Genomic DNA, 71643 nt, shown 5'->3' with positions numbered 1-71643 from the left:
CTGTAGCCTTTGTCAACAGCACATTTTACCCAACTGAGTAAGACGGAAAACTGGAATCTCGTCGTGGTAAGCCTAACAGATTTGTAAAATGTTTATTTTTGTGTGACAATTACATCAGGGCTAAAAAGAGAATAAAAATATATCGTACTTAGAGATACTCATACACTATTAGGAAAAATTACATTTTCTTAGCCTGGAACCAAGTTCAAGTTCAAAATGTGTAGGCCTATTTGTCTCATTTGAATTTGGGTAGCAGGCGAGTAAAAACATAAAAACAAGTGATACATGACAAAATACAATACAAGTGCAATACTATTATCTTATCAGTGACCAACCTGTAGTAAGCTATTACATATAGGCTAATCTAAGGTGTGATTTTAACCATTTCAACTTTCTGTTACACTAACGCATGAATGCGCGTAGGCCTGTGCTCTCTGAGCACCCTTTCTAGTTCGTACTGTGATGTGAATGAGCCATATTGGGACTCATTGTCAATCAAGTGACGCAATGAGCACGGACTCACTCAGTTGACTGAATTGATTACAGGTGGGACGGATTGCAGCTAGATAAGACGACAGCATCTCGCTGCTGCGGCTGGGCACTCTTGTGGGGAGGGTGGCTGGTTGCGACGAAGACAGTGTGGGAAGTGTGACCGTCTTGTGCTGCAAGTCATCGGGGGGGGTTGAGTGGTCATTTTAAAAGTACCTCACAAGCCAAAAAGGTGTGGGCACACCTGTCCTACTGCTATGAAGTTGTGCGCAAAAATAAGTTTTGCTTGTTTTATATAGCATATGCCTTAGACGGAAACAACCTGTGTCTGCAGAACTTTCAGTTTCATATCCTTGGTCGGAACTACGAATCTCATATGCAGCAACATAGGCGAGGTTACAGTAGACGAGTTGTGTAGCGAAGTGAAGTTGGTTTGATTTTGGATATTCCAGTTGGAAAGGTGCATCTCATGAAGCCAATGTCCCTGAACAATATGAGCCTATTATTGTGTGTTTTGGTCACGTGGTTGCAGAGCTATTGAAAAGAAAAGGTATAAAAATGACAATTAAAATTCATATAAAATAATGTGAGAAGAAATTGGACAAAATAAAAGGTGTATCTCATGAACAATATGAGCCTATTTCGGGGTGTTTTGGTCACGTGGTTCCAGAGCTATTGAAAAGAGAAGGTCTAAAAATGACAATTAAAATTCATGTAAAATAATTTGAGATGAAATCGGACAAAATAAAAGATTTATCTCATGCAGTCAATGTTCCTGAACAATATAAGACTATTTGGGGTGTTTTGGTCACGTGGTTACAGAACTATTGAAAAGAAAAGGTCTAAAGATGACAATTAAAATTCATATAAAATAATGTGAGAAGAAATTGTACTAAATAAAAGGTGTATCTCATGAAGGCAATGTCCTGAACAATATGAGACTATTTTGGGGTCTTTGGTTCACGTGGTCCCAGAGCTATTGAAAAGAAAAGGTAAAAAATGAAGATAAAAATTCATATAAAATGAGATGACAATGCACAAAATAAAAAGATGTATCTCATGCAGGAATAATCCTTGAACAATATGAGCCTATTTTGGTTTATTTTGGTCATGTGGTCCCAGAGCTATTAAAAAGAAAAAGTCTAAAAGTGAAGATAAGAATTCATATAAAATAATGTGAGATGAAATTGGACTATATAAAAGGTGTACCTCGTGCAGCCAATGTCCCTGAACAATATGTGACTATTTTAGGGTCTTTAGTTCACTTGGTCCCAGGGCTATTGAAAAGAAAAGGTAAACAATGGAAGATACAAATTCATAGTGTGAGATGAAATTTGAGAAAATGAAAGGTTTATCTCGTGCAGCAATTGTCCCTGAACAATGTGAGTCTATTTTGGTGTTTTTGAGTCACGTGGTACCAGATCTATTTAAAATCAAAGATTTGAAAAAAGTCATATAAAACGGTAATTTGTAGACGGCCCCTAACATTTACGTTGCATTGCGAAGAAGCCGGTCTTGAGGACCGTTGAGGTAGCAACCCCGGCTTTCGGTAGGGTACAGTCGGCGAAATAAGCGTCAAAGTGTCGGTGAAGTTCACCTCGAATATCCAACTGTAATATCTAAAATCAAACCAACTTCACTTCGCTGAGTTGTGTTGCTGTTAATTTGCATATATTTGCCTGAAGTGTGTAGGTTGACGTCAGACGGTTATCCTACAAATGCTCTACCGAAAGGTTCAGTGTAGGCCTAACATTACATGAATCCGTTGTTTGGACTACCCCCTGGTATAGGCTACCGTTATATTCGAGTTTCTATCCATAATAATGTAGCTAAACTTTCTAGAGAGCAGCAGCATTCCCACAAACTCATCTGACTTTGTGTTGCCATTCTGCCCCCTAGCTCTGGTCCAGGGCGGGTCCCGGATCTCTCGCTAGCGCCCTGCCAGAATCCATTTATTCCATTCATTTTTTCACTGTCAATCTGCTCTTCAGTATCTACAAATAGCCTAGTATTGTTTTGTTACCGAACGGACCGTTTTCTAATGATAAAAGCCTTTTTGGTTCGGAACTACCTGTTGTAGCCTATCCTATACATGATATTATGCCTATAGCCTATTAGTACTATATTATATATATATATATATATATATATATATATATTCTATACATACCATTATGCTTATATTAGTCTTTTCTCAGGTTTGTCAGCTCTCAGCGGTGTCAAATCTCCATGTGTGTTTTGTATCCCTCTTAGTATATCATACTATGTGTGTTTTGCCCTCTTAGTATATCATACCATGTGTGTTTGGTATCCCTCTTAGTATATCATACCATGTGTGTTTGGTATCCCTCTTAGTATATCATACCATGGCGGACATAGTATTCATGGCAGTGCCGGTGTGTCTGATTGAGAACGACGGAGACGGGAAACTGCGCGTTGTCCCCAGTGCCCTGGACATCCTGAACCAGATTGACCAGTATGTGGTGGTGGTAGCTGTGGTTGGTTTGTACCGCACTGGCAAGTCTTACCTCATGAACAAGCTGGCCGGCAAGAGCAAAGGTGGGCACACCGTCTCCTTCCTTCCAAAACAATTAATTTAAACAGTCAAGAGTTCTTCCAGGGATATTATAGCCCATGCCCACCAAGAAAAGCGCCATTTAATGAGATCAGAGGCTGAATAGGGAGCAGTTAGGTCAGATGGAAATCTCTTTGGAAAAACTATAGCTTATCGGTAATTGGGCTACAGTGATTGGCTTACATACATTTAAGTAAAAACACTGTATTATAATGTTGTTTTCATACTATACCCTCCATTCTCAAGGATTTGCCCTTGGATCTACCATTCAGTCCAAGACTAAGGGCATCTGGATGTGGTGTGTGCCTCACCCTGATAAAGCTGACCACACTCTGGTGCTGCTGGACACAGAGGGACTGGGGGATGTAGAGAAGGTGAGGGGTCAAAGTTCACTCACTAAGTTATGTTAACTGATGTCCGACCTGGGTTAATTACTACCGTCGATGCAAATATTGTCAAATTGTGCACTTGATTTGTCTTACCCAGCATAAAGAAACTAATAGAGTGCCACAAGAGCCAAATGTTAGGCAAATCAAATGCACCTCAGTTATTTTAAAATACATTTAAGTAATTGGACAATGTAATTAATTCAGATCAGACTGATATCACATAAGAAATGTTCTATGTGTTCCATTTAATAGCAAAGTTAAAGGTGGAGTTGGCGATTTGGCTCAGAACTTTTTTTTATGTTTTACCATACTCTTTACAGCCCTAGAAAAATTAAAGGTATAATATGTTAAATGTGGATTAAAATAAACATTTTTTCAAAAATAATACACCCATAGGGCTTTGCGAAGGCTGCATTGTAAAAGTATTGCTTTTCCATAAAAAATGATATTTTGTCTGAAATTATTACATTATGAAATTTTCACGGCCCGACAATGACACTCTGTTGATTTCATACCAGCCAATAGTATTACAGCATTGGTACTGCGCGCTGGGTTGCCAGGTACTATTCTAGCTTCACCACTGTGAGATTAGCAGTAGCCAGCAAACGTTATACTTCCATGAATTAGCAGCATTATAGATGTTGGTTAGCATCAAGTGTGTGTGCGACTATAAAACGGCAGCTTTTCCGTCCACTTCCGCTCACACTTTTCAGCTAAACGTTTGGTAAAATGGTCGAGTTTTGTCGTCCTGCTTCTCCGCCTGAGCCCCGGCGAACCGTGCGATACGAATCTCAAAAGCCCAGTGACCGAAGAAGGAGCAAAAGTCGGATAAATATTGGGCCAGCCTTTGCTCGTTGGACGGAGTTTATGGAGTTTCTTGGGATAAAGTCACATGGTGACATGGCTACTTTTCTACTAGACCGGTAAGATAGCTAACTAGCTATCGTTATCTTTCTTGGAATCTGCATAGCCAGACCTAACGTTATCTCCACACTACAGCATCTAACGTAACTTATTACATGGCACTCTGAAATACTTGATTGCGATTACTGAGTACAGTAATATACAATGTACTGAGCACTTAGTGTAATGTTATGTTCCTCTCAGAGTGAAGATCTTATCACAGTATGACTGAAACAGTGCATTCTCTGGCATTTTGGCAACCAATACGTTGTGTTGTTGCAGTTCTTATCTTTAGACACTAGATGGGGGAAATAATCCGCATACTACATATTCTACCTTTAATTAGTAAAATGGTCTGACAGAATCATTCAGTTTATTTGCGAAGTACATTTTCACATACTAGGAATGTGACTCAGTGGATGATGCAGAGGACTTATAAAAAGAAGCACAATAAAACAAGAAATAAGTTAAACATTATAAAAATCTAACCAGGCCAGGTCGAGCCTGCCTTATGTGCATGGCTGGCTTGTTTCTGTTCAAGACTGATAGGACGGAAGCTATTCATGCCACTGAAATAGCTGTGAATTGAAATGACATGAAATAATGTGATAAATTAAGATAGGTCTTGTCGCCTGGACACATCAGTTCCAATGCTTCCAATGCTAATCCAGCACAATAAGAGCAGGATAGCTAGTTAGCTCACAACAACTAGCAGCAGCTTCCATAACATTAATGGTAGCGGTCAGTGGCTAAAGCCGTTACACTGATGATTCCTGTAACGTTAGCTATTTTGCTGCAATTGGTTCAACTTCTGTTTCTGGACAAAGGTAAGAGATAAACCCAGATAACACAAGGCTAGCGGACCTACAGCGGGTCCCCGATGGACGAGCTGGTGGACCTCCGAAGGAATCCGCTGGCGGACCTGCGGACGAATCTGCTGGCGGGTTCCTGGCCATTTGCACATGGCAAGTGGACCTCTGGCAGATTATTAGCGTCAGGGACAGCAGTCCGCTAGTAATCGGAAATGCTTCCACTATTGCTCCACCACCATTCCACCGGTAGTTTATTGTCTATACATAGGCTTATGGATTTATATTGCTACATTCACTTACTCTGAACATTTTTTGGTAACCCTTCCTTTTTCCTTTCATAGTCCCCCAATTACTAAACATTTACCTGGTAAATACATGCAAAGTATAGCCTAATGTGTAATTACTGAGACACCTATACTGTAGGTATAATTTCAAAACAGGAGTATTTCAAATGTTCAGTCACTGCACATTAATTAAATAACTGACATAGCACCACCAAGTAACCACATTTTTACATAACTTCTATAACATCCAGTGACAAGCACAAATGACAAATCACAATGTGGGAAATGACAAAAGACACAACCCATGCATTATCAATTTTGTTAGACTCACTGACATGAAAAGTAGATTCCATTAGATTCCATTGCTTAAAAATATGTAAACTGTATAAACTTATGATCATGATGCTGAGCCCAGTTTCTTAAGTGAGAGGAGGGCATACTTGCGCTCGTTGCATGCAAGCTTTCCTCAGTATTGTGACAATATTACTACTTTTGAAACCCTTAATAAGCATTACTTAACCTTTCAATTCTCTTCACTTACATAAACAGACAGTGAGTGTGTGGTCTCTGAAATAAAAAAGAAATATAATATATGTACAGAAATACTTACACAAATAATGAAAAAGCCTAACTCAAATACTCATTGAATTGCTGAAACTGAACAAGGAACACAGTCTATCTAAGCCTGTTGCTGCCCTCCTGTGGCCGAAAACAGTAAATGCAGTCTGTCACCGGTAATACACGTTTGTAGCCAACTAACAAGAACGTGGACTAAATCATACTTGGACAACGGAACATAATGGGCATAAAAATCAAAGTACAGTTACTATTAGCTACCAATAGCCTATATCCAGAGATTACATGATAATAGTATGAAGCTATCAAAATCCCTACCGTAGCCATAGCTAGCAACATAGGGATAACGCTAATATAGCTAGCAACATAGGGCTAATACTAATCTACCGGGCATTTCAAAGCAATGATAACACATTGTGGTAGAATCACACCATTAAGGGATTGAACCAGTATACTTTCATCACCTTGTTCAAATATAATTATCCCTCACACGGTTATCTATCTCTATACTGATAAAAGACTTACAACTAAAGAGCTACAACACAGTAGCTGGCGGCTAGGCTAACGTTACGTTAGCTAGCTAACATTAACACTAGCTAGCTAGTTAGCTAACCTAAATGTGTCAGATAGATAAGATAGCTGCTGTAATGTGAAGTAGCGTTAACATTTGAGTAGCAAATGTTCCCTCAATACACCAGACATTTTTTAAAACATGTTTTATGTGGTTTGTGTACAGCTTTACATTTTGAACCAGAATTTAGGTGACCTGTCCGGCGCGTCGTGTTGAGCTGGTCGTCAGTGACTAGATTGTTCAAGACTACCCTCCAGTGACGGTTACAAGCGGAATTTTGACGGTATCCCTATCCCAACCAAGTTCCACCATGGGGAATTCCGACGGTATCCCAACAGAGGTCCACATGAGTTTTGCCATCAGAAAAGCGACAGGGCAGGGCGTCAGCGCGTGCAAATGCGAGTGGAATTCCGCTCGGAGACCGCTACCAACTCGCCAGCAGAAATTCTCCAGCTGTTTAACAATGGTGCCCCTCTAGACACTACCCAGTAGAAACACTCCAGCGGATTGTCGCTCTGATTCTGACCGAGGACCGATATCTGTGTGCTATCTGGGAAAAGGTTGGAGTGAAAGGATGAACGTGTGAAGGTTTGGGGTATAGTCCCATAAAATCATCCCCATCAGGTCTTAAACCCCGATCTCCCGGGTGGGAGTCCAATACTTTCACCGCTACTCTACTTGTGCAGTGGAGATCGGCGGGTTGATTTTGGTGTCCTTCTTTATTTTGGTGTGCTGGGACTACTGCCTCTTGTGGTGCCAACAGAGAAATGCAGGTCAACATTGACCAGGGTGAGGGAGGGAGTGACAACCGGATAAACGCTATCCACAAACATATATAGACAATAGAAGTGAAGTAGTAAAGCTATGTTATGCAGCTGTTAGGATTGGGTATCGAAAACGGTACCGACAAAATTATCTCAGTCCTACCGAGTATCGGGTGTTTTTGGATGAGAGGGGTCACCGATGTTCTTCATTCAAACTTTGGATTTTGAACTAACACTTTAACTCTTCCTTCTTTGTTTCCAGGGTGATCAGAAGAATGACAGTTGGATCTTTGCCCTGGCTGTTCTCCTCAGCAGTACTCTGGTGTACAACAGCATGGGCACCATCGACAACACTGCCTTGGAGAAACTCCAGTATCCTGTATATCTGTATTAAGAGAGTAGATGTTTTGAAGCACAGTAGACCAACACACTGTCACAGATGCTGGAAAACCAGGTGGTTGTGGTGAAGTAGTGTCTATTTCAATTACCTGTCATTGAGGCTTTCAACCACCGCTGTTAATTTATTTTATTTTTCATTTAACCTTTATTAATTTAACCAGGCAAGCCACTTGGAACATATTCGTACGTACAATAGTGGCCTGGCAAAAGTCAAAGCCTCTTGAGGGAAGGGGGGAGGGGCTAAAAGGAATGTCAAAAGTAAAAATGAATAAAAAACAATCGGCAGCACACATCCAAACATTTCATCACCGTTAAAAGACAGCAGCGCACATCCAGTCATTTCCAACACACCCTTGACTTACATACAATCGCATCTTCAGGCAATACAGTAAAGATGTAGTTTTATTTAAAAAAAAAAAAAAAATATATATAACTTTTATTAAGACATTTTTATAAACAATGTTTTCCGGTTCAAGCACACGGGATGCCACAGAAAGACGAAATGAAGGATGTAGAAAAATATTTTCATCCATGTGTTCCTCATGGGAGAATGTTTTAGTCAGGTTAATTTGATCCTCAACCCCACCCCCTACAGCTATGTGACAGAACTGACTGAGCACATCAAGGTGAAGTCCAAGCAGGGAGAGGAGGATGAATCGTCTGACTACATGCGATTCTTTCCCTCTTTTGTGTGGACCGTTCGAGACTTCTCCCTGGAGCTGAAGCTTGATAATAAACCCGTAACAGCAGATGAGTATCTGGAGAACTCCCTGAAGCTGAAAAGAGGTAAGAGGAACTCAATCTGAGCAGGAACTTACAACAGACGTACAACAATGAATTGCATTTGAATCTATGTTGACCACCCTTAACTTATGTGGAAACAGCCCATACTCCTCTTCTATAGATGGCATTTCTTGACCCTTACATTTGTATATCTATTCCCAAGGTGAGAATAAGCAGACTGCCCTATACAACCTGCCTCGCAGCTGCCTCCAGAAATACTTCTCCCCTCGCTGGTGCTTCGTGTTTGATCGTCCGGCTAATGCAGAGAAGATGAGACGCATGGATGAGCTGACCGATGCTGACCTGGAGCCAGACTTTGTCCAACAGTCCAAGACTTTCTGTTCCCACATCTTCACCAATGCCAAAGTCAAGACCTTAAAAGGCGGCATTAGGGTTACCGGCAGGTGTAAGTTTTACCGAAAGCATAACTTCTATAGATATGTTAGATATGACATTATTATTATTATTTTTGTACTTGATACTGAAAATGATTGTCACACCACAACCTTTTTTACCTTCTCAATACACCGACAGCTACAGTGGCACACCTGACATAGTGTAGAAAGGTGACTAGTGTACGCACATCCAAATAAATCAGCCAGGTGCAGTGTCTACAAACAAAGCATTAAATAGGAAATAAATGCCCACATACTGGAATTAACTATAACTATATAGTACTAATATTTCTACCATGATTGTCCAAAGTAAGCTTGTGTTGAACCCGTTTCTCTTCCACAGTGTTGGGGAACCTGGCAGTAACCTACATAGATGCAATCCGCAGTGGGCAGGTCCCTTGCTTGGACAATGCTGTGTTGGCACTAGCAGAAATTGAAAACTCCAACGCTGTTGAGCGTGCGAGGGTGTTCTACCAGAAGAATATGACAGATTGGGTGGCGTACCCCACTGAGACCCAGGAGGAGCTGTCTGAAATTCATGCCGAAAAAGAGAAGCAGGCTTTGGCCATCTTCATGAAAAGCACCTTCAAGGATGAGGACCAGAAGTACCAGAACAAGCTTGGGGTGTGTGTGTACCTAGAAAGCATCCTATAGATGTGCATTGTCCTCAGATGCTTTATCTCGGAATATTACTTTTCAATACAAAATCTTCAGTGGAAAAATATTCAGGATTTCATTCAGGATTAGGCAAAATTACAGTAAGTAGGTAAAGTAGGTGGTTGGGTGGGATGTAGGGAAGTACAGTAGGTCGGTCGCTCAGTGTAATTTCCCCTTGAGTCGGTCAGTCGGTACTGTATTAATCCCCAAGGGGAAGTTGCACTGTTACAGCCACATTCAAGGGACATCAACAAAGATTAAGAAACAAAGTACAAGCAATGCAAGTATAAATATAATATACAATACTAAAAAGAGAAAAAGAAGCAAAATATTTAACTATGCCTTTGATGTACAGTATGTTGTTCTGATGTAGTTTTTACAACTTTGTACAAATTACATTGTAATCATTTTTCAGGAGGTGCTTCAGGCAGAGTACGATCAGATCTGTGAGAAGAACTTCAAGGCGTCCCAGGAGGTGTGTGATGGGTTAATCCAGCGTATCTTCGCCACCCTTGAGGAGAAACTGAATGCTGGGGGTTACATGACCCCTGGTGGATACAAGGAGTACAACACCGACCTCAAATTTATGACCAGTGTATACAGGTCAGAGTGGGGCAAGGGAGTGAAGGTAAGTTGTCAAGGTGGTGCTTTACATATTGAAAGGTTAGAACAAGTGAAGTATTCACCAAGCGAGAAGTTAGAAGCTGCAATGTAATAGTGTAATAGTGTGTGACCAGTTTCCAAGTGAGAGTTTATAGGTCATACGTATATGATATGTATAATATATTATGTGTATGATGTATAGCCAAAATGAGAAATGATCACATTATTTTAGGAAAGGTGACTTATCCAGCTCAGTGACGATAGCTAGTGGATGGTGGACCTAGCACTACAATAGGGTAACTGTTAGCTTGCTAACATTAGCCAGCTCACGCTACCACTGCAGGATGGAAGTTGGAAGGAGTAAAATACGGTGGATATAATAATTGAAAGAAAATATCTAAACACTGTTGATTATACCGTTAAGTCGTTAACAGTGGCAATATAAAGCTGGATGATTTTTCCGTTCAAATAGGCACTGATTGGTTGGAGCAACCTTGTAACCTCACTGGCTGTAACAGAGCTTCCTCTAGTCCACAGTAGATCTGTTTGAAAAGTTTTGCTTTGAGTGATTGAGCCAGTTGAGATGGTTCGGGCATCTAGTGAGGATGCCTCCTGGGCGCCTCCCTAGGGAGGTGTTCCAGGCATGTCCGGCTGGGAGGAGGCCGCGGGGTAGACCCAGGACCAGGTGGCGGGACTACATCTCCGCACTGGCCTGTGAGCGGCTAAAGATTCCCCAGGCAGAGCTGGTTGAAGCTAGGGAAAGGGATGTCTGGGGCCCCCTGCTGGAACTGCTGCCTCCGTGACCCGACCCCAGATACGCGGATGACTATGGATGGATGGATGGATGGATGGATGGATAATTTATTTGTGAAATTGATTTAACGCATGATGTTTATTTGTGAATAATGAAACAAATATAGGCCCACATATGTCTCCATTGCTTAACCCTTGGGAGTCCCCGATCACGCCGGCATGATTGAATAGCAGAATCTGGCAAATAGCTGACTCCTGCTCATTTCCTTATTGCACTTAATTTCAATAGGACAGTTATTTATTCTGAATTAACCAAATTTGGTTACAATACACAAAGATTCCCAGAAGTAATTTAAATATAAGCTTATTATGACTAACTTAAGGTAACTCACATTGAAGCTAATTTCCTAATGCTGACATAAGTGTGCTAATTCTAACATGGGTTAAATTGCTAATGCTAACAGCAGCATTAACCAGCCCTTTAGCTATTCTTAAATAACCAAACCATTTTTCACAAAGTTATCAACCAAAACTGTTAGCATTTTACCACAAAGTAATCTAACATACCCATAGTATCCCTAAAGCAAGGTTATTATAGTTTATGAAAACTAAATAAAAAATAAGAACTATGTATGAAACAACATTTTAGTTAACTGAAATAAAAACAAAGTTTTACAAAAAATGATAACTAAAACTGTATTTTGCGTTTACAAATCTAACTAAAATAAACTAAAATTATAGAGAAAATGTCCATAGTTCTGGTCTTTTTCATTTCATACATAAGCCTAGTATATGGATATGAAATCTATTCTCCATTTTTTTTAGCTGTGCCCATGTGCAGAAGTAACCTGATGTGCGCGCAATGTGAGCTCGCGAGATCAGGATAGTCTCACGAGGCTAGCGCAGAAGAAAAAAATAAAACTAATACCGAAATTAATAATAAAACCTAAACTAAAACTAAGCATTTTCAAAAGACAAAAATTACACTTAAAGGAGTAGTAAAGGGAAAATCATGTTTAGCCCTGTTTTAAGGTTACTTATGATCATATACAATGGTTCAGATGCTCTACCACCGTTTAGGTCATACAATGGATTTGGTTTTGATATTGATCATATTATGAAATCCATTGACTTGTATTGACGCGACCATTGTAGATGGATTCAGGAAGCGGAACTACTTACTAAATAGTTCTATGCTAAATATTTTAAAAAGCCTTTCCAGATGAACTAGAATCTTACTTTATGGCAAATATATATGACACATATATATGTCAGAACGCCAACTAACACCTCGGTGAGTTTCTTGTCTTTGAAATTGAGAGTTTAACATGTTTTTTGAATGATTTTTCACGGTGCCCACCCACATCCATTGTATGACCAAAACGGTGGTAGAGCAATTATCAGACTTTCTCAAAAGTGCTAGTTTTGTCAACTTTTTGATCTGAACCATTGTATATGATCATAAGTAACCTTAAAACAGGGCTAAACATGACTACTCCTTTAAGCAGCAAAGCTACTTCAATAACTAATTAAGACTAAACAGAAATTAAAAACAAAAAGTTAAAACGATATAAAAATAAAAACTAATGAAAAAAGTGAAACTTATAACCTTGCCCTGAAGTCACCCAAAATGCTGATGCTTTCCTCTTTGGAGGGATGATGTCACCCAGCATGCAATACAAACGGCAGTGCTTCCCATACTTAAATGGGTAGTTAAGAATTTTGGAAATGCAGTAGATCCTCATTTAGGACTTCCCTATAATGTTATTGATTGATGGAGAACATTTTCAGCTGATTCCATGCTCTCTCGTTCCAGCATTAGCAGCATGCTAATGCCAGTGATATACAGTAAAAACGGTATAACAAGGAAAACTCACTTAAACACTCCACAGTGCACCCAAATCAAATCAAATATGAAGACAGTCTGTTGGGGGCTCATTTTTTATACCATCATATTTGAAGTTCAACTATCGTTGAACCCATTCGTTTGTTCTGACCTAGGCTATATGTCTCTCTATGTAAATAGGAAGTCATAGATACGTAACTAGCAGGCACTATATTGTCTTAACAACAAGGAACAGAGAGTGGACTATTCGCTTGCAATCAACACAAGAAGTTGCAAGGGCCACGTTCGAAAGGGATGTGTGAATTTGATGAGGAGTTTAGTTTTTCTGGAAATCCTTACTTGTTAGGAGTGTTTATAAGTGAGTTTTCTTTGAATGCCAGCTATTTCGGTTTGATTGCGCTAGCATTAGCATGCCGCTAATGCCCGAATACGAGACATGGAATTTAATCAGCTGAAAATGTTCTTCATCAATCAACAACATTATGGGTAATTTGTAAATGAGGCTCTATATCCCAAATTCTGAACTCTGAGATTTTGAGAACAGCTCCCCCTGTGGGCATAGAAGAAAATATCTCATCAACCCCAGTCTTTTTCCTCAGGCTCTCTTTAGCAAGACATCGAACAAGATTTTAGTTTTGACTTCACAACTTGTGTGTGTGTTCCAGGCTAATGAGGTGCTGAAGGTATACCTGGATGGGAAGGAAAGCTTTGCACAGGCCATACTGGCAGCAGACAACTCCCTCACTGAAGCTGAGCAGCGGGCAAAAGGTGATTTGAGTGTCTTCATCCTCATAATACCTGTCCTGGAAATGGACAAAGAGAGCTTACCTTTACCTTTCTCTCTCCCTGTAGAGGAGGAGGCGAAAAGGGAGCAGGCTGAACGAGAACGTAACGCCGCAGCAGAGCAACTCAAGGTCCAGGAGAGGTTGGCGGCAGACCAGGAGAGAAGTTTCGAGCAGCATGTCAACCAGCTGAAGGAGAAGATGGAGGCCGACCAGAAAAACGCCATAGCAGAGCATGAAAGAATTCTGGAGGCCAAACTCAAGGTAAGACAGATTAATACCACAAACACACATACAGTACATGCACCAAAAGCATGCAAGCACCTTACATGAACACATACACTTTTAGTATATACCAACACTTTATAATATCACTGTATCTAAAGTACATCTGCAAGATTTCATTTTTTTTTTTTTTTTTTACACTTCAGCACCAAAGCGACCTTCTCCAGCAAGGCTTCAATGACCAAGCACGGCAAATGCAAAGAGATATTGATCAAATCAAGAGTGCGAAGAGGGAAGTGGTTGTTGTTGAACGTTCTCTTTGTGTCATTTCTTAAAGGATCTTCCTAATAAAATAGTCTTGTTGAGATCTGCATTCATTCAGTATTGTTTCCAATGAGATTAAGATGCATTTGTTTGTTAGTGTTATTGGATAAGATTGGATGAGACTTTATTGATCCCCCAGGGTGAAATGTTAGATCTATCACAAGTGTAGAGATAGTGTAATGCTGCATTCCAGTTGCCTGGGAAGTAGGGATTTGAAGTTGGGAATGACGTCGCATCCGAGTTGACTGTGTTCCAGAGACAACAAGGAGACAACCCCAATTTCACCTGATCTTTGTAGTTCTAGACTTAGTAATACCAATTGATAACAACTGCGCTATTTTGTGCATACAAACAGAGTAATGATACACAGTACAGTTGGACAGCACTGTGCGCATGGCCGATTTAATGAGAGGTTTTTCAAGATTACATTTTTGCTGGGGAACTAGGAAAGTACCAATTCCCGAGGCAAATGGAACACACAATTATGATGCTGTATTGTAGTTCTCAAAAACATTTGAATATCATTATACTATCAAATAAGTGCACCGTAAACATGCTGGCCCCACGTTCCTTTGTGGTAAGGAAGGTGTATTTTCTTCATGAATATACAAAATGTTTTAAGTGTTACAATAAAGTATACTGTATCTCATCGTATGTGCACCAGTCAGTTTTTTGCTTGTGTCGTGTTAATGCAAAGCATATGCAGTATAATACTGTTCCTGTATATACTGTAGATATAAATAGGTATCCAACTGTTCCAACTGTTTGCAATTAACGGGGTAAACAGGTTTTTGGTGTAAGAGTAGTTTCGCTTTAATTTTGAGCCTACACTTAGACTATGCAGCCAACAAAATAGAAGAAAACAAAATATGGCCATACTGTACTTGGACCATTTCCCTTCCCTTCATTCTCATGTCTTCTTCCAGGTTTACTGTACTGCTGGTGGCTGAGCGGTTAAAGTGTTGCAGTAGTGATCTGTAGTCCTGTGTTTGTATCCTTGTATCTGACTAGCTTCCGTCCTACCAGTCCTGAACAGAAACAAGCCAGCCACGCACATAAGCCAGGCTGGACCTGGCCTGGTTCTTGAGAGAACGTTGGTTCTTCGTTTACAATGAGTCAAATCAGCTTTAGATATCAACTTAGATATCAACTGCTGTTCCTATGAATGTAAAACAATATGAGATTCATGAGAAACAAATCAGATGAACGCTGTATTAGGAAAAGTTACATTTTCTTCGCCTGGATCCTATGGTATTACTTATACTGTAAATCATATGCCTCCTGAAACACTCGGCAGACACAAATTAAAGACAAAACTTTTGTTAGAACTGCACTGCACACTCTCTCTCTCCCTCCTACCTTCTAACCAGATCCAGTGGATGCCCCACTGTCACCCACAGACCACCCTGAGTCCGATAGATAGACTACACCCCGTGTCTGCTGTGGATGTCCAGTACAGCCAGTAACCCTGTCCTTCTCCCTAGTGTCTCTCCCTCTTCTACTCTAAACAGGTCCTGTGGACACCCAATGTCTCCTGCAGGCCACCCTGTCGCACCCCCCCCCATTGCAAAATACTCAAATCAAATGCATCAATTTTGGGTAATACTTTATAACACTCTATAATGTATAGCTGTGAGGAAGCGGGCCGAGTCTTCTTCTTCCCTGAAACAGGCTTGTTCTGTTCTGACAGCTGTGTTGCTTCAATGGCTCAGCGTGCTACTAACCGTTTTCTGCCTCCCCTAGTGCCTCTCTCTCTCCCTCCTACCTTCTAACCAGGTCCAGTGGATGCCCCACTGTCGCCCGCAGACCACCCTGAGTTCGATAGATACCCCCGTGTCAGCTGTGGATGTTGTAGTATTTAGTTAACACACACACGTACACACAGACACACATCAGTCCACATCCGGTTTAGGCCTGGACCTGATGCTCTTAGCCTTTCTTCCTCTGAAAATGTAATTTAATGTAATTTACTGCTCTATAAATGTTCTTAGCCGTTAGACAAATATATTCCAGGAGCTTGCTCCAGGTTGCCTGTTTTAATATCTGTGTTGCTTTTATGACTCTGTGTGCTACACCAGCCCACTTCTGGCTTTAGGCCTGGGCCATGGCAAACACACACCAGTATTTGCCATATCTCTCCTATGATGTTTTTAGCCTCTCTTACTCTCAAAATGTAATTTAATGTAATTTATTGCTTTATAAATGTTCTTAGCCGGTAGACAAACATACTCCAGGAGCTTGCTCGATCGCCTTGTTGAGAGGGGTCAGGGAATAATTTTTACAGCTCACTTATCTGGCCCCCGGGTGATACTGTTTTTTTGCTTCCATCTGGAATATGTGGGGGTGGGTCGTATGCCCACCTCCCTTGTTCTCTGTAAAGCGCATTGTGTTGCCTCGGTATGAAATGCGCTATACAAATAAAGCTTTGATTTGATTGATTGATACAGACAGACAGATGTACACAGACAGATGCACACATACAGACAGACAGACAGAGATGTACACATACAGACATACAGATGTACACCTACAGACAGATGGACACGGAGACACAGACAGATGCACGCACACAGACAGAGACAGACGCACACAGAAACACATACACACACACATAAAGACAGATGCGCACTCGACAAGTTTGCAATGTTAACTAAATCGTCAGCACCACACAGTAGGCTATAACACACAACAACATCAGTATTATTATACAACTAGCCTAATAACCTACATTTGATTGTTGTTATATGCAAATTAGACATTAGGCCTATATTTGCAATAATAGGTAACGTTAGCCTGCTATTCTAAGCCCATCCAATATTAACAAGACTGCTTGCAATAAACAATAATAATTCTTACCCTATTGTAGTATATTCTCGCTTATTGCATGTCGTTAAAACGCTGGTTGCAATAGACTAGAGTAGACTGTGTGTGGTTACTGTTGTGTCCTTATGCTGTGCGTTATTGCTGGTATTCTAAATTGCAAATAACGTTAGAGGGGCGGCATAATGCACGCGCCGGGAATAATAAAGACAAAGTCTTATTCCAGCCAGATTTGTCCTGAAATGCATGTCCTTAAAATGATTGGGGTATATAACAATTTAAAGTGTTATCATTGATTAGCTATGTCAATAAATGAAAAGTAGTCTTGAGCTTCGAGTAACTTTACAGCGCTTAGCTAACTATCCAGTTAGCTTGCTAGCTACTAGCTACAATCACTGAGGTCATTTTTAGTCTAATTTTTAATATTTTGTCACAAATCTGGATGATTACATAGCCTATATGACAACTTGCCGGGTTCTGAACTGACTTACCGCTCTGTCTGGACGGTATCTTTTTTGGAGTAATCGTTTACTCGAGTAGGATCAGTTACTCGGTTTTAAAATTAGTCGAAATTACCATCCCTATCGTCCACAATCCCGATGAATCACACACCGTACTCTGGGGCGAATTCACTAAAGCAAATTGCGCCCGCTAATTGCACCATTACATTGCGCGTCAGTTGCGCCAGCTATGTGCTCCGTTTTAAAAACCTATTCACTAAAGACATTGCGCTAATAATATCCCAGCGCAAACACGCCCATTCGGTGTTTGCGGCTGAGTGCAATTTGCTGCTGATATAGGAAATGACTATAAATACTGCGCATACAGCGCATACAACCCGTATGCATATCATTGGACGATGGCAGACAGAAAAAGAAAGATACGATTTTCAGACAGCGAACTTGAAGGCCTCACGGACGAGGTTCAAAAACATGTCTCACAGCTTTCCGCAAAAAATATCACGACTGCAGCAAAAAATCATATTTGGGGTTTCATTTCCCAATCAGTCAGTGCCATTTGTGTGTGTAGAGGCCGTACTATACAGGAGGCAACTGTTGCTGTTATGTTTGTGTAAACAAAGGAGAGCATAATGTAGGTTGACTAAGTCCTCATATCTTTTACACAGATGTTCTCCTAGGAGCCCGGGGGGATTTTCAATGAGGTCAGTTTTTTCAAGGGGGGTTAAAGGTCATAATCTGGGTTATATGTGAGATTGTTGTGGTCGTAATTGACTTATGTGAAGGACATAGTAGGCTAGAGTTACCATGCGTAACTGCCGCCCTACCTAGTCTCCTTCTCAGCGCATCTCTTACCCCGCCCTTCAGTGCACTGATAGTGGCGGGTGGGTCGGGGCCTGTGTATCATGGCATTGTAAGGTTATAATGCTTGTGTTACTGTGGCGCCTTGGCCTCAGCCATGCCGGGTTTGGCGTCCGGTCGGGATGTCAGGCTCAGCAGGGGTACATAGGGCATCGCTCGCTCCGCCTAAACCACTAGGAGCGAAGCCCCCCTATGGGGCGAAGCTCCGCGAAATAGAACGATAGTTACCTATTGTAACTCCAGTTCTATGAGTGGAGCGTAGCCCCATAGGGCTTCGGGCCCTGCTGACTCTCATTCTAGCTCGCTGAAATATTTATATTTTGGGAGCAGTTTGATGGGTTTAGCTCTTTTATACGGTTTAGAGAGTAAGGCACCTGTACCTGATTGGCTGTCAGATGCGTTCAATTTTAATATTCATATTCAGTCTGTGTTGCCTTGGCAACGGGGTAAACCACTAGGAGCGAAGCCCCCCTATGGGGCTACGCTCCACTCATAGAACTGGAGTTACAATAGGTAACTATCGTTTATATCGCCGCCCGCAGCCATGCGCTGATTGGACGGCCTCTCCGTGCGGCTTTATTGGCTGGCTGTCGCCTCCTTCTCCGGTGGCCATTGGACACGGGTGTCAAGTGCGCCTAAAATTCAAATCCTAAGGGCCACCTCCCTCGCTCCACTTCCAACGGGCTCATTTGCTCCCTTTGTTATCTTTACGCACACTACTCTGGTCAAATTATTTTGGGGGAATTGTAAGAAACATTTTCAAAGTAATATGCATGGACCTTATCACAACGTTGCAGTGGAGCCCTGGCTTTAGAGGAAAATTATGTCCATTTAACCCTTGTGACCCGCCACTATGTTTAGTTTTTCCCTTGTTTACACACGTTTTCTGAAAGCATCCCTTATTTGCACTAAACTCTGAACACAAAATAATAATAATCAATAAATAACAGTTGTGTGTAAAATCCCTCAAATCTGCTAAATTAAACTGCCATCCAAATAAGGCTTCAAAATTCAAAATTGTATTTTGTGCTCATAAGATATTTCTGAAAACCAATTGAACACTAATATGGTGAGTGGAAAACTCATGTATGAATGCCTTATCAGGAACATGTGCTAATCACTAATCATGTTTGTTCTGCGTTACACTCGCTCGCTCTCCTCCCCCCCCCCCCCCCCCCCCCCCCCCCAATACTGTAAACTAGGCTATATCTAGACCTGGTCCAGGGCGATATCTATACAGATAACGCCGTTACTCTCAATGCAATTTGCCTATGAAAGCGCTTCATCGGCCCGGTCGTCCGAGTCTACAGACAAAACCGTTTCGTTACTCACCAAAGTAAACACATCGTTGGAAAGATGAAAGCCTTTTCTCCTAAGTCGCTACAGTTTGTAGTCCCCCACCTTTCAAATAAAAGGCAAATTTGTACACTTAAATGTTTTATATCCACAGCGCATCGACTGTCTTCTTCTACCGGCGAATCGGCGCTCTCCGCTTTGTTTAGCCTACTCACTGCTGCCACCCATGTCGGGGATGATGAATTACATCTTAAAGTCTCTCAACACCATTTGTTGTTGTTGAGTTTAACTCGGTATCTGCGCACTCCATACCAGAGGCCAAACTGGTCGACTAGCTTTTCAACTGGACCTATGATTTTACAGTATCTAGCCAGGTAGGCTTCGATGTCTTGGTCGGCTACTCTGGCTGTCCAGAATTTGACGACTATCACCAGCGAATCTGCAGGCAGGGAGGACTGGATTTCCAAATCCTGCCACTGCCTCTCTCTTGCTTTGTTAGAGAAAAGAGCTAAAAACTCTCAGTGCATTTTCTCGGTGGAAGGTTAACTAAAATTCTCGCTTATTTGGAAGCGCTATATACGAGTAAATGTCTTTAACCTCTCCAGGAGGACTGAAAAAGAAATTCTCCAAGAGTGGAACGGCTTGGAGGTTCGCCTAAACCTACAAATCGTAGCCGAGCCCAGAAGCGCCCAGCCCTATCGGGAGGCTCCCCCAGTGGGGGCATTATAGCAGCTATAAAACATACATACATTAAAAAACAAGAATATCCCATTTTTCTCCTTGCTTCCGTTTTATATCCAAAGATCTTCTTCTTTTCAGCTCTACAATAATTTGTTTAATTACAATTTCACTAGTGATAACAACATTGTTAATGGACATCTTGCAACGTGTCTTCCATATTTGTGCATTTACTATGCAGATTATTAAATACAACAGACCTTTATATTTTTCATCAATATTGTTGTCAGTTATTCCATAAAAAACAGATTCTGGTTCTACTTTAATAGGCATCCCGATGTTCTGAATAGCTTTCCATACCTCTTTAGTCCTGCTGCACTCTAGCAGCAGGTGTTCCAGAGTCTCATCGTCCGTGTATGTTGGCATTGGGCATTTGGTTGTGGTTACGTAGCAGCTCCACTTTACAACCGCTCTCACCGGCAGCCTCCTAACTGAGATCAGCCACATTATGTCTCTGAGGGATTCTGATATTAGTTTCCTCCAGATCCTTTTAGTGACCTGTTCGCTGTCTGGTGTGGACAGACCTCTGTACTTAATCGTTCCACCATATACACTGTTGGCTATTTTGTCATAGATTTCCTTATTTGATTAGTGCACCAGTCAATTTGTAAATGTTCATATTTTTTTTAACAAAGTCACTATATATGAGCTTGTAGTATGGGATGTCTTTTCTACCTCTTCCTATTTTGTGCCTCCATTTTGTGACATCACCAATCCAATTCACATTTCGGCTCATGCCTTTTGCAACTGTTTTACACAGGCTTATCATCAATTTAATGCCAAAATCAATGGAGCCTAAACCTCCGAAGACTCTTGGCTTGAAGAGGAGTTCTCGTTTTGTCACTTCTCTGGTAGTGCCCCATACCAAACGGCAACCTTCTTTGTTTATTTGCTTAACAGTTTTGTCAGTCGGCGGAAACACTGTACTCAAAAACGATGGTTACGTATTGTAACCCTAGTTCTATGAGTGGAGCGGAGCCCCACAGGGCTAGCTCCTATTGGCTAGCGAAACCCAGCTAGCTACATTGACTGAAGAAAAAAACATACACGCACCTGTGTCCAACCAAGTCCGGTGCACCACTGTATAAGCAGGCTACGCCCGCACATCTGCTCCTAACCGAAATTTTCAGCGAGCAGACTGTGGGGTCAGCAAGTCTGTTCCCTGTGGGGCTCCGCTCCACTCATAGAACTAGGGTTACAATACGTAACCATCGTTCTATTTCGTGGAGCTCCGCCCCACAGGGCTAGCTCCTATTGGCATAAGCGGAGCTACACGACCGCACCATACACTCTTGCTGGCCCCAGTAAGGGAAAAACCAGTCAGGACACGAGCCAGGGCTCCAAGGCGAGACCATACCAACAGTTGATCCGACCCAAGCACTGGCCCCACCCCGCCACACTCAGTCTATCACAGCCGAGGGCAAGGAGAGGTACGTGGGGCGAGAGCTGGACCAAAGCGGCTACTCCGTAACAAGCCCGTCCCAGCCTCACTCATAAACAGGAGCGGAACGTCACTAGACGGGCCTGCTCCTACCTTAGCTGAACCGGTGAGACCTGCGTGAGTCACGTCTGCTGTCCTAGCAGGAAAAGACCCCGCGGCTCGAACCGGTTCTCCAGTAGCGGCGAGATCTGCCGTGGTCCATTCTGACTCTTTCACAGAAGACCCGGCGACTCGAGCCGAACACCTACATGAAACATCCTGTCTAATGCTGGCTCGCACCGGCGGCTGTGTTTAGCACAGATGACGCCACAGAGACAGAGGACATGGATAAAAGGTAATAACGGACAAAAGGAGACGGGGACGACCAAGTCGCCGCCGCACAGATGTCCTCCACTGACACACCATTGAACAGGGCAACTGACGTGGCCACACCCCTTGTGGAGTGTGCCCGAACAGTACCAGGCAGAGGACGACCCGCAGTCACGTAAGACTGGGCGATGCCCTCACAGATCCAATGGGAGAGACGCTGTTTCGACAACGGAGAACCCACCTTCCCTGGGCCGTGGCAGACCAACAACTGGGGGGTAGTGCGGACCGCAGCCGTGCGCTGGACGTAACACGTCAACGCACGCACAGGACACAACAAATGCAGGCGGGCCTCTTCCTCGCTCGCATGAGGTGGAGGATAGAAGGCTCCCAGCTCCAAATCCTGTGCTCTATAGGCGCCCCGGACCACCTTCGGAACGAAAAATGGATCCGTGCGCAACACAGCTTTGCTCCCATCACCCGTGATGAGAAAAACTGTCAACGCCCTCAGATCACTGACCCGCTTGCCCGATAACAGAGCAAGGAGCAGCGTGGTCTTAATCGATAGCCACTTGAGAGATATCCGCTCCATTGGTTCGAACGGCGCTTTACATAGCGCATCCAGAACCAAGAGCAAATCCCAAGGCGGCGCCGCAGCCTTACAGGGCAAAGACGGCGCGTGCCGGCCAGGAAACGTTTAACCAGGGGATGCCCGAAAATTGTAGTTTTGGCGAACCCCTCATGGCATGCGGAAATAGCACACGCATACACCTTGATAGTGGATGCTGCCAAACCGCCACCATGATCCATCAGGTGCTGAAGGAATTCCAAAATCGCCTCGACCAAGCATGACTCGGGAGCGAAGTCCCTTTCCTCACACCAACGCGCAAAAGCAGCCCATTTGCCAGAGTAAACCAAGGCAGTGGAAGCCGCGCGCGCTCTTAATTGTACAGATCATGGCCGGAGAGAGTCCCCTATCAGACAATCTCCGCCGTTCAAGAGCCAGGCCACAAGCGGCCGTCCCAAGACCGGAGGTGCGCAAATTGAGCCCTCCGCCTGGGACAGAGCGTTCGGCCAATGAGGGATGTGCTACGGTTCTACAGTAGTCATGGCCATCACTTCTGCATACCATCTCGCCCAGTGGCGGTCCGGCGCTATCAGTATTACCGATGTACCCTCTGACCGCACCCTGGCCAACAATGGTAAAATCAGCCCCATCGGCGGGAAAGCATACAGCAGCGCCCCCGGCCAGGGGGCATGCGCGAACGCATCCACGCCCAGCGGAGGCTGGTCCTGCTGTTTCAGAGAGAACCAGAGGGGACACTTCGCGTTCTCTCTCGAAGCAAAGAGATCCACCCCTGCTCTGCCGAACCGGGTCCAGAGCTGAGCCACTATCTGAGGATGTAGGCTCCACTCGTCCGGGTGAGGCCCGCCCCGAGACATCAGGTCCGCCCCGACGTTCAGACGGCCGGCAATGTGCCGCGCTGTCAGTGACCGGAGATTGAGATGAGCCCATCACCACAGCGTTACCGTCAGACGGTGAAGCGCTGGCGAGCGGACTCCCCCTTGTCGGTTGATGTAAGCTACTGTGGTCTGGTTGTCTGACCGCACCAGCACATCGCGCCCCTGTACCAGGTGTACAAAGTGGCGCAATGCCAGTAGCACCGTCTCCAACTCCAGGAGGGTTGATGTGGCGCCGTTCTCCGACGGCCCACAAACCACCTACGGCCTGGGACAGACATGTACCACCCCAGCCGCTTAGAGACGCGTCTGTGAAGACAGCGACGTGAGCCGACACCCTGCCTATTGGAACAGCGTGCGCTATTACGCGCCGGTCCCTCCAATAGTCGAGGTCTGCTGACAACGACCCCGGCATCAGCACAAGGCGCCGTCTGTGCCTTACAGGGTCCAGACGAAGCCACGCGAACCATCTCCGCACGCACCTCATGTGAAGTAGGCCCAGTGACACTACCACATGGGCGGCTGCCATGAGACCCAGAAGGCGCATGATCGACAGAACCGCGATCTTTCGAGAAGGACGGCAAACGCTGAGACTCTTCTCCAGTGTTTCCCTCCTTGAATCGGATAGCCGTGCTCTCATGGCACTCGGGTCAAGATTGATACCTAGGTAAACAATCCGACGGGCCGGCCACAGAGCACTCTTCTCCCAGTTGACTGCAAACCCCAGGTCGGTGAGATGCCTCACCACCGTGGCGGTATGCGTCAGAGCCAACAAAAGCCAAGGGGCCAGTACCAGCAGGTCGTCCAGGTACGCCAGGATCCTGATGCCCTGCCGGCGTAGTGGCCTCAACGCCGCCTCCACACAATTGGAGAAGGTTCTGGGGGCGAGCGCATATCCAAACGGGAGTCTGGTATATTCGTACGCCACACCCAGGTAGGCGAAACGCAAAAACTTCCGATGCCGATGAGCTATCGGCATGTGGAAGTAAGCGTCCTTGAGGTCTATGCTGGTGCAAAAATCGCCGGGAACGAATGCCTCCAGCATTTGTCGCACCGTAAGCATATGGAACTTCAGATTCACCACCGTTTTCTTGAAAAGGCGGAGGTCCAAAATTGGCCTCACGCCCCCCCGTCTTCTTTGGCATGAGGAAGTAGCGGGAATAAAATCCCTCGTCCCTCTGGTCTGACGGGACCACAGTTACCGCTCCCTTCGCCATCAGTTCTGCAATCTCTGCTGACAGAGCGGCAGCCTGAGCGGGACGCGGTATCACTGTCTCCACTACGCCCGTGAAGGGCGGTGGGGGGCAACAAAACTGAATGAGATACCCTTCCCGTAGAACACGCTGCAACCAGCTGTCCAGGAGACATCTCTCCTGCCAGACTGTGAAGCGGTTGGAAAGAGGTTGTGCCGGAGATCGCGGGAACAGATCGAGGAACCTGCCATAGTTCAATTTGGCCCTGACCGCCACCGGACAGCTGAGAAACTCTGCTGTCCTGGCCCAAGGCGGGCCATCCTCGAAAGGGAGATGAAAAATCCCCATTGGGAGTTCCATGTCCCTGAACAGCGCGAGGATGAATGGCATTCCTGTCAAGAAGCACTTCATTCATAAAAAGAGGAAGTGAGTCGACACCGTCCGCATTGCTAACAAGCCGCCGTTGCTCATCCCATTGAGAGAAAACGGCAGAGTGTTGCAATGCTTCTCATTTGCATGATCTGTCAAGGTGCCGTCTTTCGCAGACCGACTAGACGGGACATGAGAGGCGGGCAGTGATTTCGCACCAACATCACACAAAGCGGCTAGGCGAAAACCATGCGACTGGTGCACATTGTGAGATGAAGTGTGGATATCAGACACCATAGGCCTGCTCCTTTTAGCTAAAGGCCGAGCGTTGGTATCACACACACTGACGGAGCGACGCCTCGGCTGCTCATGAAAATAGCTAGCCGAGGCTGCCGTCAAACCATCACCCTCTTTACCTCGCCTATCCCCGGTGGCAAGTGAAAACGTTTTAACTGCCGAAGCAGAAAAACGTGCCACTGTCCCAGCCGGAGGCTCAGTAAACATGGAAGTATTCTCACTGACCGGTAAGCGTGAAAACTCTCTACCTGTCGAACACACAGGGAGAGGCTCGAACACTCGGCCCGAATGAACGAATGCCGTCTGGGGGTCTAGCGTATCTTTTTCGCCGCTAAACCCCGCCAGTGGTCAGTCCCGAGAAAACTCCGAACAGGGCAGTACAGCCATAGCACTTGGCCTGGGCGCACACATCCCCTCTGTTAAAAACCCAAACGGTCTGTTTAGAACAGGGGCGGCGAGACCTGCCGTGGTCAAATCGCACTTTCTCACAGAGGACCCGGCGGCTCTAGCCGAATATATTACATTCGCTGAACTGGCGAGAGCTGCGCACGTCACGTCTGCTTTCTTTGCAGGAAAAGACTCCGCGGCTCGAGTCGGTTTTTCAGCTGCGGCGAGACCTGCCATGGTCAATTCCGACTTTTTCACGGAAGACCCGGTGGCTCTAGCCGAATACGTCACATCAGCTGAGCCGGCGAGCCCCGCATGAGTCACGTCTGCTTTAGCAGGAAAAGACTCCGCGGCTCGAGCCGAAGCTCCAGCTGCAGCGAGACCTGCCGTGGTCAATTCTGACTCTTTCACAGAAGACCCAGCGGCTCTAGCCGAGAACATTACAGTAGCTGAAACAGGAGGAGATGCGGACTGACATTACAACCAGCTTGATAACGTTGCATCGTGTTTGCTTTATTCCTGAACAGGGAAACTTGCTCACCGCCGCTCTTAACAGAGCGTGGTGTGGGCACAACACAGTCACGCATCTCCACGCACCGTCAATAGGTGCGCCTCTTCCTACCCCAAGCCGGAGGCGGAGCGGTGGGCGCGCTTGAAGACGCCGGTCCGGTCCCGGCACCCTGGGCGGGGTAGGCAGGGGGAGGTCGCGGGGGAGAAGCCGCGTGCGCGGTCCAGGAGCCCGGGCGAGCCGGTCCATGGGCCGTAGCGGGGCGGGACCCCGTGGCAGGTTGTTTAGCCTTGTGTGTTCGCTGGCGCTTGCTCCCAGTCGCGGCAGCATCAGCCGGAGCACGCGGACGTGCCGGCACACTGCGCTCCCCCGGAGCAGCGAGGTGGCGAGCGAGGAGGAGCCGGTCCTGCTCCTGGCTGCGACACGGCTCCAGGATGTTAGACACAGCCGCCCCAAACAACCCCTCCCTACTGACCGGTGAGTTGAGGAGGACACCCTTGTTTTCCTCGCGCAGACGAGTCAGGGAGAGCCATAGGACGTGGCCATCACTCCACCCAGACAGGAGGCGGAGATTCTCACAAGCTGAGCAACGGCTCCGGCGGCTTCGGCCATCTCCGCTCTCCTGTCTTCATCCATAGAGGGGAGGGTTTGCTCCGTAGCTAGCTGGCCGATGTAAATGGCCAGCATAGCAATGGAGGAGGAGGCAGCCACGGCCTGCGCGGCCAGAGAAAAACTTTTGTCGGCCAAGGACAGGGTTGTCTTGTCCTTGACGTCTGGCATGAGAGGCTTCCTGGCCGAGCCCCAGGCGGAGGAACCAGGCACCAGGACCGCTGCAATGTCGGGTTCCAGAGGAGGAGAGCCGATAGCTGCTACGTCAGTCCAGCCGGTTACCCTCGTAGCTCTGCTGAACTGGCGAAGCGGACCTCTGATGGCCAACGGCCGCTCCCATTCAGCCTCGACGAACACCTCCAGGTCAGGCATAGCCGGCAGGAGACGAGGAGCAGGCTGAGAGGGACGCCCGTAGCAGACGGAGCTCCACAGGGGGAGCCCCGTAGTTGCAGCAGCCTCCAGGACGGAGATACCGAGGTGATGCGCGGCTCTCTCCTGCAGCCGGGGCAGGTCGCGATCGAAGGAACCCTGCCCCGGGAAGGAGGCGCCACTAGCCGTAGTGCTTCTGACGCAGAGAGACCCTCGTCTGCCTCGGAGAGCTCTTCCTCATCATCCGTAGGTGCGAGGGAGGTAATCGGGGCCGCCGGTTGTTGCGGGGGCACGCCGATGTCCTCGCCGACCAGCTGGACCAGACCTTCAGTCTCCAGCGGCGGCGGAGCGAAGAAATGCGCCCGGAGCATCCTCTCCATGGGGTCCAGGAGGGCGCAGATCTCGCAGGCGGGGGACGGAGCCAGACCCGCTCTGGCGTGCTGCGGCCCCAGACAGCGGAAGCAGAGGTGGTGTCCCACGTCGCTGTAGCGGGAGCCGCAGACACAGAAATGATCCGGCGGATCAATCGGCGCCGGCAGGAGGTCATCTAGGGACGCCGCCAGCTCCGCTTGGGTCCGCTGAGTAGACATTATTATCTTGATATCTCTTCTTTCAGTATCAATGCGAGCTGAAAATTTCGAAGGAGCAGATGTGCGGGCGTAGCCCGCTTATACAGTGGTGCACTGGACTTGGTTGGACACAGGTGCGTGTATGTTTTTTTCTTCAGTCAATGTAGCTAGCTGGGTTTCGCTAGCCAATAGGAGCTAGCCCTGTGGGGCGGAGCTCCACGAAATAGAACATAATTTTGCTTAAAATGAAAATTTTCATGATGTTGATCCTCGATTTGAATGTAGTTTTTTTTATTTGTCCATTTATTTACTACTTTAATCTCAGTCTCTTTATTGTCCAGTCCCAGTTATCTTCGTTACTTACTATTAAGCCCAATATTTTAATTTCATCCTTTATTTCTATATCGAAGGGAGTTTCCATGCAGGGTTTCCCTATCCATACTGCCTCCGATTTCTCTTGGTTTAGAGTGGCTCCTGAAACTGACTCATAAATTAAAATGTTCTTTTACAATGTCAAGTTCAGATTGTGATCTTATAAAAACTGTAACGTCATCCGCGTAAGCAGAAATTATGGATCTCTCTTGCCCAGCCAGAGGAATTCTCTTCAGGCGCGCATCATCTTTAATTATTTTCATCAGAGGGCTTATTGCCAACACGTATAATGCGCTACTAAGAGGACAGCCCTGCTTCACTCCCCTCTTTATGCTTATTTCCTTTGTCAAATGACCGTTTATGTTAACTTGGTACATTGTTTTGGCATACATGCACTTAATCATGTTGACAAATGCCACAGGGAAACCAAAATGTTCCATTGTCTGCAATAAATAGTTCCTTGAAATCAAGTCAAAAGCCTTATTTTGATCCAAAGCTACAATATAAAATCCATCTCCTGTCTTCTGGTGCAGAATTTCTCGCAGTGTGCACAAGTTGTCCCACATTAATCTGCCTTTAACTGCACAGGTTTGTTCTTTTTCTATTAATGCGTCCAGGCAGCTTTGAAGCCGGGTCATCATTACCTTTGCATAGATCTTGTAATCAGTGTTAGTTCAAGTTAAGTGCCTCCTGTTGTTGATATTTCTTTCGTCTCCTTTTTTATATAATAGAGTAATTACTCCTTTATGGAAGGATTCATGGATTCAAGGATTCCACTCATCTTGACTACGTCAATAATTCAAGGTCTATGACGGTATGATACTAGGCTAATCGGAACACCGTTATTTTATACCTTGCAGAAACGGGCGCCCATTGGCCACAAGGCCGTTATCGTCTTATCCAATCGGAGCGGCACCCCCCCCCTGCTCTATGTCGTGGAGTTCTGCCGAGGCTTGAAATTCCTGTGTTGTAGCCATGGATAATAGTCTAGACAATACTCTGTGCATACGCACAGCAATCCACACAACAAAAACTGCTCAGAGGGCAGCAGTAAAAAAGACAAGAAAAAAAGGCAAATCTGTAAAAATAGATTATTATTGATGATAATAATAAAAGGCACAGTCAGGCAGCCTACTAGTTGGTTCAGCTCAGAAGTCAGTCAGAAATGGCATAGTTATACAATGACCTCATGCCCTGCCGGGGATTTCAGCCTGCCTTTTAGTGTGTGTCAGTACAAAAGAACTTGTATTGACACACGCTAAGAAAAACTTTGCTTAGGCCTACAGCCTCAGAGAAAGAAAGGCTATGAACATAATTTCTAAATGGTTTATTACTGGTAACAGCGTATGGGTCAAAGGTTGGTTTGGTTTAAGTGTTAGAAACTATAGAACAGCTGTTCAATCTATTTTAACTTGATAGGAAAACCACCTTGAAGTGAGGTAAAGGGCTCTTTTTTTGGTCTCTTGTGATTCATGCTTTTTCCTGCTTTGTAGCATTTTATAGACCTAGGCTATTCCAAACAGTGTTGCCAACTTGGCGACTTTGTCGCTAGCCTATATCTGGCGACTTTCCAGACCCCCTTAGGGACATACTTTGTCAAAAGCGACTAGCGATAGTCGATAGGCTAGTCGATAGGCTAACAAACCCTCCTGCGTCAGTAGCCTCTGAACTTCTATCCACCATGGCCTGCAATGAATTTGCCTCATTCTTCACTTACAAAATTCAAAAAATTAGACAAGCAGTCAGTGCCTCCCTATCAGGTACAGGATATGTGTTGTCCCAGTGTCCACTTAAAATCAGTACCTTGACACAATTTTATCCGGTCAACCATAAAACCCTGGATGACATTATACAATATATGAAATCCTCCTCCTGTTGCGTAGATGTTCTGCCTACAGGCTTTTTCAAAAATGTATTTAACTGCATGGCCTCTGATTTACTACAAATTGTAAACACATCTCTTTTCAGGTGTGTTCCCACAAACCCTGAAAACGGCAGTCGTCAAGCCAGCGCTGCATTCGACACGGTTGACAACAACATATTACTAGGCCGACTGGAAAACTGGATGGGAATTTCTGGCACAGTGCTAGACTGGTTTGAATCCTACTTGAAGGACAGGGATTACTTTGTGTCTATAGGCAATTACAAATCTGAGCGGACAAAAATGACTTGTGGAGTTCCCCAAGGCTCCATTCTGGGGCCTCTTCTGTTCAACATTTACATGCTCCCCCAGCTCAAATTATGGAAAACAACAAAATATGCTACCATAGCTATGCAGACGACACACAAATCTATATCACCATATCAACAGGGGACTATAATCCCATCAATCAATCAATCAATCAATCAAAGCTTTATTTATATAGCGCATTTCATACCCAGAGGCAACACAATGCGCTTTACAGAGAACAAGGGAGGTGGGCAGACATCCCACCCCTACATATTCCAGAGGGAAGCAAAAAAACAGTAATCACCCGGGGGCCAGATAAGTGAGCTGTAAAAATTCTTCCCTGACCCCTCTCAACGAGGCGATCGAGCAAGCTCGTGGAGTATGTTTGTCTACCGGCTAAGAACATTTATAGAGCAATAAATAACATTAAATTACATTTTCAGAGTAAGAGAGGCTAATAACATAATAGGAGAGACATGGCAAACATTGGTGTATGTCTGTGTGTGCATAAATGTGCCTGGGCCCAGATAGAGGCCGGGGTTTGGGTAGGGTGGGGGGTAGGAAAAGGATACGGAAGCAACCATAAAAGCACTGAGTAAGTACATTGAACAAATCAACGATTGGATGTGCCAGAACTTTCTTCAACTAAACCAAAATATAAACCAAAATAAAACTGAAGTAATTGTCTTTGGAGCCAAAGAAGAACGATTAAAAGTCAGTGCTCAGCTCCAATCAGTAATGCTAAAAACCACAAACGAAGCCAGAAATCTTGGTGTAGTTATGGACTCAGACCACATTAAGACAATTACAAAGTCAGCCTACTATCACCTGAATAATATATCAAGGATTAAAGGATTTATGTTTCAGCAGGATGTGGAAAAACTTGTCCATGCGTTTATCTTCAGAAGACTCGACTACTGTAATGGTGTGTTTACAGGTCACTCTAAAAAATCGATCAGACAGTTGCAGCTGATTCAGAACGGTGCTGCTCGAGTCCTCACTAAGACTAAGAAAGCCTGGCACAGGCCTGCTTTCTGTCCCCAGAGTTAAAACAAAACATGGAGAAGCAGAGTTCAATTTTTATGCTCCACATATCTGGAACAAACTTCCAGAAAAATGCTGGTCTGCTGCAACTCTCAGTTCTTTTAAATCAAGACTGAACATTTTTCTTTTTGCCGCTGCTTTTTATTAAATCAACTAATTATTCATTCATACACTGCACTGTAACTTTTATTCTTGTATTTTATTTTTCCTGCATTTTGTTTTAAATGTCCTTTTTTGCATTTCGTTTTATATGACCTTTTATTTTTCCACTTTGTCTTGATGCTTTTAATGTCCAATGTATTGTCCTGCATTGTTGATTCATGTTAATGTTGTTGACAAAGAATTGAAATTGAATCTGTCTAAGTATTTTGATTGTATTGGTCTAATTGCTATGTACACTCACCCTGTGTGTTTCTACTGTGTGGTTATATAGGCTGACTGCTTGATTACCAATTAGGTCAATTGATCAGCCCCTCCCCTGTTTGGCATTTGCCAATTGCTGTCTCCCTATATACTATGCCAAAATGTTTGTATTCAGGGCTGAAGATGGTCTAATACGACCGAAACGGTCCTTTTTTGTGTGTTGTCACATTAAATCACTTTATATTTGTATCCTGAGTGCCTCCTCTCTATTTTGTTAGTGTGCAGGCTTTTTCTTCTATTTTTCCTTGGCTTGCATACTGTAAAATGTGACCGGATGTAGCAGTGGATTGGGCAAGACACTGAACCCCAAATTTCTCCCAATGAGCATGCTAGCACCTAGCATGGCAACTAACGCCATTGGTGTGTGAATGGGCTCATTTACCATTTACATCTCATGTATTTTATTAGGTGCAGTTGCATTTAATGTTCTTACTTTCTTACAAAAATGGTTGTGCTGTTTGTTCCAATTAATGGTTAATGGATGTCCCCAGCAGGCTCAGTATGTGTGCGCGTGCGCGTGTGAAAGGGTTGGGCTGGGGCAGGAGGTTCTATCTTGTGGGGCTCTGCCCGGCAGAAAAGAGCGCTCACTGTGTTCAATCACATCCACATTATCGGCATAATAGACTGGCCACGTTTCGAGAATTGTACAGTAGACCCGAAGGTTTTGTGTAAAACAGTCTAAAAGAAAGCTATCAAAGATGTCTGGTCGAGGTAAAGGAGGCAAAGGACTCGGCAAGGGAGGCGCGAAACGCCATCGCAAGGTTCTTCGTGATAATATTCAGGGTATTACTAAGCCTGCAATCCGTCGTTTGGCTCGCCGTGGCGGCGTGAAGCGTATTTCTGGTCTGATCTACGAAGAAACCCGTGGTGTGCTGAAGGTCTTTCTAGAGAACGTTATCCGTGATGCCGTTACCTACACCGAGCACGCCAAGAGAAAGACCGTCACCGCCATGGATGTCGTCTACGCTCTGAAGCGCCAAGGGCGTACCCTGTACGGTTTCGGCGGATAAGCATTTTCTCACCGCATTTCTAGTCCACAACCCAACGGCTCTTTTAAGAGCCACCCACATCTACAATTAAAAGCGATGGGTCCATGTTGAATGAAGCTCGGGCATTAATTGTCACGCTCATTCTGATTTTAGGTTGTTGTATTTATTAATCGTGAGCTTGCATCTGAGGAGTTCCGAAATACGCATTGCATTGTAGGCTACACTCGCATATTACAGCTAAATTAAGCAGTGTTCAGCTAGTTTACATGAATGACGCGTAGGATTAATGGCTTCTTCACCACTGTTGAAATTTTTTCATTGTAGAAAAACGATCACAGACCCGGGTTGTCGCCCATCCACATGAAAATTGTTACAATCAGACAATATTGCGGAAAGTATGCTGGCTATAGCCTTATTTAAAAGACCTAAGTACTGAAATCTTATTACCTTCAAGTAGGGCTACACTGAATTAAGCTTAAATAAAATATATAATGAACGGATGTGGCAGATGAGGAATAAGTAGACTGCAATTACAATGAGTGATGAGTGTACTTGCCTTCAGCAATTGCACAAGACTGCACAGTAGACCTGCATCAAATTGTGTAGTTTAGTAAAGCAAGTTTAGATCTTCAGTTTGGGGCAATTAACTCCAGTTTAGGATTTATTTAAGAATCAGGATCCGGACTCCCCGTCTTCCACAGAGGCGGGAGTTTAGAAAAAGCGCGCAATACCAAAGATAGCGAAATCTAGCTTATCCAGTAGCCTATATATATAGGCCTATATGCTACTTGGATAAGTATTGATCCCTGGAAAGAGCAGAGGTTAAGAGTGTGTAATTTTTTTTTTTTTTTAAGTTGGATAAAAGGCACATTCGGGGAGTAGCATGTGCCCCGAATTCACAAGATAAACGAAAAGTACAATCTATATCGCCATGGAATTGCATTATTTTACAGAAAATGTGGGTGGCTCTTAAAAGAGCCTTTGGGGTAGTTTGGAGCCGTGGAAAGCAGCCTCTACTTGGAGCTGGTGTACTTGGTCACTGCCTTGGTGCCCTCGGACACGGCGTGCTTGGCCAGCTCGCCGGGGAGCAGCAGGCGCACGGCGGTCTGGATCTCCCTGGAGGTGATGGTGGAACGCTTGTTGTAGTGAGCCAGGCGAGAGGACTCTCCGGCAATGCGCTCGAAGATGTCGTTCACAAAGGAATTCATGATCCCCATGGCCTTGGAGGAAATACCGGTGTCGGGGTGGACCTGCTTCAGGACTTTGTACACGTAGATGGCGTAGCTCTCCTTCCTTGACTTTCTACGCTTCTTGCCGCCTTTGGCAGCGGTCTTGGAGACGGCTTTCTTGGAGCCCTTCTTGGGCGCGGACTTCGCGGCAGGATCAGGCATCTCGATTCGTCGTTGCCTGACAGGAAAGACTGTAGGAACCTGCTGGTATCCATCCACTATATATAGAGAGGTATGCAAATATTTAGGCAAGGCTCCCTCTATTATCTGCGTTGAGCTTGACTCCCTCGTTTCACCAGCGACCCAAATCAATTGCTCATGCCGAGACCCCCCTCCGTCTGCCCTTTTTATTTTTTGTAGTCTATTCAAACTAAGTTAGTCACCCCCCCCCCCCCCCCACCCCCCCCAAAAAGGTGTGGGAGGGACACTCTTGCTCATGAATCTGAGATGTACAAGTAGAGTAATGAAACAGAGATTTAATACTACATTCGATTATGTATATATATATATATATATAGTGTGTGTGTAAGCAAGTGGTAGCTCTGATCCAATGATGCTAGAGCAGCATCTGTCACCAAGCTAGCAGGACACACATCAAAAGACAGCTTTCTCAAAAACGACAAACCCTGATACAGTATGTACACAAGGGCATTGTCCACAAGGCCATGAGCAGAGATAGCCTACTAACAAAATGAGATGGAAGCTCTTCAATTTCTTCTGCTGCCAAAGTAGAGGGCATCCCAATATGAAATATGAAGAACATGCAGAAGGTGACCAGAATTGGACAGAGCGCTTGGATTGGTCACCTGCACACGCCCACTGCTACTGGCAGCCCTTGGAGGAAGGATAGCATAGTATGGGTCAAAGATAGAAAACTCATTTCACCAGGCGACCCTAATGTGTGTGTGTGTGTGTGTGTGTGTGTGTGTGTGTGTGTGTGTGTGTGTGTGTGTGTGTGTCTGCGTGCGTGCGTGCGTGTAAAGTACACATTCAACGCCAGCATGTTTCAATGTGTGTACATGTGTTTTCATGAGTGTGTCTGAAAAGAGTGGCAGAGAGAGGGTTTGAATATGACCAGGGCCATGGTGCTCACCACTGTTTGGGAATACAGCTACAGTAGTAGGCTACATCTGCTCACAACGTCAGGCAGAGGTCCGGTCACTTGGGAATGCAGAGAACGGTGCATTTTCAGAAACTATTCCAAATTCATTTCATTTTGCCTCAACCACGCATATTCAAGCCAGGTAGGCTAGTTTAGTAAAGACAGCCCAGAAAGAGTTTTGCTCAATTAATCACTCAACAATAAGCACCTTCCATGTACATTGTAAGGTGTAAATCTTCAGTAGGAGCCTGCCTATAGCCTAAGATAGGCTTCTTCAAATTGTTAAGCTTTGTGAAATTCTCATGGCACAATAGTCTATTCAATTACACGATGAAGAGATTTATATAGTCAGGTCATCAAATTAAGTAAAAAGAAAAATAGTGTGTGTTGTGATTGTTGGGCTATGTTTCACTTTTTGCCCTCCTTTGTAACCAGTGTGCTTTTGTGCTTTTTAGGCGATTTCATCTGGTTTGATTTGTACTAAGAAAGGAGGTTATTGAATGAGAACAAGCTGTGGCAAAATCTGAATGACGAGACCCTAGGGAGCTAGCATGCAGGTCACTGCCTCAACAACAATGCACGGTCTTCAGGCATTCAACCCTCAACCCATGTACAACGAGTCCAACTCATAACTCCTCAAAGGGAACAACAACATAAGTGTGCTCAGAGACTCCTCCTAAACCAGCCCAGATGAGACGCAACCGGTGCGCATCAGGTCACTTTACAGCACAGCCATACCAACCAAATGACGCCATTGCGCCAGACGAGGGACGTAGACAGTCTAAAAGTCAATCAATTTATTACATCAATACATTTGTATTAATCTCATGTAGTAATCATTTTATTAAGAATAATGAATAAACTTCACTTTAGGTGGAACTGTGTTAACTTAAGTAGTTTAACATGTGAGCAATGTCCTAAAGTCAGAATTCCTTTTTCCTGTCTCTGGGTCAGCGTGACCTAAAGTTCACCTCTAGAGTGAGTAGCCTATAGTTTGTAACATGATTCTAGGAGGACACAGGAAGAACCCATGCAGCCCCATTGTCTGAGGAAGGGGGGCAAGAGCTCAGCTGATGCAAAGACCAGCAGACACCCTGACCAGTCAGAACTTAGTGACTGTTTGTGACCATAATATTTGTATTCCTTGTATGCAAATTTATTTGTCATGTGATTCCTGGTCTGAAGCCAGGATAAAAGCTTGCCACCTCGTAAGAAAAATGTTAGTATTTGCCTTAGTTCTGGCCCTGTTAGGCATGCTCAATAAGTTTTAGGCCTCCTTGAAGTTCTGTGTGGGAGGGACACTCTTGCTCATGAATCTGAGATGTACAAGTAGAGTAATGAAACAGAGATTTAATACTACATTCGATTATGTATATATATATATATAGTGTGTGTGTAAGCAAGTGGTAGCTCTGATCCAATGATGCTAGAGCAGCATCTGTCACCAAGCTAGCAGGACACACATCAAAAGACAGCTTTCTCAAAAACGACAAACCCTGATACAGTATGTACACAAGGAGGATTCTAGGAGGACACAGGAAGAACCCATGCAGCCCCATTGTCTGAGGAAGGGGGGCAAGAGCTCAGCTGATGCAAAGACCAGCAGACACCCTGACCAGTCAGAACTTAGTGACTGTTTGTGACCATATTTGTATTCCTTGTATGCAAATTTATTTGTCATGTGATTCCTGGTCTGAAGCCAGGATAAAAGCTTGCCACCTCGTAAGAAAAATTTTAGCATTTGCCTTAGTTCTGGCCCTGTTAGGCATGCTCAATAAGTTTTAGGCCTCCTTAAAGTTCTGTGTGGGAGGGACACTCTTGCTCATGAATCTGAGATGTACAAGTAGAGTAATGAAACAGAGATTTAATACTACATTCGATTATGTATATGCTCAATAAGTTTTAGGCCTCCTTGAAGTTCTGTTCCACAAGAAGATTGATGCTTTTGAAATACACTGCATTCTGGCGACGGGGATGGGATAGCTAAAATAGCAAAGATCAAGAGAACGGATTGTTGCCTCTTTTCGACAAAGATTCACGCCCGAAGTTCTGCTCATCTGGAGAGTTCAGACCACCGAGACGGGAGGCTTGCCGATGTTCTAAAGGTATAGAACTTAATTGTCTTGACAGTCAAATTTGCTATTGCTATAAAGAACTTCCAATAAATAAGGAGAAGAGATTAAAATTGTGTAGGCTTATTTAGACGCATAGTTTGCGCGGACTTGTGAATTAAGGTCTCTAAATACTGCGAGGCTTGTAATATTCAAGGCCAGCGCACATTTGAAGGTGTGTGGCATGTCTGTTCAAGATCGTAAATGAAAGTCGCATGTGTTGGCACAAGTTTAGTGAAGACTTGTGAGTTCAATGTCTATAAAGAAAACCCGTTAAATTAAACGCATAAGTTTGCGTATTAGTATATTAAGTGTGGTAAAAGCCTATAGAAGAGATGAATTAAAGGTCCCGGGTATGTGAACGCAGGCTACAACCGGAGTCCTGCGTGTGTCTTGTTAAAGTGTGTTTGGCCGTCTGCTATGTTCTGTGTCTTTTATGTTCCTTGTAACTGTCTAGTAGGTCCATTGTATATTTGAGATTAGTTTAATGTAGATATTATTTGTTGAATATTTCCTATTTCTTGTGTAGTCATAAGAACCTGGAAGGCAGCGTCTCTCTCTCTCCCGTGCCTGTGTGTGTGTGTGTGTGTGTGTGTGTGTGTGTGTCTGTCCGCCCTGAGTTGTAAGTTCCTCAGCCCCAATAAAAAAGCTTTGAGAGGGGGGTCGGTGATACGTTTCACTGGCCATGGGGGTTGTGCTGTCTTGTCCAACTGTCTCTCTCTCCATCTATCTCTCTCTTTCTTTCTCATTCCTTTCTCTCTCTTTCCTATATTTAGAAAATAGGGAAAGATAATTCATCCAGTGGGTCGTGCGGTGTATTGGGACGACTGGATTGGGATAATTATCAATTTATAAATTCATAAGTGGATGCTGAACCTGGGCCAGGTGGACACTGATCGAGACATCGATTACTCAGCACTCAAACCCTAGCAGTGCATCCACTAGTCAATCTAGTCACCCTTTATTAATTAAACCCTTCTTCGATCTTCATAAATTGAGGAGGGGTGTAGCTTTAGCTATGACTTGAGGGATAAATAAATCTTTCATCCTTCTCACCTCTGTTGTCCAATGTCACCCATTAGTGGTTGTTATAGTATATTGCAGGTATAATATATTAGGTTGTCTAGTGCTGCCATCCAGTGGTTACTATCATACATGACAGTCTTTTGATTTTTAGAATAATGGGTTGTTAATAGCAAATATATTTTTAATTATCATTGCTTTGTGATTAATTGTTCTTTCCCCTTTGAGTAAATCTGTTGCAGTTATACCCGGAATTGTTTTTGTCCTTACCAGTCACCAATCCCAGAACATCCACCCATCCATCCATCCATCTTAGAGTGACTTCTTTGCAAAAACCATCCATCGCCTGTACTGAAAAGTAAGCTCGATTGCTGATTAATGCTCATTAATTGAACTAGACTGATCACCTGATTTAATTGTTTTCAGTTGTTGATATGCATGAGGCTTTCTCTTTTATGATAAGGTGATTGATTGGGTTGGTTACTTGATTTGATAATAAGGATAAATGGTTAGTTTATTAATTGATTAATTTTTCAATATTTCATTGATTACTTTATTAATTATTCATAGTTATTCAACTTTTTATTATTATAAGTATTATATATTTAATAATTCTACTTGATATTGGATATAAGTGGTTTTGATGGTGTTTAGTTGTTAAATGGATGTAGATGGTTTGGTGTTGAACTTTGGTTCTTGAGTGATTGGTGGTCTGTTTGATATTTGGTTTAGAGGTGACTTGGTTGTTTTTGATAGAATAAGCATTGGTTTAAGGGTTTGCTTTAGTAGTGAGGTATTTACATAGATACATATATAACACTTTGCATATTGTGTGTGTGGTGTGAAAGGACTGTGAGTGGACGGACAGTAGGACTCAACTTGCGGATAGACAAAGTGGTGTGGACATTTTGATGTCTACGTCAAATCTTTTTTATTTTAATTTATTATTTTCTGGCATACAGCGATTAATGAGGGGATTGTCCTCTGGTGCACAATACCCTAAGCTTGTGTCAAATCAGGCCTTGTTGTTTTTAATTTGTAAAAATAAAAAGTGCTTAAAGAGGCCAATCGCTCCTGTGTTGAAGACTAGAGTTGAGATTGAGCACGATTAGATCTGGATAGGAAGTTTAGTTAGAGCAAGAAAAGTCCTATGTCTGTGAGTGATTGAGTGTTCATTTCTTTATTAATTACATAATTGATAAAGCTTCATTTTATAGTATTGGATTCTTAAGAGGTTTATTAAAGCCTCTGGAAACTTGGCTTGAAATAGTAAAAATGCATATATATAATATCAAATGTTAGTGTCTCTTTAAGCATCCACAAAAATCTGAGTTAAAATAAATGTTCAGAACCCTTTGAAAAAAGTGTTCAAAAACAGCTCATTTTGCTCTCTAGACCATTTCTCAGGAATGTGTGGGGGCGTCAGATCAGGATTTGATTGACATTTTGATCCGCCAATGACAAACAATCTCATCAAAACTAGCAACTGCACAGCAACTAAAAGTCCAGCCATATATGTTTGAGCCGTCAGATACTCAATTCTCAGAGGATGCAGAAATACAGTAGAAGCCCTGCCATCTCCAAATAATTCATTTTAATCACTGAATAGTGAGTTCCAAAATGCTCTTCTATCTATTAGTAGAATTAGTAAGCCACAGCTAGTTCTAACCATACTAGCTAGCACTAACATTATTAGGCTGCTAAGCAGCTACAAAGCACTGAGTTGGCAAGCTAACAATGTTAGATTTCTTTAGAAAAAGGTGAGGTTAACAATAAACGTGGAACATTTACTTAAACTTTATCATTAGCAAGTAACTTACATGATCGATCTCTAGGCTCTGGGCATCGGGGAGAGGCTGAAGTGGAGGGAGAGAGGGTACTGCTCCAGCTACAAGACATAGCCGTTGTGCAAAACCCATGGCTTTCTGGCAGAATTTAATGAATGAGCGCAGCATATGAAGGTATGTTTCCGGACTGCTCCACCAAGGCTCACCAAAAACATGGTCCACTGTTTCTCTAAATCCAACACAGTTGGAAAACTAAAGAATGACTTGTTGTCATCTCACCGATGAGCACCCAGGGACAGCACAAACAATCATGATGGTGCACAGGGTGGGGAGATAGAGGATAGATAAAAATAGATACCGGTAGATGGATAGATAAAGATAGACAAAGATACTAGGCTGGATCAAATATGTTAGCTAACTGCAAATTTGCTGTCGACGAGGCAGATTTAGCGGGGAGGTAGGACTTACTAACGTGCATTTTTTAATGATTGGATCTCGGATATAATGACGTCACATTAAACAAATTAAACAACGCCCATTTCAAACCCACTGTCAGGAATGTTACAAAAACTTAAATGAGAATATTTCGAATTTTGATAGAAAGTAATTGCTAATACTTTTACACGTTGTTTATGATGTAGCCTACATAATACACTAAATTACATAGTTAGAAGACTTTTGTGGATTTGAGTTTCCAGAGGCTTTAATAGTTTGAATTGTTAACAGTTTATTAATTTGTGAGGATTTCAAGATGCCATCCGTAACAGGTGTTAATGTGTCTGTGCTTACACCAGTGGAACAACTTGAACGTGACTGGTGAAGGGCATTGGTGCTATATCTAAGCGTTGGTCACGTAGATGGTCTGATGTTTCACATCCTTGGCCGTCATCGGGGAGTTTTGATGAAGAGACTGTTCGAAACATGAGTGTTTTGATTGATGCACATAAATCACATCAGAAGACTGGAAGACAAGGTAAAAAACGGAAACAAAAGAGAGATACTGAACTCGCAGTCTTGACACTGTTCAGTAAAGCGGGGCGGAGGCAGAAAGCGGCTTTGGAAGCAGCAGCTACTACAGCTCAATCTGAAATAAAGGAAGCTAACAGCAAGACGGACATGCTGCAGAGTGAAATTAATGCGCCGTTCTCCCATACGGCCCCAGTCTTGTCCCCGCTTCCCTATGACATCAAGAGGGAATATACTCAGGTTTATCCACAGCTACCCGTGCTAAACACAGAGGAAAGATATGTCATCAAAGATGATAATGACGACATTATGCAGATGGGAAATGCCAGAACGAACATCACTACCCATCCTGTCCTGTGACTGTGGCGTTGGCGGAGAAAATGTAGCCTACATGCTGAACGCCCAGTCTTCAGCAGCCATCTCCTCCATTGCCAAGATGGCACCTCCATTGCCAAGATGACGGAGGGACATGGTCCGCTGACCACCGATCAGATGACAGAGATCGCCAAGAACATCGGCACGGCTCTCCGGCTCTCAGACGGTGGCAGCTTGCTCAGGACGGTGCATGGCAAACTCCGTCATGCAGCAGCGGCACCTGTGGCTCGGCTTGACCAGCATGAAGGAGGCAGATAAGCCGGTGCTGCTCAATGCCCCGATCTGCCGCACTGGAATGTTCGGGTCCTCCGTAGGCCTGGCGCTGGAGCGGTTTAAGAAGCTGGAGGAGGACCAGAAGCTGTTGTCCAGGCACCTCGCTGTTCCCCACGCCAAGGCAACAACGGCGCGCGCTCCCACCCAGCGGTAGCACCAGTATTCGGCGTCTCATTGCTGTCATTGCTGTGACCGGAGAGAGAGAGAGAGAGAGCATCCAGGTCGGTGGCAGCGTCTACCTCCCGACCGGCGCACCCATCTCAACAGCCCGCTGCTCAGCGCACTCAGAACGGCACCCAGTCCGGCGCTGTTCTCCGTGCTGGCCCGTCTGGTGCCACTCCTTGGCACAAGAAGCGGTGCACGCAATGACAATTAATGGAGATGTCAAACTGTTCTCCCTCTGTCCCCTCCGTCCCATGTTATGGACGATGAGGGCGTCTTTAGGGACGAGTCAAAAAAAGTTTATCTTTTGCACTACGTCGGTGGTCTTTGTTTGATGATAAACAGTCTGCATCTCATGTTGTTACCTCAGCGGTTGACCGCTCTCTAACCTCGGGTATAGCTAGCCTACATAGTAGTGTTTTAGCATACTTTGATATGCAGGGAGAGAAAGGTTGTACTATGAGCAGGTCGAGGTCCAGCAGTTCAGTGCTGTCTCTGCCCTGAGTGCTTGGGGTGTACTATAATTAAAGATCAGAGTCCTGCTTTGTCCGCAACGTCTGGGATCTTGCTCCATTCGGAGCCGCTGTTGGTTTGCGGAGATGGTGGCAATGGCGTCGGGAGACCCATGGCGCCTACCGTATCGGCGGGATGAGCTGTCTCAGGCGGCGGGGGCAATCTGCTCACCGCCGGTGCTGGGACAGCCTCTGGTGGCTTGGCTACTGAGAGGCGGAGATTAGCGCGTAGGGGCCTCTCCGCTGGTGTGATCAGTAGGCCTACCATCCAGTGCGCGCGTTCTTATATTCTGGTTTAGTTGAAGAAAGTTCTGGCACATCCAATCGTTGATTTGTTCAATGCACTTACTCAGTGCTTTTATGGGATTATAGTCCCCTGTTGATATGGTGATATCGATTTGTGTGTCGTCTGCATAGCTATGGTAGCATATTTTGTTGTTTTCCATAATTTGAGCTGGGGGAGCATGAAAATGTTGAACAGAAGAGGCTGCAGAATGGAGCCTTGGGGAACTCCACAAGTCATTTTTGGCCGCTCAGATTTGTAATTGCCTCTAGACACAAAGTAATCCCTGTCCTTCAAGTAGGATTCAAACCAGTCTATCACTGCCAGTTTTCCAGTCGGCCTCGTAATATGTTGTGGTCAACCGTGTCGAATGCAGCGCTGGCTTGACGACTGCCGTTTTCAGGGTTTGTGGGAACACACCTGAAAAGAGATGTGTTTACAATTTGTAGTAAATCAGAGGCCATGCAGTTAAATACATTTTTGAAAAAGCCTGTAGGCAGAACATCTACGCAACAGGAGGAGGATTTCATATATTGTATAATGTCATCCAGGGTTTTATGGTTGAGCGGATAAAATTGTGTTAAGGTACTGATTTTAAGTGGACACTGGGACAACACATATCCTGTACCTGATAGGGAGGCACTGACTGCTTGTCTAATTTTTTGAATTTTGTCAGTGAAGAATGAGGCAAATTCATTGCAGGCTGTGGTGGATAGAGGTTCAGAGGCTACTGACGCAGGAGGGTTTGTCAGCCTATCGACTATCGCTAGTCGCTTTTGACGAAGTATGTCGCTAAAGGGGTCTGGAAAGTCGCCAGATATAGGCTAGCGACAAAGTCGCCAAGTTGGCCACACTGTTTGGAATAGCCTAGGTCTATAAAATGCTACAAAGCAGGAAAAAGCATGAATCACAAGAGACCAAAAAAAGAGCCCTTTACCTCACTTCAAGGTGGTTTTCCTATCAAGTTAAAATAGATTGAACAGCTGTTCAATAGTTTCTAACACTTAAACCAAACCAACCTTTGACCCATACGCTGTTACCAGTAATAAACCATTTAGAAATTATGTTCATAGCCTTTCTTTCTCTGAGGCTGTAGGCCTAAGCAAAGTTTTTCTTAGCGTGTGTCAATACAAGTTATTTTGTACTGACACACACTAAAAGGCAGGCTGAAATCCCCGGCAGGGCATGAGGTCATTGTATAACTATGCCATTTCTGACTGACTTCTGAGCTGAACCAACTAGTACGCTGCCTGACTGTGCCTTTTATTATTATCATCAATAATAATCTATTTTTACAGATTTGCCTTTTTTTTCTTGTCTTTTTTACTGCTGCCCTCTGAGCAGTTTTTGTTGTGTGGATTGCTGTGCGTATGCACAGAGTATGTTCTATTATCCATGGCTACAACGCAGGAATTTCAAGCCTCGGCGGAACTCCACGACATAGAGCAGGGGGGGGGGTGCCGCTCCGATTGGATAAGACGATAACGGCCCTGTGGCCAATGGGCGCCCGTTTCTGCAAGGTATAAAAGAACGGTGTTCCTATTAGCCTAGTATCATACCGTCATAGACCTTGAACTACTGAAGTGATTAAGATGAGTGGAAGGGGCAAAACAGGGGGAAAAGCTAGGGCCAAGGCGAAGACCCGATCATCTCGCGCCGGTCTTCAGTTTCCCGTGGGCCGCGTTCACAGACTTCTGCGTAAGGGCAACTATGCCCAGCGTGTGGGAGCTGGCGCACCCGTTTACCTGGCCGCTGTTCTCGAGTACCTGACTGCTGAAATCCTGGAGTTGGCTGGCAACGCTGCCCGCGACAACAAGAAGTCTCGTATCATTCCCCGTCATCTTCAGCTGGCTGTCCGCAACGACGAGGAGCTCAACAAGCTACTCGGGGGCGTGACGATTGCCCAGGGCGGCGTGCTGCCCAACATCCAGGCAGTGCTTCTCCCTAAGAAGACCGAGAAGGCTGTCAAAGCCAAGAGAAGTCGTTACTATCAAGTCTCCCGAAAACCCCAAAGGCTCTTTTAAGAGCCACCCACTTGAATCTTTTGAAAAGCACAATGTGTACTTCTACGTTCCTCTAAAAATTAATTTTTGCGACCGTTTCACATACTAACCTGTGTAAAGCTTGCCTTCCAAGTTAATGTGGTCATTCTTTACCCAGCAGTTTTTATATTGTTAAATCATTTCACACACCCAGCTGTATACTGTGATGTAGGATATAGCCTAGTTTACAGTATTGGGGGGGGGGCGAGAGCGAGTGAAACGCAGAACAATGATTTGTGATGAGCAAATTTCCTGATAAGGTATTCATACCTGAGTTTTCCACTCGCCGTATTAGTGTTCTATTAGTGTTCAATTGGTTTTCCGAAATCTTATGAACACAAAATAAAATTTTGAAGCCTTATTTGGATGGCAGTTTAATTTAGCAGATTTGAGGGATTTTACTTATTTATTGATTATCATTATTTTGTGTTCAGAGTTTAGTGCAAATAAGGGATGCTTTCAGAAAACGTGTGTAAAAAAAAAGAGAAAAACTAAACAGTGGCGGGTCACAAGGGTTAAATGGACATCATTTTCCTCTAAAACCAGGGCTCCACGGCAACGTTGTGATAAGGTCCATGCATATTACTTTGAAAATGTTTCGTACAATTCCCCCAAAACAATTTGACCAGAGTAGTGTGCGTAAAGATACGCAAATACGCCCGTTGGAAGTGGAGCGAGGGAGGTGGCCCTTAGGATTTGAATTTTAGGCACGCTTGACACCAGTCTGCGTGTCCAATGGCCACCGGAGAAGGAGGCGACAGCCAGCCAATAAAGCCGCACGGAGAGGCCGTCCAATCAGCGCATGGCTGCGGGCGGCGGTATAAACTTGTACGTAGCCTTTTCTCGAGATAGAACTCCCAACTCGCAGAGAAGGAAAGAAGTGTTATGGCTCGAACCAAGCAAACCGCCCGTAAATCCACCGGTGGCAAAGCTCCTAGGAAGCAGCTCGCCACCAAGGCAGCTCGTAAGAGTGCACCAGCCACCGGTGGTGTGAAGAAGCCTCATCGTTACAGGCCAGGCACAGTAGCCCTGAGAGAGATCCGTCGTTACCAGAAATCAACCGAGCTGTTGATCCGGAAGTTGCCCTTCCAGCGCCTGGTGAGGGAGATCGCTCAGGACTTCAAGACCGACTTGCGCTTCCAGAGCTCTGCTGTGATGGCACTGCAGGAGGCCAGCGAGGCATACCTGGTCGGCCTGTTCGAGGACACCAATCTGTGCGCCATCCACGCCAAGAGAGTGACCATCATGCCCAAAGATATCCAGCTGGCCCGCCGCATTCGCGGAGAGCGCGCCTAAGATGACCTGAGTTGCTTTAGCATTTCAATACCCCACCAAAGGCTCTTTTAAGAGCCACCTCATTTTATCTATTAATCAAGCCAATGTCTTCCCATTGTAACTTAAACATTATGGGGTTTGTTTCGATATTTGTCTTGAGACTTTATAAACCACCTTTAGTGGTCTCCTCCCACCTTTGCTTACAGCCTTCAGAGGGGGAAAAAACGAAGTTTGTTAAAACACTGGTGACAGTGTGCAGCAAAGGTTGGTTGTGCATTTTTAAAGAATCAAAAGCATTTGCCAGGGTGAATTGCAGCTGCCTTTCATCGTCGAACTCCCCTCCACAGTACGTTCCAACGCGGTTGTACCTCACTGTTCTCTAGCGCCCTCAGGCTGTAAAGGTACACAAGCATTAGAAACTACTACAGCTTGATAGGAAAGCACCTTGAAGTTTCTTTTTTGGTCTCGTGACTCGTTTTACCCGCTTGGTGTTTCAGACCTAGGCCATTTGTATTTTGGGGAAAAGTCACTTTCATATTGTAAGATTCATTACATTGTGCTTGCGTTCAGCAAGCTCACCGTTCACAACTAAACAAACCAGTACATCAAATATCTATTACGTGTGAACTTACACAACTCAATGAGGCAGTTCTACAGCCTAGGATTTAAGCAGGTTGGACAACAAAAGGCCAGGACCACTTAAGGCATGTTCTCAGCGCATACAAGCTATGCGAAAATGACGGCGATTGACTACACAAGCTTTTTCCATGGAATTGCATTATTTTACAGAAAATGTGGGTGGCTCTTAAAAGAACCTTTGGGGTAGTTTGGAGCCGTGGAAAGCAGCCTCTACTTGGAGCTGGTGTACTTGGTCACTGCCTTGGTGCCCTCGGACACGGCGTGCTTGGCCAGCTCGCCGGGGAGCAGCAGGCGCACGGCGGTCTGGATCTCCCTGGAGGTGATGGTGGAACGCTTGTTGTAGTGAGCCAGGCGAGAGGACTCTCCGGCAATGCGCTCGAAGATGTCGTTCACAAAGGAATTCATGATCCCCATCGCCTTGGAGGAAATACCGGTGTCGGGGTGGACCTGTTTCAGGACTTTGTACACGTAGATGGCGTAGCTCTCCTTCCTTGACTTTCTACGCTTCTTGCCGCCTTTGGCAGCGGTCTTGGAGACGGCTTTCTTGGAGCCCTTCTTGGGCGCGGACTTCGCGGCAGGCTCAGGCATCTCGATTCGTCGTTGCCTGACAGGAAAGACTGTAGGAAGCTGCTGGTATCCATCCACTATATATAGATGGGTATGCAAATATTTAGGCAAGGCTCCCTCTATTATCTGCGTTGAGCTTGACGCCCTCGTTTCACCAGCGACCCAAATCAATTGCACATGCCGGGACGCCCCTCCGTCTGCCCTTTTTATTTTTTGTAGCCTACTGCTCACAACGTCAGGCAGAGGTCCGGCGGCCTCGTTTCCCAGAGGCATCGTTAAGGCATCGTAGCGCTACGTGCTTCTTAAAGGATTAACATGGTGGTTCAATATAACACTTTCCAGGTATCTTTAGGCAACAACAAAACACATGTGTTTAACTATTTCAGAATTCATCCATACAAATTCTTTTAAAACATGTTTTTAGAGGTCTGAATCTGCCACTCAAAAAGTTCACTCACTCAAAACTGGGCGTGATTCATTACAACTGATTGACAGTTCTCTGAGCAAATGACCAACTGGAATCATTATGATTGACAGGCGTGTGCCCCGTTACCATAGCTACCACCGCTCCGAGCTAAACAACACAAGAGCTAGATCGCGCAACAGCCAGATCAATAGCCATTTTTCTAGCTGCTAACCAGGGGCATTTACAAAGTCCTTAATATTATATTAACCCCCAAACATTATAAAGATACACGCTACCTAACAGGCCGTATCCTCGAATTTGCATTAGGCCAATTTGGGAAAAGTACGATAAAAGTATAACGACGACACGTCTCCCCCGCGACAGAGGAAAAGCACCCTGCAGCCGGCCACGCAAGCTTGGAGGCTTGGGCTATTAGACTAGCTTTCAGCCAGCTACGAACAGTATAGACCTAGTTAGTCAAATAATTGCAACTGTGGGTCTTACCAGAAGACAGATCATTTGCGCTGTGAAACCGACATAAAATCCGCATTGTTCACCAGTCTAACGTTATTTATCTTAGGTGTCCAACAAAGCCAGTTGAACACTGAAACGTTACTGTTCTGGGAACATCTGTCAGTTGTGGTGATATAAAGGAATTGAGTGGAATACCACCGCAATAACTGATTATTAGTCAGATCAATTCAATCATTATAGCTTGTTTCATATACAAAGGCAACACAATGTGCGCTTTACAGAAAGGGGGAGAGGATGTAGCCTACATGTAGCCTACTTATCCTACCCCGAATTATGTGGGAGACTGCATGCGTTTGGAGATAGCGGGCCGTGCACCACGACTCCGTGAGCGCAGCGGTCAAGGGGTATAGCCTACTCCGGAGTCTGGAGACTAACAGGTCATGCAGTCAATAGATCTCGTTTTGAATGTTATTGTAATGCCCTCTGGTTATAATATAATATATCTACTGGAGCTGTTTAATCCCAAAATGCGCAATGCTTCCTGAAGTTGGGTCGGATCGAGGTGCTGGGATGATCAACATTATGTGGAGCAGATGCCACAGTGATGATAAGGTTTACACAACTTTCAGAATGTTTTGCAGAATTACAATTATTTGGAGTTGTAAATTATGAAAGGAACATAATAACTTGACTTAATATCTTCACCTCCACCCACCCTGAAATGTAGTCATAATTTTTGCACAATAGCCTCTATATGCGCATCACAACGCTGCAATACAAGACCTTAGGACAAACGATTCAGTACACAGGTGTTTGATCAAGTTAAGATCTCAATGTGAGAATAAATAAATGACAAAAACCCGCACGGGTACTGTAGGACTACGTCTTTATTTTCCGAGGTAATTGTTGCGCATACAACATGACATTAAATTAAGACATAGACTACTTTCTCATAAAACAGGGGGTGTTGTAACATATTTATAATATCAATAGGTGACATTGGCTGCAACCTGCCCTCCAGGACCTGCACACCTCGAGCCCTGAAGCGCGGGACCTGGACCTCCCGAGTCCCAGTATTGGAAATGTAGCTATGATCTGGTTACAAGAAAAGGGGACAAATTATAAAAGCGATTAGTAATAGCATCGATATTTTGCATATGCAAAACAGCATAAATTACAACAATAGGCTATTTATCAGTAAATTTAAATTATATCGAATTAAGTTTGAGCGAGAGATAATCGGGAGATTCTTGTGGAGACAAACTGACTTATATCCAACTTTGACTTCGTAACTTTGCCTATTGTATTGGCCTATATACAAGCACGCTCACAACAGTTATGGTAGGCTATCGCTTCGGAAACCTTACAGCACAGTTTGCACCTGGTGCAAGTAGATTTTATGCCAGGGAAGAGTACAGTATCATGGTGCGCTGTGTCTCTGCCATTGCACAGGACGGCTAACGTTACCAAAAGCAAATGCATTGAGAGCTAACGTTAGCATGCTAGGATAATTAACACAGCTAGCTGACATTCCAAACATTAGGCTAGCTAACATCAACATGCTGGATAAAGACAGATAGCTAGCTGGATCAGACAGCTTTTTAAAAACTGTTGCCAATTACAGCTAACGTTATGGTTCGTTTATCTAACATTAGCTAGGTTGGCTACTAATCAGACACGATCATGGTTAAAAACTTCCCAATTTGTATGACAACCACCAATACAATTAGGACTATAAAATGTACAAATTATATTAAAATAAGAGGTGGTCATCATTGAGACTGCAACTATTCAATTGTTCTCAAGATGAGAAAGGGTTCAGAGCTGCCTTACCGTGTTCGATAGATGGTGAAACGGCGCAAAGACAGCAGGTGCGGGAGGCAGACAGGTTTCTGTTGGAGGCGGGTGCAGGGGAGTGGAGGAGGGTTTTTCAAACTTTAGGGTGACGCCAAGAATGGGAAAAACGTCACGAATTCGGAGTATTTTTACCCCGAGTCAAATTGGACTGAAAATGTTACGCTTCCAGTTTCTCAAAAACGACAAAACGGATATATTTAATGTTTTTATTGTGTTTCTTCTATGTCCTATTGTGCAAATAGCACGTTCAAACTCAAAAAAAGTGAAAATGACCATGTTAATCCTTTAAGAACGTCGTTAGCTCCACCTCTAGGTGGCGATGCGTTTCCCAGAACCTTCCTAAGCCAAGGTATACCTTGGCTACGAAGGCTCTGGGAAACAGCTCCACCCAAGGTACATCGTAAATCGCCCTTACGATGTACCTTCCGAAGATACATCGTTAGCCTTCCTTGGAGCCGAAGCGCTGTTTCCCAGAGCCTTCTTAGCCAAGGTATACCACAGCCAAGGGATACGTTACGAAGGGCGGTCGGACCCCATCGTTAGTGTACCTTGGCGATGCGCTCCGTTCATCCCGTCATAGTTTTAGCTCGATTCGAGCGAAATTACACTTTGAAAAAGGAGAGTTGCAATACAGCGCACATCTATCTATCCTACCTGCGCGATTCACATAGTGTACACAAAATACAATTAACTTGAATGATGAAAATAATGTCAGCCTACAGAACACATCATGGGAATGTTGTTTTTAAAACTTTTATTGAGCCAAGCAACATATACGGACTATCCATACCCTAATATAATCCACTTTGTGAACAACAACAACATTTTCTTATGTAAAGGGATAATTTGATGACATGACTTTTCTGTCTGTCTTTATATATTGTCAGACAGATATCCTGACGAATTGATTAATCCAATGAGGCCATCTAGATGAATAGTCAAATATCCTCACACACTCCAGAATATTGAAGAAAGCCTTCCCAGAACAGTGGAGGCTGTTATAGCTGCACAGGGGGGACCAACTCCATATGATGCCTATTCATTTAGAATGGGATGTCATGAAAGTTGCTATAGGTGTAATGTGTAGGTGGCCCAATACTGTTGTCCTTATAGTGTACTTTGCTAACAGATTCACACAGTATTTAGTGATCTTACAAATGCTGTTTGTTATATTGTGTGCCTTCTTCAAAACCTATACTGTTGTAATGTGGCAAGAAACAACAAATATACAGGATAAAGGGAACTTGTTTAATATTGGTTGGGAAAAAACATGGGCAGGTTTGTTCTTCAGACTTTTGTCCTGTAACAGGCGGTCTTTTTCCGGGGTGGGGTTGTTAGACCCATGCCCAACCCCCAACCTGGAGGGCCAGTTGTTGCTTTTCGTCTGGCCTCTACCCTGAACCTGCCCGGCATGGTTGAACCTGCTGGGGGGTGACCCCCCTCCAATATAGCCTTCATGGTCATGGAGGCACACAAGCCTTCCCACCACGACAAGGTAGCAACACGTAGGAAGGATGAGTGGTGTGGTGAGTGTATGTAGTGTGTGTGCGCAGTGTACTGTGGTGGGTGGGCAGTGTGTGGTAAGTGTATGTAGTGTGTGTGGTGAGTGTGTGCAGTGTGTCTCAGGCATCTGCATCATCTGCAAGGGAGGAAAATTCAATTAGTGACATTGAATGGAATGCATTCAGAATGTGAATAGACAGAGTATACAAAATACACACTTAGCCTACCTGGAGTTGGCAGAATGATGGGCACTGATATGGAGGGCCACACAAACTGTGCCTCTGCTAGGGCCTGCTGCCTGTTCTGCAGGTCCAGCCTCTCACGCTGCACACCCAGCCTCTGCCTCCCCACCTCCAGGAGCTCCTCGCTGCAGTCGCACCTCGCATCCGTGGTGTTCAGCTGCCTCTCATGGGGGCGGGGGGGGGGGGGGGGGGGAGTCATGGGGTGTGTGGGGAGAGCGTGTCGACGGGGTGGAGCAGTCTGACTGCGCTGGGGTCTCCTCTCCAGAGGACTGGGAGGCTTGGGGTGATTCAGCTGAGGGCTGGGAGGCTTGGAGTGATTCAGCTGAGGGCTGGATGTTGGAGGGGCCCTCTCCAGACTCCAAATCAAGGCCACCAGTGATGCCTTGGGAGGCTGTGAGGCCGATGATCGATAGGGCCTTCTCCTCCTCCGGGGTGAGGGAAGGCACGGTGCTCTGCCTCTCGGCGCACTGCCGCCACCCGGCTTTTGGCCTGACTGGCGAAGTCCTGCCATTTCTTGCTGACGACTGTCCACTCCCTGGGTGGCCCAGGAGTGGAAGCAGCCATCCGCGCTGCAATGCTCGCCCATGCAGCCTTCTTCAATGGGCTATATGCACAACTCCAGTATGCTACTTCCTGAAATTAGACATGCTTCTTTATTTCCTGTCTTACACTATTAGATGAAATGATTATTCAGGAATTCCTGAATAATCATTTCATCCAAAGTGTAGGTCAGGAAATAGAGAAGCATGTCTAATTTCAGGAAGTAGCCTACTGGAGTTGTGCATAGGCCCTACTGGTAGCCGCCAAACAGGACGGCCTTCGGTTGCTCCACCTCGTCCAGCATGATCACTAGTTATTCTTTGGTGAACGCTATCACACGCTTCCTCTTCATATCTGCCATGTCGCTCAATATGTGCAGTTACCCTTGTTTTTTTTATAGGCCACATGCGCCAACACCGGTGCCTGATAGATTAAATTAGTCATCGTATCCGCGTGGATTCTAACATGGGAATGCTACTGACACAGGTGCTATTCATATGAGCATTAAACCTTAGTTTGTGTGATGATTAAATTGGTGTTCATTTTGCGATCATCACTGCCTATTCATGTATTTTTTCATGCGCTTTCAAGACATCCCAGACGAGGCTTATATGACCCGATCCGATCCATGTTATTGCTGGTATATTAACTTTGATGCAATAGTAGGCTATGCATTGTGACTATCACGCGGGCTCGCCTTGACTCTTAGATATATTCGCAGATTAGCTTCGGGAGCAGGACTTAATTTCTGGTAATATTAGGCTGCAATGACAATGATTTACACAACACGTATTATATTGTCACGTCATTTCAGTGACTTTACGAATGGCCATCGATGTGTGCGGCATCGATTCATTCTTTTTTCAGCACCGCGCCCAGGGAAAGCTCCTCTAACGATGTATCTTGGGATGGACCTAACGATGTATCTTCACGCGCACGCTAAGGGATAGTCTGGGAAACACTCGTAGGAAACACTGTCATTTCGCCAAGGTATACCTTTAGAAGCGTCGTAGTGCGGAGAAATTCGGCAAATCTGGGAAACGCGGTCTCTTGGGAATGCAAAGAACGGTGCATTTTCAGAAACTATGCCAAATTCATTTAATTTTGCCTCAAACACGCATATTCAAGCCAGGTAGGCTAGTTTAGTAAAGAACAGCCCAGAAAGAGTTTTGCTCAATTGATCACTCAACAATAAGCACCTTCCATGTGAAGTGTAAGGTGTAAATCTTCAGTAGGAGCCTACCTATAGTCTAAGATAGGCTTCTTCAAATTGTTAAGCTTTGCGTAATTCTCATGGCACAATAGTCTATTCAATTACACGACGAAGAGATTTATATAGTCAGGTCATCAAATTAAGTAAAAAGAAAAATAGCGTGTGTTGTGATTGTCAGGCTATGTTTCACTTTTTGCCCTCCTTTGTAACCAATGTGCTTTTGTGCTTTTTTAGGCGATTTCATCTGGTTTGATTTGTACAAAGAAAGGAGATTATTGAATGAGAACAACAAGCTGTGGCACAATCTGAATGACGAGACCCTAGGGAGCTAGCATGCAGGTCACTGCCTCAACAACAATGCACGGTCTCCAGGCATTCAACCCTCAACCCATGTACAACGAGTCCAACTCATAACTCCTCAAAGGGAACAACAACATAAGTGTTGCTGAGAGACTCCTCCTAACCAGCCCAGATGAGACGCAGCCGGTGCGCATCAGGTCACTTTACTGCATAGCCATACCAACCAATTACCATCTGGGCCAGTTGGATTGGCTGGATGGATGTTACTTTTGGGTTTCAGGAGTCCTGGGTAGCAGCATCCCCTCCAGGTTCCTGCTGGTCCTAGGGTGTATCTGTGTCTTTCTCCACAAACCCACCCATACGCCAGCATGCTTTTAGGAGTGGATATAAGTCCCCAAGGACAGGTTACATTGTGTGTGACATTCCGATAGGTTACCGTGCAGTTGGGGTTATGGGCGTCGACATGGATATTGGTGGCGCACTGAGACCATCCCAACAGTGGTGCTTTGGGGTCGTGTTGGCAGAGACACACTGGTGCGTTTTTCCGGGTCACTCGGCGGCGTCTCCGGACGTCGGATGTTGGCTCGTTCTGGTGCTGACAGGTTACTGGAGGTGGGCTGGTTACGTTGTTCCTGATCATTTGGTCAATTGAGAGAAAACTTAGAATGTCAAATGGTGTAGTGCAATTACCAGTGTTGCTGAAGTTCACATCTTTGCTGCTGATGCCCTCGAAGGAGTCCGTCCTGACTCCCTCGTGGCACACCCAGCAGGGTCCGTTGTGGACTTGACTGATGAGGACAGCTCGGGCGCAGGCCATGTTTCCTCCGCAGCGGCGAAGGGCGCTTCTGGCCTCCTGGGTGGGTCCATGGTGGTCTGTACCTACTAGGGGATCATGATTACTGGAGAGAAATTCGGCCTCCTCCTCTCCGTTTGTCACCTGTATGTTTACACTGTTTTTCCCTGCTTGTGCGGCCTGATTGATTTTCTCGATGGCAGTGGTGGGTCGAGGTCTTACTATGAGTTGGAATCGCTCCATGGGGTCTTCTCCCCATATGTCTACCCCCGCCTGATAGTCCCCTCCATCGCCCCGTCTTGGGGTCAGGGTCCAGGTAACGCAATTATCCGTCTGGCTGATCTCTCCTCTCGTAGACCCGCCTCGGAATTTTACCTGCGGAACATCTGCATAGTGCATGCCTCTCCGGTAGGATTCGCTACATTCTCGGGACCCCACTCCGTCGATCGTCCCTGTTGACCGGAACACATCACACTTAATGCTGCATGGTTCTATACAGAGGTACACGGGGAACGCCCTCCCATAGTAAGAGTACCAGTATCCGCAAATGTTAATTTCACACTCCCTCCCCTCCTCACAATGGAACGTTTGTCTGGCCTCGGCACCGGTGTTGATGAATGACAGAGTGGTAAATAGTATGGCGGTGGCAACGATGAGCTTACTTTCATTCATATTGGGATAAGTGAGCGGGTGGCTTTCGCTCTCTCTGGGGTCTCCTAGGTGGTGGCTCCTCCTCTTCTGGGACCTCCTCTGGGTCCGCGGGCTCTGGGACTGGTTGTTCTTCCTTGACAGGGGAAAAACTGGGAACAGAAGGAATGTCAGTTTGTGGGGTGTCGGGTCCCCCCTTTGTGGGTGACTCTGGCTCACACGATGGGAAGTCTCTGGTGGTTTCCTCTGGGATGTCTTCCCCTCTCCAACGCTTCACATGTGCTGTGTGTACCCAGGTTGGTCTCTCGTTCACTCGGACGGCTGTTGGGGTGGCGAGGATGACCTCGTATGGGCCTCTCCACCGGGGGTCGGTCCACTTAGTGCGGCCGAACGCTCGGATGAGCACAAAGGATCCTGGGCTGATGGGGTTGTTTGGTTCTGGTGCTGGGTCGTATGCCTGGGCTGTGAGAGTGGATCTGATGACAGAGAATTGTTTAGACAGACATACAGCGAATTCACATGCATTGGGTGGTGGTACCAGGTCCGCTGGTGGGTCCGCTCCTGTGTATGGGGGACGGCCAAACATGCATTCAAAAGGTGTCAGAGGTGTCCCTGACCTTGGCGTGGTTCTCATGGACAGCAGAGCGAGGGGCAGGCACTTGACCCAATTCTGACCGGTTTCAGACATGAGTTTGGCGAGCCTGCTCTTGAGGGTTCCATTGGATCTTTCTACCTGTCCTGCCGACTGTGGGTGATAGCTACAGTGTGTTTTGAGCTCTATTCCCAACAGTTGTGTGGCGTGTGCCAGTATCTCACTGACGAACGGGCTGCCGTTGTCTGAGGAGATTTTCTTGGGTAAGCCAAATGTGGGGAACCAACCTCTGCACAGTGCCTCAGCCACTCCTCGTGCTGTCTCCCGTTTCATTGGGTAAGCCTCCACCCACTTACTGTACATGTCCACGACCACCACGCCACGTTCTTGCCGGCTGCAGGAGTAAGGTGCACAAAATCAAGCATTAGATGAGCTCCTACACCCTGGGCTAGACCCCCATGGTGTCCTGGTGTGTTTTTGAGGCCCCTAGATACATTGTATCGGGCACATGTGATGCAACATTGACAAATTTTCTCTGCTGTTTGTGTGATGCTTGGGCAGTACCATGATCGGGTAAGGATCTGACTAATCCCCCCTTTGCTCACGTGACCACGTCCGTGAGCAACATGACAGTAATATGTGTAATGTTTTCTCGGCATGCACGGTCTACCGTCTGCTGCCCTCCAGATACCGTCTGTTTTCGTGCAGCCCTCTTCCTCCCATAGGGAGGCTTCCACAGGGCCCAGATCAGTCCTGTACATTCTCCTAAGCACACTCGATCCTGCAGCCACCAAACAGTCCTGTCCCTCAACTGGATCCTCCTCCGTCAGCTCCTCTGGTTCCTGCGAGAGAAAGCAAGTGTCACAATTGGAGAGAGAATTAGGGTTAGCTGTCAGGTGGTAACCAGCCGCTCGCTTGGCCTCCTCATCGGCCCGCTGGTTGCCCTTTGATGCTGTGTCTGTTGCATTGGTGTGTGCCATGACCTTGACTACCGCCAGCTGCGAGGGTAGCAGCATAGCTGCGAGTAGGCCGTCAATCAGTTCCCTATTCTTGATGTTGGTGCCTGCTGATGTTTTGTAACCCCTTTTGGCCCATAGGGCCCCGAAACTGTGTCCCACTCCCCATGCGTACTTGCTATCCATGTAAATGGTGACCTTGTTACCACGTGATGCCTCACACGCCTGGGTGAGGGCCCACAACTCTGCCTGTTGTGCCGACCAAGTGTCCTGTAGCCTGCCACTGGTCACTATCTCTGTGTCGGAAACAACTGCAAAACCCACATGTTTATGACCTGTATTGGGATCAATGGAAGCAGAACCATCACAGTAAAGTGCACGCGCGCCCTCCAGGGGCACGTCCTTCAAATCTGCCCTTGGTTTGCACTCTTCGTCCACTCGTACCACGCAGTCGTGCTCCACCTCCGCCAGGTCGACATCTGGGAGAAGGGTTGCAGGGTTAAGTGTGGTACAGCGGACAACTGACACGTTGGACTGACTCAAGAGAGAACTTTCGTACCGCTGAACACGGGCAGTACTAAGACAGCCTTGCTCCGAAGAGTTAAGGATCGCCGCCACCGCATGCGGGGCCTGAATGACAACTTTACAGTATCCTACAATCGGAGCACACTTTACCAGAGCGATGTTGCACGCCACCACGGCCCTCGTGCACCCAGGGAGCCCCAGCTCGACAGCAGAGAACGCCTGTGAGAAGTAAGCGATTGGTCGGTGTCTTCCCCCATACCTCTGGGTCAGCACACACCTCACATGCTTACCACTCCCATCGACGAACAGGTCGTACTGCTTGGTGGGGTCCTGGTCCCCAAGACACGGTGCGGTGGTGAGCGCGGACCTCAGCTCCTCCCAAGCCTTTTTCAGCTCCTTCCTGGTGCTTTTTTACTGGGAAGATGGGTGTATTAACAGGGCTTCCTTGTGGTAGGTCTACAATCACCCCCGCTTTTAACAGCTCTTCCAGCACCGGCCTTACCCCTTCTTCTGCCTCCTTTGAGATGGGGTACTGCTTTACCTGAACTCCGGGCGCCTGGGCCCCTCCGTCTCTGTTGGATACCACCACTGGGGTGGCTGACCTGACTTTCCCTACATCATACTTCCCTGATGCCCAGATGCAGTGGGGTAGCGTGGCTAACATTTCCCCTACATCGGCTGGTTCCTCCTCGGTCATCAGGTACTGTGGATCAAAAATTGCCATTACATCTCGGGTCATGGTCAACCTCATGGGTTCAAACAGTTTCAATCTATATACAAGTTCACCATACATCAATAGGGAGGTTACCTCACCGAACTGAGTGTAACCCTCCTTTTCATGTTTACCCGTGCTCCACAGCCATTCACAGGCCCCTATGAAGCCTCCTAGACTAACCCATGCATCCGTCCGCCCTTTGGTGAGAGAAACATGGGGCACCCCCTCCTGGACGGCGGCCACATAGTCGTGTGCCTCGGCGTCTCCTAGGGTGACTCCTGCTGTGGTGATAGAGTTGCTGAAATAGATGCTGTTAATCCTGCCTGTGCCTAGCTGGGGACCTGCTCCATCTACATCCCTTACCCATTCTTCAACTTCCTCTTTGCTTGCTGTAACCTGCATCGTAACATGGGGTGTTTGTACAGTGCAGATAGGTGGATCTACAGTCATGTCCTCCCTAAAATTATTAACCATATGTGCCAGCAAGTCCCCGTCCTCCTCTGCTAACTCCAGGACCAGGGCAAACCGGTCCTGTTCATCTAGCATGAGCCTGAACTCTGTGTCTGTGTCTGGGTGTGGTATGTGTGCTTTGACTCCGGCATCTGTAACTACTAAATTTAGGTTGAGTTTACACATGATGTCCCTGGCCAGCAAATTCATGGGACACCCTTTGCTAAACATAAATGAATGCTCAAAATCAATTGATGCTGAATCAGTGTGAAACGTGCATTTTATTGGTACAGTGAGTGGTTCAGTTGTGGAGGCCCCAGACGCGCTTCTAGTGGTTCTGGTATCTCCCGACAGTGTAGGTCTGAAATTACATTGGTTAGCACATAACACAGAAGTGGTAGCACCGGAGTCAACAAGAAACATTATGTCCTGACCTTCGATTGTCAAAAGAACAGTGGGCAATCGTCTGTGTGCTCCCTCAATCATAATGTAAACTCCCTCATTGTGTGTGTCAGTGCTAGATGTACCTTCAGCCTTATCGGAAAAGGGAGGAACGGTCGAGTCGTGCCAATCATCACAGACTCCCTCCCTGGCCTCCTCGCCCCATCATGCAAGGTCATTGCGGTTGGCTGGTCTCCAGGTGTCTCCTGATCCTCCGGGTCCTTGGTTCTGCCTTGGACGGTCCTGCTTGTACTGTAACACATCGCTATGAACCTGGAAGGGCCCTCTCCCTGCTCTACCTGGGTCTCCTTCGCGGTTCTGGTGCCTCCTCCTCCACTCCTTCTGCTGCTCCGTCTCTGGATATGGACAGTCCCGAACCATGTGGCCCTCCTCCTTACAGTTAAAGCACCTCATTGGTCCATACTGGCCTCTCGGTGGCCCGCTCCTGGTCCGCTCCTTCCACTGCACCGTTGGCTGCTGGCGTGGCTCCCTGGGCGGGTCGTGGAGCCTGGCATGAGCATCAGACATAACCATAGTTAGTGCAGTGTTCAGACTTGCCTTGTTTTTGGCCTCCTTCTTTTTCTCCTGCTCGACAGCCTCGGCATCCTTCGCGTTCTGCTGCTTCTCGGTGTGTCTGATGAGGTCGTTGGCAGTGGGGTTGTCGTCATAGCCAATCCAGGTCTGGGTCACCCGCTGTGAGAGGGCGGGCTTCATCCCCTTTAGGGCCATGCCCACGAGCGTGGATCCATACCCCTCCATTTGGTCGTTCATACGGAAGTGATCAGCGATGCTCTTCTTCAGCCTCTCGATGTAGGTCGTCACCGGCTCCTCGGCTTCCTGTACACAATTGGTTACCTTTGTGGGGTCTCTGCTGACGGGCCAGATGAGAACCAGGTTCTGGCGGAGGTCCCTCAGGAGCCGGTGCATTTGGTAGTTGGCCACGCTGGTTCCTGGGGCTTCGACCCAGTTGGTGCCTGGCTGTACGACCCGGAACACCCGGAGGTTCAGCCGGTCCCACAGCTCCCCTGGTCCAGCGGTTTTGTAGATGATGCGCACGAGGTCCTGGATAGTGAGGAGGCAATCACTAGAAAGTCTGGTTAGTTGTCTGGCATACCCTTCAGAATCACTTTTCAGTGGGGGTAGTTGAAGTATCATGTCATGAATGTCACTGGGAGACATGGCTCGATGGACGAGACTCATTGTTCCGTTAGCATTGGGTAGCTCGATCATCGGGAACTGGCCCTCCTCTGCCTCCTCCTCTTCTTCCACGGCTGACACGGATGCTCCGAACCCGGTGTCGGAGTCTTCAGGGCCGCCGCAGGCACCCCCTGAGTGGGGTGTGGACGCGGCCTGTGGGGCCCTTGGGGCGGGTGTCTGTGGCGCTGGAGAGAGGTTACGAGATGTCATTAATTTGTTAAAATTGTCCTCAGATAGTTTACTTTTTTTTTATGTAGTTGGTGATGAGTTTGATGGCTGCCTCATCGGTGGGTATTGATGGCGGCCCCGATTGTAGTGGTGCCGCGGCCTGGTACGCCCCTTGCTGGTAGGCGGGTGGAGATGACTGTTGCGCAGCTGGCTGCAGCGGGGCTGGTGCCTGGACGGAGAGAGAGAGATTGGAGTAGAGAGGGGGCACTGATGTGCGGTTGGCTGGTGCCTCCTGTGGAGGTGGTTGGTGCTGTGGAGGTTGCTGCAGCGGGGCTGGTGCGGCGAACGGGCTATATTCATCGTCTCTGCGAGCCTGATCAGTTAGAAACGACACAACCGTATCTCCCCCCTGACTGGAAAAAAGTGTTAATTCACATCCCTTTTGATGGTTCTTAGCCTCTTTTTCCCAGAGACCGAGAACCGCACAAACATCGCTCTCTAACTTACATTTTTTCCTTTCCTTCTCTGTCATCTGTTCCACTTTATCCTTCACTCCTCTTATCACACACATTGAAAATGTACCGTTAGCGGGCCAGCCTACCTTATCGAGGTTGTGGAGGCCGATCACGCTACGGGCGCCTTGCGTGTCCCTCATATAGGCATAGCATCTACTCTCGGAGCAGAAATCACCGAGTGTTTTACCTACGTTTGAACCCATATTTCAAGCACCTTAGGTCTCTACTGTGCACAACACAACAGTCACTTCAATCACACTTCTTTAACAAGTAGTAATAGTAATAGTAATAGTAGTATAACAGTAGTAGTAGAATAGTAACAGAATGGTACCTTAGTCAGAATAGGGAACGTACTTTATGTAACAAGTATGTTTAACAGGGAACACCTTATGTGGAACAGCAACACTGTTTAATATCGGAGTCGTTATGGTTCTATTTCGCACCGCTCGGATAAAACACTTCACACAGTCAATGAATTTGAAAACCCAACCAAAAGAATAATTCTTCAACAACTAAAATGTTAAACACAGGCGCAGCACTTCTCTGTGAGCCTAACCGGTGTTTTGGGTGCGGGAATTCTTGGTCTATGGACGGACTTTGTAGTTAATAATGTAGCTAGCATTAAAACCTCACCGTGGCAACCAATGTGTATGTGTGGACCTTAATAATCTCTTATATCCTATGCCGTACGTCAACAAGCGTAGCCCTAGGTATATACTCTCATTAAAAAGGAATTTTTAACTCTGTGAACAATTGGTGTACGTTTGGAACTTACTTAAAATGTCAGAAAAGCAAAATCCTCTAGTTGTGTTGGTTGGCTGTCCTCCTATCGATGGATTCCAGGCGTCCCTGCCCGGTCTGAGCGACCCTGCGTCCGCCCTCAACCTCGTCCGTCGACGGCTTGGCTATGAAGTGGATGCGTGAAGGGTGATCAGTCCCAACGGAGGTTCACTCAGACGGGCAGATCAGCTGGAATCCCACTTCTGGACACCAGTGAAATGTGGTGGCTGGATTCGGTTGACCTATGACGTTTGGACACTCACAAAAGACTATTATAACACTCCAGATTGAAATCGCCAGTACCACAGGGTTCCCCTCGTAGGAGTCAACACAACCACACAACCTTGTCAAATGAGGACGAGAAATACAACAGAATAGAATAAAAGAACTTACTTTTAATACATTACAGTTTGCAGCAAAAGGGACGGTTACACAGAAACATAGGTGTGTCTGAGCAAGCCGCCGCGACTCAAGTGTCGGGACAGCATATATATATGCTAGGCTAGGCTACGGCTAGGCTACTATGAGATGCTATGCTATTCCACACCGCGTGACTACATGTATGAGTACCTGATTGGTTGAAACTTCTATCTAAATGTTTTGTCATATGAGCTCACTACTGTCGTTTTCCATTCGGCCGATGTGGATAAGGTGTTCTGTTAGTTACAATTTCAACAGGCTTTTCATTGTGAGGTGTCCTTGGCAGTCAACTTATCTGCTACTGGAACATAGATAATAACAACTTTTCATGCATACTGTATTCTGGAAAAGTACAGAGTGTACAGCAGTATTGAAGCTTAACTAGGCCTAAAAAAAGCAGGCCTTGTGTTTAAACAACTATAATAGCACTTTAAAATAAAATACCTTCCACAATAGCAGCAGGTTGAACTAAACAGGACTAGTGTCTTGAGACACATCAGCCTATGGGTGAATGTAGTTTACTTGGAAGGTGCCCCACATTGCAGGTCCTCGAGTGGTACAAACCATTCAGGATAATGGAAATGCATTTCGCGCTTTTTAAGGAGTGAAGTGAGTGGCTCTTAAAAGAGCCTTTGTGGTTGTTGGGAGACGATGAGCCTCAGCAAAAACTTTACTTGGTTTTGACAGCTTTCTCGGTCTTCTTGGGAAGTAGCACTGCCTGGATGTTGGGCAGCACGCCGCCCTGGGCAATCGTCACGCCTCCGAGTAGCTTGTTGAGCTCCTCGTCGTTGCGGACAGCCAGCTGAAGGTGACGGGGAATGATACGAGTCTTCTTGTTGTCGCGGGCAGCGTTGCCAGCCAACTCCAGGATTTCAGCAGTCAGGTACTCGAGAACAGCGGCCAGGTAGACCGGTGCGCCAGCTCCCACACGCTGAGCATAATTTCCCTTGCGGAGTAGTCTGTGAACACGGCCCACGGGGAATTGGAGTCCGGCGCGAGATGATCTACTCTTGGCCTTAGCCCTGGCTTTTCCTCCTGTTTTGCCTCTTCCGCTCATCTTCAATCTTTTAAGTAATTCAGAATCAGAGTGGGGTTATATGACGGCGGTCGGATTTTTATATCTTGCGTAAACTGGCGCTCATTTGCCCTTTATCGTCTTATCCAATCCGGGCCCCGTGTTAATGGTCACCGGAGAAGAATGCGACAGCCAGCCAGCCAATGAAGCCGCCCAGAGAGGCCGTCCAATCAGCGCACGACTGCGGACGGTATAAAGTTTTAGCATTGCCCTTTTTCGACATCAAACTGATTTGCTGGGAAGAAAGCTGACACCATGGCCCGAACCAAGCAAACCGCCCGCAAATCCACCGGGGGTAAAGCCCCGAGGAAGCAGCTCGCCACCAAGGCGGCTCGTAAGAGCGCACCAGCCACCGGCGGTGTGAAGAAGCCCCATCGTTACAGGCCTGGCACAGTAGCCCTGAGAGAGATCCGTCGTTACCAGAAGTCTACTGAGCTGTTGATTCGGAAGTTGCCCTTCCAGCGCCTGGTGAGGGAAATCGCTCAGGACTTCAAGACTGACTTGCGCTTCCAGAGTTCGGCTGTGGTGGCACTGCAGGAGGCCAGCGAGGCATACCTTGTTGGCCTGTTCGAGGACACCAATCTGTGCGCCATCCACGCCAAGAGAGTGACCATCATGCCCAAAGATATCCAGTTGGCCCGCCGAATTCGCGGAGAGCGCGCCTAAGGATTGCCTGAGTTGCTTTATTATTTCAACACCCCACCAAAGGCTCTTTTAAGAGCCGCCTCATTATCTCTATTAATCAAGCCAATGTCTTCCCATTGTAACTTGCACAATCGATATTTGTCTTGACACTTTTAGTGGTCTCGTCCCACCCTTCAGAGGGGGGAAAAAATGAAGTTTGTTAAAACACTGGTGACAACGTATGCAGCAAAGGTTGGTTGTGCATTTTTAAAGAATCAAAAGTATTTGCCAGGGTGAATTGCAGCTGCCATTCATCGTCTTTATTAAACTCCCCTCCACTGTTCTCTAGCGCCCTCAGGCGGTAATGGTACACAAGCATTAGAAACTACTACAGCTTGATAGGAAAACCACCTTGAAGGTTGTTTTTTTGTGTGACGGCTGTAAGCCGACGCACCAAGGAGAGGGAATCCTTTTTGTCTGTGCTTCTTTCTTTCTGTTGTGTTGTTGACCTGCAATTCCATTGCTGCTACTGTAATGGACGTGGTTTAGGGCATGGACAGTGATGACTGTGTTCCTCTGAAGAATTTATTTCACTGTAGCAAATCTGGAGAAGACAAGCAAACACACATTTGTCTTCTGTTAATCACTGCACTGGCAAGTCTGCAGCAAAGAGACTCAAATCTGCTTTTGTAAAGTCTCCACAACATATACATGTTAAATACATGTCTTCAACACCACAAGACAATGTTTTTCATCTTTCCTATAGTGAAAGGTACAATTAAATTAAAACATGACTTAAAACAAAAGTCGTAAACTAGCACCACCTGCTGGACAAAGTATGAAGTGCAACAGTGCTCAGGCAGTAGCGAGCTAAAACGCTCTCAGAAAGAACATATTTACAAGTAGTTATATGGAGCCACATACCTGGAGAAGACAAGCAAACACACATTTGTCTTCTGTTGATCACTGCACTGGCAAGACTAAATGAGCAAAATAAAATAATGAATACGTTTTTCCCTAAAAACCGAGTGCATCTTTCTGAACAGCTTTCCATGAGTCACATGACAACGATAGAATGCCTGGAGCGGCAGCTAGCTATTCTAGAACGTGGTGAAATTACACATTAAGATATCTATTGCCATCAGTCAAAAAAAACTGACTATCAGATATCATCAGGGCACGTAGTAAAACTGATGTTAAGCATTATGCACTACAAATCGCAACTTAAATGTCGTGTCAAATTATCTATATTTAGCAAAGATTAATAAAATAAAGACTCTTATGACTTCAATGACAGCCTACCTGCAGCAAAGAGACTCAAATCTGCTGCAGGGAGACGGCAAAACTCCAGGGACATAAAGTGTGATAACCAAAGTGCAGTGAATCAAAACTCTACAGACTGCTCCAAAATAACAAATACTGTCTGGGGGTTGCTCAATTCGAATAAAATTCACATAAACACATTACAGGATTGTTAAATGATAAATAAAAGACACAAATACAGATTAGAAATAATGAATAATAAAGGGAATTTTTAACTCTGTTACACTACCACAAGAGGCAGTAGTCCCAGAACATCAAAACCAAAAGACTCCACAGAATTCCCAGGTCAGCGGTGGCAGAGTGGATAGTGCGCTGCCTATCACAGCGATCCTTGGTGTGGACATACCAAGGTACCATAACATATTTTGTCACCGGATGTTGTAGAAGTTATGTAACGAGCGTGGGTCATATTTGTTAATTATAGACCCTTTTACTGCCTAGTCAGCACAAGTAGCCTATGCGCGAGCATTCTTGAAACCGTAGCAGAGGAAGACAGACGAAATCGCCATTATTAAGTGTACGGACTGGACTGAGGAAATCATCAGAAATGCCTGCGTTTGCGGTGCCCATTTTATATCAGGTAAGTTATTTTGACTACCTGGTTTCACTACAGTAGCAAAGGAAGATAGACGAAATCGTCATTATTAAGCGTACGGACTGGACTGAGGAAATCATCAGAAATGCCTGCATTTGTGGTGCCCATTTTATATCAGGTAAGTTATTTTGACTATCTGGTTTCACTGGAATGTCTGGTTGAAATGTAGCCCTTCTCAGTCCCGTTGTCAACAGTCCTTTGCTGGTGCATTCACTTTTCCGTCAAAATAAATCGGTGTCGGCCTAGTTAGGAGAGGCGCTCATATTTAGCCTACAAGTGTCAGATAAACATGAAACTTCACTTACCTAAGCAAAAGGGTCTATTTTAACAAATGCTGGGTTGAAGCTTCAAAGCATTGCCACCAACCACAGAAGAAGACTACCTCGGAAAAATAATTTCACTCGGACAGAACGTGTCTAAATAAGTTATTTATTGGTAGCGCCGAGGCTTCAAAACCCAGCATTTGTTAAAATAGACCATTTTGCTGAGGCAAGTGAAGTTTCATGTTTATCTGACACTTGTAAATATGAGCGCCTCTCCTTACTAGGCCAGACTGTTGTCTGGCATGAGCCTTCAGGAAATGAAGCCCAATGATAGCTAGCTAACGTTAGCTAGTGCTAGCTAACACGCTAGCTAGTGTTAGCTACCTAACACAAGGCCCGAGGAGTTGGAGATACTGTGCACGTTCTCACAAAGTGCTTTGGCTAAGGTTAGCTACTACAAGCTAGCTAGTCCTTGTCACCAACACTTGCCTCAACGTACGTAGCAAAACTATTCACACAGCAAGCAACGTCAGCTGACTGGGACTGTCTCGTGAGTAGAATAACCAGTGTTGTGAAATACATTTAACAACTGGTCAGTTGATATGTTGCATAGCAATCGAGCAGGGCAATATCATTAGGGCTAGGTTAGGTAGCTAGCAAAGTCAACTTGCCCAGCTGGTATGGTTATAGGCTCATTCCTATGGGATAACTTAGTAGTTTGTGATTTAGCAATGGGTTGACTAATCACTAGATCAATATTTTCAGTTGGGGATAGGACTACAACACCACCTGTGCTGTGGCACCAGGAATCTGCTCTGACAACTGTTTTTATTCACCACCATATCATGTTATTATGCAGCTTAAATGTACAGACATTTGGCTGGAGAGCTAGAAAGTTAATGTTGACCCCTGCATGTATGTAATTATGTCTTAAGTTTAAAGTGAAGGGATTAAGAGAGGATGTTTTTCTCCAGTAGGTTTTAAGCAAATTGTAACCCATAACCTACAATTATGATGGGATCTGCAAGTTAGGAATTTCTTGTAATATGGCTTCTGATCAGTATTTCTGTTCATTAATTGAGCTTTTTTCTATTTAGGTACCATAAAAGCAAGTGAACTACCTGATCAACACAGGGATGGCATCAAGAGCAGCAATGCAGTCATCAACTACGTTTCTTCAACAACTATGGAGTTGGAGAAACACATGTGGACCTTCATTGTGACAACTGCAGTGGACAAAACAAGAACAACTTTGTGCTGTGGTACTGTGCTTGGCAGACCATGCACAAGCTTCACCTGAAGCTGGACCTACACTTCCTGATTTCAGGCCACACCACGTTTGCCCCTGACTGGTGCTTTGGCTTGATCAAGCAGCACTATAGGAAGACCAGAGTGGAGACTTTTACTGACATTGCTGGGGTGGTGAGAGACAGCGCTCCTGTGAAGAAAGTCAACATCCCACAGCTTGTCGGACTTGAGGACGGCACAGTGCTTGTTGAAAGCTACAACTGGCACCAGCATCTGAGTAGCTATTTCAAAAAGCTCCCAAACATTGAGTTACCAGCACTTCAGGTAATTATGATTGTCATGTATTAGCGATTCCATTTAATGGACATGGTATGGTTGTATTTTATTTGTGGCCAATATTTTAATGCACTATCTCCCTTCTGTTCTGTTGCAGATTTGATGCTGGGATGCCTGGTGTGGTTGAGGCCAGAGAACACTGTGATGCAACATCAGTCAGGTGTCGGCTGCTGTGCAACGCTGATGTCCAGCCCCCCCAAAGATGGTTTTCAGGTGCAAGCCCCACCCGGACAGGCCATGGTCAGACAGCAGTATCTGATCATGGATGGCTGTTACTGTGTCCATGATACAGGCAGTGCAATTACAATAACATGTCAAGTATACTGTACAGTAGTGCAGAGTAAGTTCTCTATTGTATAGACAAGGTGTTCAATTGCTCAAGTGTTGTCAGGTGTTGATTCAAGTGCTAGTGTACAGTAGTGCAAAGTCAGTTGTCTATTGTATAGACGAGGTGTTCAATTGCTCAAGTGTTGTCAGGTGTTGGTTCGAGTGTACAGTGGTGCAGTCAGTTGTTTAAAGTACTCTGGTTGTACTATACATAGGCCCTCACTCTAATTATAACAATGGCACACATGCCACCCCCTGGACCAACAAGTGAACACGTGACACCTTGTCTATACAATAGACAACTGACTATGCATCACTGTACACTCGAACACTCGAACCAACACTTGAGCAATTGAACACCTCTATACAATAGACAACTGACTCTGTACTACTGTATACATGTGCATTACATGCCTCTCTTCTTTACAAAGATGGTCACAACCACAACATGTCCTGAGAGCACATGCAAAATAGCAACTTATGGCTAGTTTTAATGTGCATGTCTGTATGTTTAATAAAGCATTTAGGAAAAGTTTAAATCAAGACTTGCGTATTACCTATTCTGTTGAGTACTATGTTTACAATTGTTCATTCATGATATTATTACAATTGACCTTTGAAGTCTGCCTACACTTAGGTTACTTAGTTAAGAACCATTTTAATTACAATTTACTTCTAAGGGCAAATACTTTACTTATTTTTTTTTTACTCATATCTTCATATCAATATAATATCAAGATCCTAGTAGATGTCGAAATAACCCACTGTGTCCTGGGTCTACTTATTCACCATCTAAAGGGAAGTGCAAAACAGCAAGTCATGACCTTTATCCAGAAACAAAAGTTGAACCCATTGCAGCAAAATAGCTAACATTACAGGAATCATCAGTGTAACTGCTTTAGCCACTGACCGCTACCATTAATGTTATGGAAGCTGCTGCTAGTTGTTGTGAGCCCATGAGCTTACTGGCTATCCCGCTCTCATTGTGCTGGATTAGCATTGGAAGCATTGGAACTGATGTGTCCAGGTGACAAGACCCATCTTTATTTATCAGACATTACCGTCCTACCAGTCCCGCACAGAAACAAGCCAGCCAACACACATAAGCCAGGCGTGACCTGGCCTGGTTTGGTCTTGTGACTCGTTTTACCCGCTTGGTGATTCATACTTATCGTGGGTGCGGGTAATGAAATCTCCTGTGCTGATGTTGAGGTTGGTGGGGCTAGGCGCTGTCCACCTGCTGCTCTGGCCCGGTTACTGTATGAGGATGGGCAGGTGAAATAGCTGTGGCCTTCACCTAGGCACAGGGTGCAGGTCTCAGTGTTGTCACACTGCTTCCTCTTGTGGCCGACTTGTCCACAGCGCCAGCACTTGACAACGTGACAATCCTTAGCTTGGTGAGAAATTGACTGAGAGATATAGCACCGCTGGGTCTGCCCTGGGTGAGTGATCTTTCCATTGTATGGGCCGAGGGAGATGGAATTTGGCAGGGATGCGAGCTGCCCCTCGCCGTCACGGTTGAGTTTGACACGGTAGCGCCGCACCCCAAACCACAGCCCAAGGTTGTCCAAAAGTTTCTCCACCGGCCGCAGGATGGTAGGCTACAGTACCGGCGGAGGTAGTGCTCCACGTCATGGTCAGCGACCCTCGCGATCCAGAACTTGACAATGATGGACAGGGTGTCAGCTGGGACGGAGGAGTGTGCCTCAAAGTCTTTCCAATCACTGTCTGCTCTGTCTGCAAACAGGCCCAAGAATTTCCGCAGAGAGCGATCTGTGTGAAAGCTTAGCTCAAAGTCTTTTCTGGAGGGAAGCTCGATAAACGAGAAAACCTTGCTCACCTCAATCCAGGTCGTGCTGAACAGGCGGCGACCAACAGAGTCTCGGGTAGGAGGCTCTCCCTGCCCAACAAATCGCAGCCTGATCGAGTGCCGGCCGGCCTGGTCGGCCATGGTTTTCGCAAAAGAGCAAATGTGTCTGTTTTAGTCTTCATCAAACGCACTTGGTATGAGGGGACCGCAGACACCGCGAGGTGCTGCGGTCAAACTTTTTCCACGTTCCTGAAGCTCACAATAGGGAGACGTGTTTGTGTCATACGTCTGTCACACATCAAACATTTCCCTTCTCAGGAACGAAGTTAAATGAATGAACATGTTTTTGAATGATTTTTCACGGTGCCCACCCACATCCATTGTAGGCTATATGACCAAAACGGTGGTAGAGCAATTATCGGACTCAAAAGTGCTAGTTTTGTCAACGTTTTGATCTGAACCATTGTATATGATCATAAGTAACCTTAAAACATGCATTTTCCCTTTACTATACTACTTTAACAGACACAGATATTCAGTTAGATGGCAGTCAAATGAAATGTGAACAAGTAAACAAATTAAATTAAATGCATAAAAATACGTTTCCAAACATAATAAATAACCTAAACAATCACACCAATCTTGTTCGTTAACCGATCTATTATTTTCTGAGGAGATTTTTCTCTGGCCCTTTTAACGAGGCATTAGGCCAAAGAGAATGGAATGCAAAGAGGGGACAGTTAGGTGAATTAATGGCACTCACGCTCATGTAGCGTTTTCGCCATTATGGACTGTCATCTGCTGCCGAATTGATCCAGTCAGGTCAACATGAAGACCACAAATCAGCTGCCGAAAAAACGTCTGGTAAAACGAAAACAGTGTTTTGCAAAAAATTGTCATAGCTATCAGAGTACATGTCCAGAGCTTGCATTTCACCGGTTCCCTAAAGATTGTTTGTTTAACATGTTTGCAGATGCATCTGTATTTTTGAAGGAAAGAAGGATTTTTGGGTCTTGCATTGCTGGCCCTACCTTCTTTCATGTAACATGCACACTGGAATCCTTGGAATAAAAAAATAATAATAATTGCTGCATTGCTGCAACAACAATGGTATTACAGACCTCATTGTCTTCACTGTCCATGTAACACAAGTTGGCATGTTTCTCACACATTCCTCTGCCCTCAGGCTTATCCTCATCGTCCCTAATAGTGGCTCTGGCAGACCTCTCCATGCATTCTAGTTTATGCATCATTGCTGACCTAGTTCCTGCAGTTTGAGTGACAAAAAATAAAAGAATCTATTGATGATCTCACGTCATTGCTAAACAACAGCATTTTGCTTCTGGTAGAATGAAATTGCAGGCTAATTAACATATCTCAACTTATCATTCGATCAAGTCTATAACATCATTGTTTGTAATGTAATATTTGTGGGTGTCTTATAACACTATGAATTGTGCCATTCGTTTCAGGACAGTCATGAATTAACAATGGTTATGTCTTGTTACTCCAGTTCTATAAGTGCAGTAACCATAGTTCTATTTCGTTGGCTCTACCCCACAGGACCCGCTCCTGTTGGCATAGGCGGAGCAGGGCGAACCGCACAATGTACTCTGTAGTCCAGGAGGTCTGCCGCTAGTTTCCGAGGTATCCACACAAGGCGACATCTGTGTTGTACAGGATCTAGACAAAACCGGGCAAACCACCTATGAAAAGGCAGAGTGGGACCACCACATGAGCTGCTGCCATGAGACCGAGCAGGCGCATGACCAAGAGGACTGAGACCATCGCCAAGGGGTGAACCGTGAGGGGGAACAGCTCCAAGGCTTCCCTTTTTGGCACAGATAAAGTGGCAATATGGCCACCGTGTCCAGGTTGAGACCTAAGTAGGTCATCTGACGGGTGGGCCAAGGAGAGCTTTTATCCCAGTTGATAGCAAACCCCAGGCGTGTGAAATGGCTCACTAGCCTGCTGATGTGCTCCATCGCCAGACATGCTGTGGACACCAGAACCAACAAGTCGTCGAGGTAGGCTAGTACTCTTATACCCTGCTGGTGAAGCGGCTTGAGAGCTGTGTCCACGCACTTCGTGGAGGCCCTTGGGTCTAGAGCATACCCGAACAGGAGTCTGGTATACTCGTAAGCCACGCCC

The 71643-nt window shown here is 45.5% G+C and overlaps 8 protein-coding genes across 8 annotated transcripts; 5 read left to right on the top strand and 3 right to left on the bottom strand.

The window, feature by feature from the left end:
- Window positions 1–2873: 2873 nt before the first annotated feature.
- On the top strand, window positions 2874–14419 carry LOC311320284 (guanylate-binding protein 1-like; the record flags this gene model as incomplete). The annotated part of the gene is made up of 10 exons (XM_084452015.1): window positions 2874–3048; window positions 3311–3438; window positions 7626–7735; window positions 8358–8548; window positions 8709–8951; window positions 9284–9564; window positions 10013–10225; window positions 13465–13567; window positions 13652–13845; window positions 14387–14419. 10 exons carry the CDS (start codon window positions 2874–2876, stop codon window positions 14417–14419), a joined length of 1671 nt encoding a protein of 556 aa, XP_084308141.1.
- Window positions 14420–32519: 18100 nt separating this feature from the next.
- Window positions 32520–32831, top strand: LOC311320014 (histone H4; the record flags this gene model as incomplete). The annotated part of the gene is made up of 1 exon (XM_084451648.1): window positions 32520–32831. The coding sequence occupies one exon, from the start codon at window positions 32520–32522 to the stop codon at window positions 32829–32831; it is 312 nt and encodes a 103-aa protein (XP_084307774.1).
- A 992-nt stretch (window positions 32832–33823) lies between these two features.
- Window positions 33824–34201, bottom strand: LOC311320490 (histone H2B-like; the record flags this gene model as incomplete). Its single annotated transcript, XM_084452253.1, has 1 exon — window positions 33824–34201. One exon carries the CDS (start codon window positions 34199–34201, stop codon window positions 33824–33826), a length of 378 nt encoding a protein of 125 aa, XP_084308379.1.
- A 10024-nt stretch (window positions 34202–44225) lies between these two features.
- LOC311320283 (histone H2A-like) lies at window positions 44226–44657 on the top strand (the record flags this gene model as incomplete). Its single annotated transcript, XM_084452014.1, has 1 exon — window positions 44226–44657. The coding sequence occupies one exon, from the start codon at window positions 44226–44228 to the stop codon at window positions 44655–44657; it is 432 nt and encodes a 143-aa protein (XP_084308140.1).
- Window positions 44658–45560: 903 nt separating this feature from the next.
- Window positions 45561–45971, top strand: LOC311320081 (histone H3.2; the record flags this gene model as incomplete). Its single annotated transcript, XM_084451739.1, has 1 exon — window positions 45561–45971. One exon carries the CDS (start codon window positions 45561–45563, stop codon window positions 45969–45971), a length of 411 nt encoding a protein of 136 aa, XP_084307865.1.
- An 828-nt stretch (window positions 45972–46799) lies between these two features.
- On the bottom strand, window positions 46800–47177 carry LOC311320142 (histone H2B-like; the record flags this gene model as incomplete). Its single annotated transcript, XM_084451819.1, has 1 exon — window positions 46800–47177. The coding sequence occupies one exon, from the start codon at window positions 47175–47177 to the stop codon at window positions 46800–46802; it is 378 nt and encodes a 125-aa protein (XP_084307945.1).
- Window positions 47178–62561: 15384 nt separating this feature from the next.
- On the bottom strand, window positions 62562–62948 carry LOC311320498 (histone H2A-like; the record flags this gene model as incomplete). The annotated part of the gene is made up of 1 exon (XM_084452260.1): window positions 62562–62948. The coding sequence occupies one exon, from the start codon at window positions 62946–62948 to the stop codon at window positions 62562–62564; it is 387 nt and encodes a 128-aa protein (XP_084308386.1).
- A 273-nt stretch (window positions 62949–63221) lies between these two features.
- Window positions 63222–63632, top strand: LOC311320453 (histone H3.2-like; the record flags this gene model as incomplete). Its single annotated transcript, XM_084452201.1, has 1 exon — window positions 63222–63632. One exon carries the CDS (start codon window positions 63222–63224, stop codon window positions 63630–63632), a length of 411 nt encoding a protein of 136 aa, XP_084308327.1.
- Between the last annotated feature and the right edge of the window lie 8011 nt (window positions 63633–71643).

Source organism: Borostomias antarcticus (genome assembly GCF_949987555.1).
Source record: "Borostomias antarcticus genome assembly, chromosome: 17".
Classification (NCBI taxonomy): Eukaryota; Metazoa; Chordata; class Actinopteri; order Stomiiformes; family Stomiidae; genus Borostomias; species Borostomias antarcticus.
The sequence above is the reverse complement of the archived record's forward strand: the minus strand, read 5'-3'. Positions and strand labels throughout refer to the sequence as shown.